Raw genomic sequence first — 72,089 nt, 5'->3', positions numbered from 1 at the left:
GTACTAATTTATACAATCCTTCTCAATAGATGAATTCAGCCATTTCTTCCTTCCAATAATATACAATTAGAACTTGATAATGTAATAATTATTGACACAATGTCATTAACATTTAGTTGCTTGCTACATAAAACAAACATTGCAGTGGCAGCTATTTTCAAATGACATGAGTGTGTGACAGAAGTTTAGTTAGCACAGAAAACTACTTCCATCTACTTGTAATTTTTACTTTCCAACCGTTAAAACATTTTCCCACTCAAATCTAAGCAATGTGACTACAAAAATCTTCCAATTTCAACGGGATTCAAGTTCACGAAATGTTTACTGATATGAAGGCACACAGGTTTTTTTGAAAGTTTTTTCCAAAGTGCACAATGGAACATGGTTTAATTTTTGATACTTAAAACATTATTAATGCTTTCTGTGCCGTGTGCACACATATGTTACCTGTGCTTTCTGTTACTAAATATGTAAAAGTGCTTGTATGTTTTCCTTATGATTGCTCTTGTGTTTCCTTACTAAAAAAATTGAGAAAAAAAAGAACATGAGTCATTATTGTCAGAAAAAAATACAATCAGTTTGCCGAAGTAAGTGACTTATTAATTTTTTGTTATTATCATAAAGCCAGGCCATCACTTCACTAAGGCAAAAATCTTTTTCTTACAACAACATGAAAAGCGACCTGCAGACCTGTATGGAAAAGAAAGTGGTTCAAACAAACAAAGCCAGCCACATGGTGTAGCTTAGGTTGTCATGCTTCTTGTTTGTCTCACCAAGAAACTGTATACTAGTATCATAATGATTGTATCTTGTGTATTTTTGTCTATCAATTATTACTTTTTCATACTGTACCAAATGCAAATTAATACATATTATCATATAGCCGGGTGACGTTGACCAATCAGAAGGCTCCATTCCACATTCTTTATGTCGCCGTAATGTCACAAATAGAGTCAAAATCGGGTATTTATTCATCCCAATCCATACATTAAACAAAATAAATAATCACCCACATATGACCTCAGGTGACCCAATAGAACACGGCTCTACTTCTAAAAAATCCAAAAATAACTTGAGTTGTGTTCCAATGACTCCCATAAGAACACCTGTTCCCTGCCTGTGACCCAGATAGAAGACATAGAACATGAACCCCCCTGTGACCTCAGGTGACTCCAGACGGAACAAATATTCTATGTTCTATTCAGCATGTGCAAGGGGTACATTGTGTGACTCTTCACTGCATCAGTATGGATAGGCTATCGTGTAAGCTATATGATAATAGCGTTAATGGCCCGCCCTTTCTCGGTGCGCTCACTTGGTGGCTTTATTCGGTGGTTATAGCCACTGACAAGGCTTTATCACACCATATTCACCTCGGGGCGGGACATTAACCCTTAAATGTGTTCTCCTGCTCCTGTATCTTTGAAAACTTGATAATAAGTGGAATCATTGAAGGAAGATTGAAGAAAAAAGATTGTTGGAATAAACACCTGTAGGAATGATGGCTTTCAACTTTTTCAACTTATTAAGTTTTTAAATCTTCTAACAATGTCAACGTCAGTTTGAATTGGCTACAGAATAATAACGTTTATGATACGAATTGACTACATCATAAAAACGTTAATGACCCGCTCTTCCCTCGGTGTTTACGGTGACATAACACCTCGCTGACTCGGTGGTTTGTTCGGTGGCTATAGGTCGCTGACCAGATGTTATTTCACAATAAACAACTTGGGGTGGGTCATTAACCCTTAATTGCTACAGGCGTGTGCTGTAGCTTTTACGTCTTCCAACGTGGCTTCCACTTTCTTCATTTGTCCCGTCCACCTGCCTTGTTTGTAGAGACAAGGTTTCGCTGGGAAAGAATGTAGCATTGTCATTTTTGACGCTTGCAGATGAAGGGATAGTGACGGTAGCACTGGTCATCATTCCACCGTCCCTTTTTGACATGATCGAACGCGAAAAGATGGCCGCCATAGCCCATGCCAGTCTGTCGAAGAAAGGAAAAGATTCAGTTTTACATTTTACTTCGAGGTTTCTTCAGTTAACCACTCCCTGTTCTTTCTTTACCCAATTAACTTTTCAGCTGTTTCCAAGTAAACTGGGAACAAACTGGCTACCAACAAGGGACAACCCGGACCGCTAGGGACTGTCCTTTCAACAAAATGCCCCCTGTGTCAAGGTCACAGTCACTCCGTCATGTTCTTAATGCCTGTCCAGTGACACTGACGGACAGATGCGCCTGGCGCCATGACAGTGTACTGAAGGAACTGGTCACCACCCTGCAGGGTTGGTACTCGACGCTAGAAGCCGCGGTTACGATAAGGTTTAGCCTGAGTCCAGACGTCCTAGAGGGCGGGACACATACCACAGTACATCCAGACATTCTGCCTACCTACCTCTTACCGGGCATCACTATACCATGGAGGTAGACCATGACTACACAGGACACTGCTGAACAGTAATCGATTAATTGACTTTAATCGAACTGACTGTTCCATTCGAACAAAATGCTCAGGCAGCCGTAGATGATGAGTCCCCGTCTGGGCTGTTTTCCAACCGGTAATCTCTGTAAACATGTGCAATAATAGTAAAATACAAATAACGTGCAATAGAAGTAGTAAAATCATTCTTTATTCACAAACAAAAGAAAGAAACATTGATCCCAGGTCACATCGGCCATAACTGACCGAACATGCAGGGAGACATTACACATACATGTATGACACTATACAATACATCAGGACATACAATATTGCACTGTTTCCTTAAATATTGCACTGTTTTCATTAAAATTATCACAAGAATTTTTAGACTTTGGCTTAAAAAGATTACCACTTCTATCTAATGCGACTTAACCACGTTATAATTTCAGGGAGTAGGCCGGTATTAATGATAAGTACATTGTAGTTACAGTAAGGTATCTGAGTCCCAATTCGGCTCGTGATGTGCATTCCATATAGCATAGGACGATAAAATGGCAATGCGGCTAATGTCTTTAAAGAAGTTCTTTGGTGGTTTTGACTTAACTACATGAAACAGTGTCCTAAGTCTGCTCTTGTTGTCGGGTGTGATGAGTCCCCTGGATCCGATCTCGAAGCAGGTAAGAGTTGTGGTGATGCCTGTTGTTCTCAGGTCTGCCGCTAGGGCTGCATACTTGTTGACCTTACGGTCGTGACTGGTTTTGATATTCTGTTCAAACGGCACGGTCAGTTCCTGAGTATGGATTGTGTTTTGTTCTCGAAGGTAAGTGACTAAGTCAGGTTTCTGTGTTGTAGGCAGTATGTGTACCGGCAGAGTCCCCCCGTTGGTCGTGTGTCCTTGGATGTCGGCATATACAGTGGCGGTGATCTGTGAGAGGTCAATGGCGTCCTGTATGCTGTCCGTTATGTGCTTCAGTATGGCGTTGTGTCGGAATGTGTAGCGTCCTTGTTGAAGAGAGACACTGCAGTGGTTCAGAACGTGGTGAAGTGTTTCCCGGTTCCCGCACAGTTTGCATCTGTCACTGCTACGTTTCCCCCACGTCGCCAGGTTACAGAAGGTAGGCAGGGCGTCTATTTATCGATGGCTGATGCACAACACTTTTTTGCGTCTGTTCCGCCACTTCACAGAAGAACATTGAACTACTTCAAATCACACAAAACAAAGCAGCACGACTGGTCCTACACTGTGACTTCAAGACACCAGCTCAACATCTTTCCACGTCTTTGTTGTGGCAGACTGTTAGAGAAAGGCTCTCAACTTCGGAGGATTCTTGCCACACAACAACCGGCTGTTCTGTACAAGCAGTTGCTTCCAGTAACAAACAAACAAACACAGACACAGTTACAAGACACGCCACGCAAGCAGAAGCACATTCAGACTGTTTAAACCCAAAACTAACGCCATGAAAAATACTTTTATGTACAGGCCTGTCTTTACATGGAACACTTTGCCCGATGGTGTTAAATGCGCTAGTAAGTTTAGGTTTCGGCAGGAGCTCGTCATGTATATCAACTAGTCTAATTGATATGATTATCCATGATGTAAATACTAGATGTTAGCCTTTATGCAGTTTGTATGTCCTTGGTCTATGTCTTAAGGCCCAGGAAGATTAGCTGTGTATTCGTGTATCTGTGTACCACAGCTAATGGACTGAATAAAGTATCCAAGTATCCACTTTTTTGCCTTTTAACCTTGCGCCCTAGATCAATGTTTTGCCTTAAGAGGCACGATGGTCAAATTCGGGCCCAAATATTCCAACCTTTTCATCGAACAGAATCATGTTCGATATGACGTCATTCGAATCGAATCATATTCGATATGACGTCAATCGAACCGAACGTTCGTTCGATCCGGGGTTACCCGCGGTCATGTACAGTAAACCGCGACTTCAAGCCCGTTTTTACACGGGTACCGCCTAACAGTAAAAAAAAAACACTCTTTTACAAATATAAACCAATTTCGGGACAGTATATCTATGACCTGTTTTATAGTGGATATGTAACATGTAACAAAGCTACTGCCGTCACGGTGTGTGACCTTGAAGATCGTAATTGTTGTTTACGGGGATATAAGTTACCCCCTGCACTTACTCACACGGTCTGACATGGGTGCAAACATGGTATTTAAACCGCAAGAAAAACAAATTCAATTTACCTCAAAAACATTTTAAATTGTAGGTAAGAAAAAAATCCTGATCTGTGTCGGACGGATTTTTTAAAGATGGCGGCGTTCTGGAATTATCCGTCTTGGAAGTTGAAAAAGTGCATTTTGGGGCGAATTTTTCTTCCTTAGCAACACTTTAACTTTGAAATAAAGAAAACTGTCCGACTCAAATCTTAATTTTGTTATACTGTTCTCTAAAATGCAAAAAATTGGGATTTTCTGTGAGATTTGGGGTCGGTTTAAATCAGTTGTTTGGTTATTGACGTCGATTGTTCTAGAATAAGCATTCGACGCGTTGAGAGTAATTTCACGCACATTTAAGCATTGTAATAAAAGCACCAACATTTGGGCTATATGCAGTGCGGATTTTATCACATTTGGACAAGAGAGTCCCCGTGAAACTGTTTATAATTGATGATAAGAATGTTTACCGCAGAGACCGGCTCCGCGGAAGCCGCGCGTGGAACCCCGGTAACCTGATACCCCTCCGTAGAATTGGAAACTTTACCCTAGAAATTGACCGCCGTGAGGCCGATCGAGGTGTTTTTAACTCTTCACCTTGTGTGTTGTTCTGAATTGTTTTGTCAGTTCAATAAAGATGATGTCGAACACACGGATGACCTGGCGATCGGGAAAGAAGTGGCCAATAACAGACCCAGATGGAGATGAAAAGTCAAGGCCTTATTTCTCGCAAGTTTTTACATCTCTACAATGCGATGCCATTCACCAGTCTCTTCTAGATCTGTGCCCGATTCTCAATGCAAAAAGCGTAGAATGATTGTATCTAGCTCTGTTCCCCCTAGATCTAGCGCGATTCCCTACATGATTCGGATGCTGAATTCCTAGCTTTTACTTCAGAGTACGCATTTTACATATATATTTTACTGTTCATAATCGTTTACCCTGTCTGTAATTTATGTGCACATCTGATATTTTAAATGAACGACCTTTTAACGTATCTTATATTAATAATTAATGACGTATAATGATTTTAATGTGTGCTAACTTTTTATTAATTAATCAATTGTAATTGGCAGAGCACTTCAGGTCCCAATTAGACCTGCCTTTCTGTGCAAGTGATGAATGACGAATAAACCATTATTATTATTATTATTATTATTGCCCGTTTAAATCCTGTTATAGGCGCCGACAAAGACTTGTATACATACTTTATCTCTGATTTGAAATCCTCTACTCGACCAAAAGGGGAGTTGCATGACACTCAGAATAGGACATAACGCTACAATAATACTAAGCTAGCAATCTCTGCAAATTCGAGCGCACACCTTTGAGTACATGCCGACGCAGTTCTGTCCCGCCCAGATGTCGCGTTTGTTGTTGGGCTGACCCGGCTCCCAGTTTTTGTAGTATACCTGTGACCCATCCGTAAACTTACGGAATCCATCATTACGATGCAGTCCAAACCAGACGAGATGAATACCCCACTTCCCTACAGGAGCTGTAATTGAAAGAGATTGTGATTATGCGCCGGGTAAGCCAGTTCGACATGTTATGCTAACACAGTATGTAATAGGGCTTTAAGGTGAGAATGAACTTATCCTTTTTCACCTTTCACTTTACTGTAGACAATCAGCTAACAAAGACGGCGGGCGCTATACACTTCCTAGTACGAATTGCTGACGTCACGTGTCCGTAAGGTTTATTATGTTACACATTTAGCATACATGTACATGGCAGTAGCTATTCTTCCTGTGGTCTATTCTAAAACACAACAAGACACACAGGAAGGTCACGTGACCTAAGCGAGTGGGCACCTGAATTTCGAGAACAACTTACTGCAGAAGGAAAGTCGTCTTTTGTGCTGTTTGTAAAATCTACCTTGAAACATGTTGGTGTGATATTGTAAAGGAGCTTTGTTGTATTACCCACCGCCAGTGATGATAGTGTTGACGAAGTTAGCCTCGCCATAGCTTGTGATAGACGCCAGATTTGCACCGAGTTGTTCACATCGTTTCTTTGCTTTTCCCCATTTGACTTTGTCTCTCATCAACTTGTAGCAGTGGTTCTCATATCCTTTCCACCCCGCAGGACATGGTTTGGCTGTAACATAAAGGATCACTGTATTTGAATATCTAAAAACTCAGATTAAGTAGCTTAAACCTTGCTCTTGGAAGAATCTCTGTCCAGTCGCTAAATTTAATTATGTTTCCAGCACATTAGATTGAAGCTCACCTAGATGACAGCTGTGTCCAGTCCATCCTGGGTTGCAGGCACAGTTGTATCCGCCATCTTTGTTCACACAGCGTCCATGTAGGCATGGGTTCCTGGTACATTCATTCAGGTCTATGTCAAAACGATAAATAATCGTTAGAAATGTGAATGGCTGGCATCCAAGTATTTTTTTTAATGGCAGTCAATCAGTAAGGACCTCAGACTAGTAAAGAAAAGAAATTGCTTTACATTTAAAACATTGACTGCTGAAAAAAAAGCTCACCTTGCTGACAGTTCTGTCCAGTCCATCCAGGGTTGCAGGTACATTTGTATCCGCCATCTTTGTTCACACAGCGTCCATGTTTACATGGCTTTCCATCACATTCATTTAGGTCTGTGTGATAAAAAGAGTCATGTAAATCTTACAGCTTAAAAAGCCAAATGTCATCTTGTAGCAAATCAGTAGCTACACAGTGCAAATGTTCATGTTTAAAAATAGTGCTAAGGAATCCCAGCATATATAACTAACACTAATTAAAAGCTTACCTTGCTGACAGTTCTGTCCAGTCCATCCAGGGTTGCAGGTACATTTGTATCCGCCATCTTTGTTCACACAGCGTCCATGTAGGCAGGGTTTCCAGGTACATTCATTCAGGTCTGCGTCCAAACAGGAAAAACAAAATGGGGAAACTTCAACGTTAATTTTTTTGTTATTTTCAACTTGACATTAATCGTAGACATGCAGATAGAGAAATTAGATATCAGAGATTAGAGAATAGATGGACATCCCAGAATCATTGAGAGAGCACTGAGGACCTCATACAAACATTTTTACCTGTGGTTGGCAGAGACGTGACGGTTACTGGCAGGGTCTTGGAATTCAGACTGATGTTTTAAAATGGCTCCAGCCATTCTAGTGAAGCAGTGTGGTTCTCGTCGAATAATGCCGTCAGGAATGAAGGGTCCGATTTATGTAGGGTAGCCCTGATCATCATGTCTTCTTGCATCATTGAGCCAAGTGCGTCCTACAGCCGTATAAAGACTACATTTAGGATCTGATTCTCATCATTGCGTACAAGGTCAAATTGTTTGGTACTGAATTTGTCAAACAAATCCTACCACATCATTACTACACAGGCAGAGTCAGTCCTAACGGCGCCGCAAAGCAGGACGAGCTCAAAGAGAGTCATCTCCAAGCATATTCCGAGGGGCAAGCCGCTTGTATTCAGTGGATACAACCGGTCAATATAGACTCCCTTTGCCCCACAGAATCTGTATCCCTTGCCAATTAGCCTGTATCCAGTGGATACAGCCGGCTAATAGAGACCCCCCTTAAGCCGCACGGAGTCTGCTTGGAGAAAAGAGCTCAGCGGAAATTTGTTCGACTTTGAGGTGATTTCGAGAAGCGGCGACCTTCTGGTGGTTACCAAATGTTACACTGGCTGAACGAATCTTACAAAGTCGTATCGGTCGATAGGAGCCAGTTCACAGCAATCTCTTTCGGTGGAAAGTTTCGGTGGAAATGTTTTGCAGGTCCCAGCATTGTCTAGCTTTGGAGATGATAATTACAGGAAATGGAATAAGACCTCATGGCCTACCTCAGTTCTCACAAGGTTGAGATGAGTCGCCAGGATTATAGCGGCGACAGCTGAAACTATCACCACGATCCCACAACCCACTGCAGGCACGATCACTGTACTGGATGTCAGCCTAGTCCACAGGCCGATGACACGCGCTAAACACAAAAGATAACAAGCTGTTGTTTGTTTATTTTTATTTTATTCACATGGATTTTTGAGCATTGGATAGGAAGCACTTGATGTGCTTATGTAAATCCGCTGCTCATAAAACATAATACAAATGTAAACATAAAGATGACATAAAGTATAGCATTAACATAAAATGAAAGTGGCTGGCGCACCAATACCTAGCATAACATTATTGAGATTGGTCAAATCTTCCAGAGTGGTGGATATAGTTAAACACAATATCAAAGATACGGCAGTTGGTAGGGTATGGGAGGAAGGGGCTACCTGCAAGAAGTAAAGTTGTTTGTTTCGCATAACCGGTAAACCGCCTTTAGGCGCAACACACCAGTTTTGTACACGTAAGGCCACACCGTCTTAATTTTATGGATGACATCCTCTGAAGACTTCCAAACTAGTGCGCGCGGGCGAATAAAAAAAAAATCGGCCAAAAAAATGCTACTAAACCACAGGGATACAAAGCTGGTATAGTGAATCTGCGGCATTAACATTACATTGCAACGTAACGTTATATGACAAGCCGGCACATGCTGGCTTTTTGCGGAATTTGTAAATCGGCACTTTAGGTATGTACTGAGTTCTTGAGCTTCGGTAGCCTGGGTGCCATGCTCGAGAGTTAGCAACCGGCTCCGTATTGTCGCTAACTTCCATGGACTACGCAGGCCAGAGCCTCGGAGGACGTTTTTTTTAGATCAGGCGAAATTCAATGCGCGCGTGAATGCCATCCATGAAATTAAGTCGGTGTGGTCTAAGTACAAGCTGCGTAATACCAAACTGTAAGGTTTGAACCACTCACACCTGGAAGGTACTCTTTTGGCAACGCATTTGGAGCGGAGGCATTTGTGCAAGTAATATGATCGCTTTGAAAGAATTTGAAAAATTGCACGAGTGCATTCCCTAGGAAATTTGTTGAGGTAACCTTCGCCCATGTGGTTTTTGGACCAAGCAGGTAACTTTCACCCGGTGCCCACGTGCCAACCATCCGGCTGCCTGGCATGATTAATTACTGGCCATCTGTCTTCTCCCCGAACCAGGGACCATAGACAGAGAGCACAGCTGTCTTTGGTTAAAAATTACTTGATCAGGAATCTGACGTTCCCTCCCCAATAACATTTAGGCTAGTGTAGGTGGGTTTATTCCAACAGATCACACAGAGAAAAGAAATTATCTGTCCTTTGGGGACCCACAAAAGGTGAAACAAGTCCTAGGAGCAACAACTTCAGATCAGCCGTAAAATCCAGTCTCTGGTGGAGGGAAGAGTAAAGTGGAGGATGGTTTTAAGTTTGGTTCGAGCGGGAACTCGACCAAAGTAAAGTAAGTATGTCATATAAAATATATATTGTTGGAGAGGAACGACTGATTCCTCCTATACCTGAGTGTATTTAGTATATTGCCCCACACCTCCTCCACCCATCCTGTAAATTTCACTACATGCATGTGTTTATAAGATAGGGAAATCTGTTTTTCTTATAATTGTGATGTGGATTGCTAGCTTCACCACATGAAATAATATATATCATTCAGGCGTCGCCTTGGCAATGATTTTTATTGCCTCAGCCTTGTTCCGATATTCTGTGGTGGATTCTTTCTCGTGGGATGTGGCTCTCCCCAAACATGCGACCTCCATTTGACGTCCTATCCGAGGGACGTCCCTAACTGAAGCTAGGTACTCATTTCCATCTGAGTGAAGTGAGGAAAGCCGTGTAGAGTGCATTTCCCAAGTGCACAAGAAGTGGGTAGGATTCGAACCCAGGACCTCTTGGTCCTGAGCTGAACACGCTTTCGCTACGCCACAAGACCCCTGTTGATTCTGGCCGACACGGCAATCTGCCAAATGACAATTAAGACCTGTCTGTAACAGAAGATGTATGCAGAGAGAGAGAGAGAGAGTGAGAGAGAAAGAAAGAGAGACAGAGGGAGACAGCTCGAGAGAAACAGAGAGGCGTTTAGCTGGGGTGAGGGGGGGCGATCTCCTTTATATTTGTAAGGTATATCTATATACCACATAACATATGTCAAAAGCCACACACACACACACAAACACACACACTAACACACACACCACACACACACTAACACACCACACACACTAACACACACACACACACACACACACAGACACACACACACAATCACACACACTAACACCAAAAACACACACAGACACACACACACACACACACACACACACACACACACACACACTTTAACACACACACTAACACACACACACACACACACACACTAGAAATCAAAGTTTCCGAAGGGAATCAAAGATGGTCTATGTATTGTGTATACATAAACTGAAATGCATAAAGATATACAAAGCATATTGTATTCTTATTCATGATATGCGTACGTAATACTACGCGTTGCATAATTCAGGAACCAAAAAAACTATCCTCGTCACAAGCATTAATATAATATATACTAGTATTATGCTAAATTCATTACAGAATTTTCTAGACATTCAAACATGTGCACCGATTGTTAACATCTATTGCTTTTGAATTTGTTTGTTTGTTTCGCATAACCGGTAAACCGCCTTTAGGCGTAACACACCAGTTTTGTACATATGCGTACATGTACAAGCTGCGTAAGACCGGACTGTAAGGTTTTGAACCACTCACACCGGGAAGATCCCCTACTCTTTTCGATAAGTGCGGTGGGTTCTTTAACGTGCGTGGGGTGTTGCTCTCCCAAACACGGGACCTCCATTTAACGGCCTATCCGAGGGACGTCCCTAACCGAAGCTAGGTACTCATTTCCACCTGAGTGAAGTGAGGAAAGTCGTGTAAAGTGCCTTTCCCAAGGGCACAAGATCGGTGACATGGGCAGGGTTCGAACCCGCGACCTCTGGGGTGTGAGCCGAACGCGCTACCGACTGCGCCACACGACCCCACGATTTTTAATTATCATGTTAAAGGACCTACGAATGCAAATTTTAAGCACAAAATCTTTAAGGGGTCCTCAAAATTTACAAGATTTGAAGCACAAGTCGGGGCAGACCACGGCAATACAAAGTATCAATCAGTTTTTGTTCTTAAGACGTCTAATTGTAAAGCCCCTGTCAAGCATTGAGAACCTTCCCCCAACCACCAACAAACCAAACCGTTGAAGTTTGGGAACAGTCCGCGATCAGACTTAGGCCACGTCTACCTTTCTATACAAATCAAAATAAATTTGAGTTAAATTTAAGTCTACTTTGACCCCCGAACATCAGCCATACATGACAAAACCTCCCGGCCACAACCGGATGTTTTAAACACTAGCCGATCTTGCCGAACACCGGCCATCTACAACCGACTTTGCTCCCGACATTCTCCTAAGCATATATATACAAAAAGATATACAAAAAAACATATTGTATTCTTATACATGATATGCGTACGTAATACTACGTGTTGCATAATTCAGGAACCAACAAACCTATCCCCGTCACAAGCACTAATATACATACTAATATTATGCTACATTCATTACAGAATTTTCTAGACATTCAAACATGTGCACCGATTGTTAACGTCTATTGCTTTGGAATTATCATGTTAAAGGACCTACGAATGCAAATTTTAAGCACAAAAACCTTTAAGGGGTCCTCAAAATTTACAAGATTTGAAGCACAAGTCGGGGCAGACCATGGCAATACAAAGTATCAATCCGTTTTTGTTCCTAAGACGTCTAATTGTAAAGCCCCTGTCAAGCATTGAGAACCTTCCCCCAACCACCAACAAACCTAACCGTTGAAGTTTGGGAACAGTCCGCGATCAGACTTAGGCCACGTCTACCTTTCTATGCAAATCAAAACAAATTTGAGTTAAATTTCAGTCTACTTTGACCCCCGAACATCTGCCATACATGGCCAAACCTCCCGGCCACACCCGGATGTTTTAAACACTAGCCGATCTTGCCGAACACCGGCCATCTACAACCGACTTTGCTCCCGACATTCTCCTAAGCATTGTTAAGGAGAGTTAGCCTATTTTGGGGAGTCCATATATTCGTATATTGTATATAGCCTACCTTTATCTGTGTTCATATTTTGTTCGGATTCTGTTATCTGTACCTTTGATTCTCTTTTTTTTTATGTATAACTTATAATCAACGGTGTCGTATAAGCCCACACGGCCTGGGCACGGTAAAGCGCACAACACGAAAATAAAGTTTCATTTATCCATTCATTGTAGAAATGAGAGGTATCGCAAGACGCCTTTCCTGGTTGATCTACTTAATGAGACATGACACGTAAAGGCGTTGTCCATCTACCATGATTACCTGCTAAAGTGTTGTATTAATATGTTTTAACAAATTTACGAAATGATTTTAATATGTGTATATGTGCAGGCCTAACGTAAGACATTTTAAGTTGTATTGATTAAGTATTAATAGTATAAATCAAGTGTAAATATTCTCTTTTGGAATGCCATACTATAATTCAGCTAAAAAGCTGCCATTGTATAGTTGTTTTGAGTCGCCAAAATAAATCATTAATATTGCCAAAAAACAGTTACTCAAGCAACTGGATATGATTTTGAAAACGTCAGACGTTTCAACTAGTATCCACTAGCTTTCGTCAGTGACTGAGAGACCAGAGGGGAAAGCAGGTTTATATACACAACCTGTTGATTGATATGCAAATAAAGTGAAGACTAATTTGCATCATCTTGTCTTGACTTGTCTGACTTTTGTTCCTTTTTCGACTTCCAAAAATTTGTCTTCACTTTATTTGCATATCAATCAACAGGTTGTGTATATAAACCTGCTTTCCCCTCTGGTCTCTCAGTCACTGACGAAAGCTAGTGGATACTAGCTGAAACGTCTGACGTTTTCAAAATCATATCCAGTTGCTTGAGTAACTGTTTTTTGGCATATCGTATTACCTGGATGTCTAACCTTCATCGACGTAAATCATTAATATTGTTTGGCCACTTCCTGGCCTTGTAGCCGTTCTGATTGGTCCCTGATTTGTGGGTGTTCAGACGTACCTTTAGCCTTGTAAGCAAAGCTTTCGTCCTCGCCGGAGGCTTTGTTTCCGTGAGCTTCTCGTGGTTTGTCGTGGACAGACCCGTCTTCTTTGTATCCGCGCACATCTTCAGGAATGTCGTAGTCGTAGACAGTCTCTTCTTCGTGCCCCAAACATTCATCGGGCACAGGGTGCAGACGCCCCGAGCTGAGCCTACTGATGTCCACGGCCGTTTTGTCCCCTCCGTCCGGAGGGAGCTTTTTTGCGGTTGCCGACATTTCTGTGCCGAAAAAAAACAACAACACACAATTAATACACATCCAAACATCATGGGCTCGTTTACATGTACATTGCAGTAGCATTACATGGTATGGTCCTGTATGATTGGGTGCACTAATAATCACAAAGCAGATTCATTCGGGGGGCAAACGGTAACTCATGTGGACAGTTTAATCGTCCCCTTTAACGAACAACATACATGTACAGAACAACAGGTAACACACATTTGATACACATCCAGAAATTAGCGGTTAAAATTGCTACCATTAACACTAAGACACTATACCAATATAGGGAGCCTGAAGTAGTATTCGGCGTAGTTTTGGGCGTGTCCAGATAGATTTCTTCTTAAACTCAGCAAAAAAAAAACATGGACAGAAAAGCAAGAATTGTTTGGAACTATGTATACGATATTGGTGTGCGGAAAATTCGCCACTAAAGCTCGAATTCATGACCGATTTAACAAATATCACAGATCATCACTGAATGGGGAAGAATAATCAAATACCTTATCTTGCCGCCATGCACCAGCCAATGTGCCAAATCTTTCCCACTATAGAAAATGGTGTGCACACTGGTCTTAACTCTGCGTGTGTCTGTATAAATGGCTTTAAAAATACTGAGACTAATTTAAAATGACGTGGCAACTTAGACGCCCACCAGCTAAAAGGACCAATCTTGGGCTGTATGACGATAAGCACGATTGTTCTTATTGCATTCTCTGTAGCTTACAAGGTACATATAATCATTCATAAGGCCGCAGCAAGGATGTTTTATGGATGACATCAGCGCGCACATTAATTTTCGCCTGATTTTGGAAATAAAAACAAGAAAATTTGTTGCCCTCTGACAGTGGTCAACATGCCAAAAATGAGCAAAGATGTCTGTTCAAGATGTTTACTTGCAGTGACCTAATGTTACTTGCATAGTCAAACAGGACTGAACTAAATGAGTAACGATGGATTCAGACATTGAAAAAGGGAACAGACATTTGTTTGTTCAGTTGGTTGGTTTATATATTAGATTTCGAAGGCAAAACTGAACATAATGGATAACAAAATCTGGATAATAAAAAAACAAACTACCCTGCAATTTCAGAACAAGCTGCCCAAATCTAACCATTTCTAGGTCTCATCAAGATCTACCCACCTACAAAGTTGCACGAAAATGCAGCTTCTTGAGCTTGATTAATGCTGTAAACAGACAGACAGACAAACGGAAAAACGCTACAGAAAACCTAGCCTTCTTGTAGAAGGTAACAAGAACAAAGGAAAACATAAAGGTGATATAGATTTCAGAGAGAGAATTTTCATGAAGGCACTGCTTTCAGCTGTACCAGACGAGTTTGATTTGATTGAGTTTCTGCTTTTACTCAAACCCGTTTGATAAACTTTCAAGACCGGTCCGGCTGTTTACTCCATTTTAGTTGTTGTCTATCGTCCTGCGTAAAACATGTCTTGTTTTGACGTTGAATACCTTTTCTAACCTCCTCGGTTTTTCCATTTCGGCATGGAGCTGGTACATGTGAATAGCTACATGTGATCCATATGGTTTTTTGAGAAAGTATGGACAACTGATTATCATTTATGGGTGAAAAACAGGGAAAAACTACAAAATGTTAATATTGATAAAGAATGTAAGTCACGAATTCGACGCTAGCTTTACTGTGGCTGCGGACATTACGAAACAGATCAGTGTGCACATGTGTTGTTTTTGGCTATGTTGTATGTATTGTGTCGACAATCCGTTGCATTTTCTCTGAACAAATTTGAAAAAAAAAGAAAATATGCTGAAGACGTTACGTTACGTTACGTTAAGGACATTGTATTGCCACGATGCCAGGTTAATATAAACCACGCAACCTGCGCAGCCTGTTCTTTGAGATAAAACACTAAGCGTAGACTAGTTACCAGCGGTAAAAACACAGAGCAGGGTTTTCATGACGGCGTTTGCGGACGGAATCAAAGCTAGCAGTTTTTTCTCTTCAAAAAACTACTTTACTTTCAACTATGGGAGCTGAGGTTGATTTGATTGTTTTTTTCTCGGAAGCCAACGGATGTTTACGAAACTTTGTGACCTTTTAAAACTGGTAACGCTATGTATAATGTCCTTGGAAACTCGAAGCGGCTTCATTCCAATTTATAGGAATATATGATATGATTTGATATGATATGATCTTTATTGCATGTTCTTGCCCAGATGGGCTAAATGCACAAGAGGGTATGCAGTATGCAAAACGCATTGATCATTTCATACTAAAACGCTATATTTTAATGCAAAGTGCTAAGAATCTATACAATACAACAACACTATATATTACCTATCATCTACTGTTAGTTGCCCTTTTTTCTCTCTTTTTAAAACATTTGGAAACATAATTACATCTCCGTTTTCAATACCCCTGTGCCACACAGCAGTGACATCACTACAGCAGGGGAGTAGTCCACTGGTAGTTATGTGTGTGTCAAACTGTTTAACTCCCATACTCTTTCCCAAATGCTGAGTGCTAAGCAGAGAAAGCAGTGTGTAGCAGTGTTTCAGAGCTCTACAGAGGTAACGCTTCCTTCACATGTACAGATCCCCATTGGGCTAGTTTTTTTGCGACGCCAACTATCGAATCGACTTGTTTTGTACCCAGACCTACGTATACCTTTACAGACTCTATGACAGACCTCAACAATCGATTGCAGACGGAAAGGAAGGAAAGGTCTCCCATGCTTCTTATACAGAGCGTAGGGTGGTGCCCATATCCATTTCTGTAGCCCTTGGGCGATACACAGTTGTGCAATGCACTACAGCAGGGGGCTAGTCCGCTGGTAGTGCTGTGTGTTTGACTTCCCCACACTTTTTCTCATATGTGCTGAGTGCTAAGCATAGAAAGAAGTGTGTACCATTTTTAAACTCTTTGGTAGGACCCGGCCGGGTTTAGAACTCACGACCTCCCGGTTACAAAGCGAGCACTCTACCAATTGAGCTATTGCACCGATTGTAGACGCCAACCAAGGAATTTATTTGTTTTGCCAAAGAGCTCTATTCACAGAGCCCTAGTCAAGACATTTATTGGGAAAAATTGGTGACATGAACCATCAAAACATCGAATAGACTTAATATCCACAGAGCTCTATACAGAATGAACCGTGACGCCAACAACAAATTGAGTTGTTTTGCCGCAGAGCTAAGTTAACAGAGCCCTTGTAACAGACCTACATTGGGGAAAATCGGTAACATGAATCACCAAAACATCGTTGCTTGATATAATATAAACAGAGCTCTAAACAAAAATCAACCCGTGACGCCAACTATCAAATTGAATTGTTTTGAACGCAGAGCTGAATTAACAGAAGTCTAAACAAATATCAACTGTAACGAAGAGAATTATAGTGACAAGGCCCATTATACTATATGAACACCTTGGGACGGGTCATTACGTCTTTATTCTTCACCCGATCATGAAAACATTTTGATACGTGAAATATCAACTACAGGACCTACAAGGGACTACTAAAAAGCGCTCGACTGCTAACATGCAAATAGACCAGAAATTGATAATCCTCTTTAATTTATAAAAACCTGTGCAGTCCTACATTTTACCACCACAACAAAGGAATACCGGAACCATGGTGATATATTTCTCTTAACACAATGATGAAGAAATGTATTTGTTTTGACCTTCAGTAAGACCTTCAGGGAAAATGTAGAATAAAAGGTATTCAGCCATCCTTCTATAAATCATTCTATGCGTTTCAACTGTTCACGCACTTACCAGGGTAATTACATCTCTACACAGAAGCTCTCGGCAAAGGCTTTTAGTAGTCATAGATTCATTCACTCGACTAATTTTTACGATTCTACGCTGTACATCTTTATTGTATTCCTCTAATTTGGCACGACAAGAAATGGGTGTGGTTTTCGTATGTTGTGGAGCACCTGTAGCAACGGTACCAGTCAGTGACGGTGACGCTTTCTGGACTGGTTGCGGAACTTGTTGACCACCCAACAAAAGTTTGGTGAACGCCGCAAAGATGACAAAGACAATGCAAAGTCCCTCGGTCTACCTAGTCGTCTTTGTTTGGACTTTGATTCAACTGGTGACTCAAGCACAAGGTAGGACATTTTTGCAAAATTGCCCTTCAATCAACATTACTATTTTACTAGCCTCTACTAGGCCTGGGGAGCTCGAGGCGGCTGGAAAGAGTAGAAATCGACCAAATAGAGATAACATTCTAAGGGATTTTGTCTGCTGGGAGAGAACATTTTGTTCGGGTGCGATAAAATGTTCTCTCCCAGCAGACAAATTCCCCTGGAATGTTATCTCTCTATTTGGCCGATTTCTACTCTTCAGCCCCATCCCGAAGCCTGGTAGAGGGTACTATTTTACCCATCCTGTTGAAATTCAATATTATCCAACTGAACTGTTGTAACACTTTCAACCATATAACTGGGATCGCAGTTACATGGTTAATATTACATTGATACTTAAGATATAATTAAGATATACGTCGTCAGTTGTAAAAGAAAATATGTAACATAAATAAGCCTATGTATGATATTGTGGGAATCTACTGTATCTGATTATTCCTAATGTATTGATACGTTTAAATATCGGTTATAAACCCAAAATTCACGTGATAAAAAAACTTCCAAAGAATTTCCAAAGATTTCCCAAGAACACGTAACCACCAAGTACAATAAAGGCATAATAACTGATATCTTAAAAAAAAAACTCTTGTAGTTTGATGTGCAAAGATTGGGAGATAGGTGTGCAATATAGTTTCTACCAGACTAATATAACTACGGCGCTGGCTATATATAGGAGAACATTCGCCAGGTGAGTTTGGCCGCCTTGTAGATCGACTGGCCGCTTCGGAGGGAAAGAAACTACCTTCTCGCGACCGGGCTCCCTTGGCCCATTCTATTATTTTTTTTGCCGAATTCTACTACCCGTATTCCCGTCTAAAGGCCTGGTTAAGGCTAAGTGCGCTGCGCCGCGTGTCTGCGAATATGGTTTGTTACACCGAAGGGCGGGTACACCGGCTGTACTGATGTAGACACAAATATCTAGTTATAACGCAATTTGAACCCATACACATTATATAAACTGCAGCTGACGTAGTCAGTTTATATTGTCTAACTTAACATGTATATGTTTTCAGCTAAACAGCTGCGTGATGATACAATCAATTATTTCTCAATAAGCAACCGATATTTTCTTCATTAGGAATGGAGACAGGGTCTTTCTCTCACCTATGCTTACCATCAATGCCTTTCAAAATGGATTGCAAAAAATGCAGAGTCTCGTAGAATACATTTGTTACATGTAACAACAAAATCACAAGGTTTGACAAGTAGTTGTCTATAACGTAAGTTGTAATGGAATGTAGTGTGAGTGATTTACATTTGATATGGGGATGGAAAAATATCTTTTTACCATAGTGTTAACTTTCTAAGGATTGCAAACAACCATAGTTGTATGGTCTTTAACTTGCTTCTTTATAATTAATTCATCATATTCTGTTGTGTTTTTTTGTCATGGTGGCTTCTCAACACATGGTGTTGACTTCTCAACAAATGGTGTTGATGATTTAGCAGTAAGTCTGTACCATATATGGCTGTCAACAAATGCCGCATAGAAATGAACAATACGTGTCCTTCAAAAATGTCACTTTAATAATTAATGAAGCAGCTACAATGTAGTATCATAATGGTTTATGATTCGAGGACACCTCAAGGATAAAATACTTGTTTGATGTTTGCCTGTTCAGAAATATCGATAAATCTGTTCTTTTGGCCAAAAATCAATGAAATTACCGTTGAAATATTTAAATATATATATTGAAGTGTTCCGAGCCTCGGATAAAAACACCTAGCATGGATCCATTCAGTGGAACCACTGTTGCCTTTATTTGCAGTTGTTGCAGTTATTTGCTCAACAGAACCATGGACATAGCCAGGAGACCACATATTTTGACGTAGTTTGTGACAGATACTTAGATTAAAAAGTAATGATCTATTTTATAGAAGGCACAAATGTGAACCTTGCAGTGAACCTTTTTTGTCTGTTTCTGAATGTTAATATATACTTTGTAGTTCAGTCCAAAATACATGTCAGGTAGCTCAAAGATAGTTTTTTAGTAATTTTAACTTTCAATGCTCCTAGGAAGAGAATGGGAAGTTGGAAACTGCTTACTGACAAATCTATTAAAAAAAAACGGAAAATCAATAAAATGCTCATTAGTTGGATTTAAAGTATCGCCTGGGGTCACACAAGTTTTTTGGCAAATTTGAACAAATTTACTCATGTCTTTCTTTCATGGTTTGTCCCATGTTTGGTTTCATTTTTTCACCCCACTTTGATTACAAATAACGTAACATTGAAGTTAATTATACCGGCAATCTTGCAAATGTCCCAACTGCACTACAGTCTACTATTAGGGTGTGTATACGTTTGTGTTTTGGTATGTATCTATAGCGTACTATGTTAACCCTTGTCCTGCTGTGCGCAACATATGTAAACGTGTAAATGGCCTGATAGGTCATCCAAGATCAGGTGTAAGCAGTAGTTAAAGATACATATTGTATACTTGTATTCAGGTGTATTCTATCAGAATGTAAAAAAAAGTGTTTTCACAATTACCAATTATTGATTTTTTTCATATATTTAGCATATCATTTTTTCCAGATCAGGCAAACATCAAACAAGCACTTTATCCTTGAAATGTCCTTGAATCATTAAGCCGCCATTATTGTACTACATTGCAGCTGCTTCTTCATCAGTTATTCAAGTGACATTTTTGAAGGACACGTATTGTTCATTTCTATGCGGCATTTGTTGACGCCACCTTGAAAACACAGCTATATATGGTACAGACTTACTGCTAAATCATCAACACCATTTGTTGAGAAGCCAACATGACCAAAAAAAACACACAACAGAATACAAAGAAATAATTATGAAAAAGCAAGTTAAAGACCATACAACTCTGATTGTTTGCATTCCTTAGAAAGTTATTAAAATCATCTATGTAAGTCTTCTTGAGTTATTGTGTTGACGCGCAGACACACTTTCACACAAGAACGCCACCTAAAACGTGTATGGTGACGTTAAATATGCGGCTTATTTTTCCGCTATCTTAAATGCCTCGATTTCCATGGCCGTTTTGGGCTAGTGTGCCACGCAAAGGCGGCACGCAGTGGGGGTCCGGGGCACTTTCCCCCGGTATATGAAGAAAGAAATTGTCATCCGACCAGGCGCTGCCGTACGATACTGTAGTATTCCACTTAAACCGGGCCTAAAATACTAACAATGGCAGTCCTCTCGCCCGGACAGGTGTCAATGTCGCACTTGGGAAGACAGCGTACCAAACAAGCACCCACTGGCCGGGGGCTGCCAGCCGTGCCGTAGACGGGAACACCGACTCCAACTGGTTGGCTGGAACTTGTACACACACTGCAAACGCAGGAGAGACTGATCCAAGCTGGTGGGTGGATCTCGGTCAATCGTACATGATTGCCAGGTATGTGTACAGAGTGTTTAGTCAATCAGTGGATTTACATAAGGATAAATGGTTTACAAACAAGCAAATAACAATCACACATATTAGATATTGTTAGCATCACGAACTATGTTTATATATATATATATATATTGCTATGCGCAGTTCTTCTCCTATAAACTTTAACATTCTCAAAAACACATATTAGAGTTATATAATGATATAACAATATAAAATTGAACTTTCAAATATCTCCTGCAAGTCAGATACTTATCAAAAGTTACACTACTAGATATATTCGAATTAGTCAAAGGGTGTTAACTATTGCTATGATCATTTTATATATTTCTCCAAAGGCGACACTGATTTTAGTTTTATTGATGACACCCGCGCGCGCATTAATTTCCGCCTTTTAAAGCATGTCATTCGTAAAAAGGCAGTGTGGTCATGTACTTTTTGCATATTCCACATCAGTAAATATCTTTTTCAAACCCCAAAAAGTAAACCAATAACAAAAGCTATTCTGAAATTAACTGTATGCGGGGTGTGATTTAGATTTCACAATTTAAGCTGGATAATTTTTGTTTGCATGCGTGGTTCATATCTGTCTAGATTTCCCTTTTAATCAGTTACAAATTTCGTTTGTTGCTTTAAAGAAGCTTGTAAGTGAGGATCCATCAACGTAAACACGTATTATATTGTGTAAAATAATGTTTAACGGATTATATAATTTCATAAACAATAAAGCGCCTTTGTCTTTAAAACAGAGTAGTCATTTTTAACCGCATGGACTGTTGTCCGGAACGACTCAACCCCTTCAACATCCACATTGGGAATTCCTACCAGGTCAGCGAGAACCCCAAGTGTGGTGGTTATTATCACATCGCCCTGAACCAGCCGTCCATTTCCGTCTCATGCCCGGGGATGATGGGACGGTATGTGGGTGTCCGTCTTCCCGGACACTCCCGAGTACTGACCTTGTGCGAAGTACAAATATATACGGGTAAATAAGCATTCGCTGTATCTATTCCAAGTAATTATTAGGCCAAGCTTAATAATTGCAACTTTCCACTGTAGAGAAAATTAATGTTCCCTTTTAATGGTGGTCATATCATTCGCGACTTATAAGGAGGGGGTCACCATTGACGCTTTAAAGAGGATCCAAACATTACGTCAGTTCGCAATGTTGCGTCCACATCTGAAAGCTGCGACGTCACAATTTAACGCATCACCGGTAAAGATTAGATCAAACTATTTTGTATTTTTTTGCATTAGGTACGAATGTTATGGAACCGATGACAAAATACCAATTGATTACTAGTATGTGTAATGAAAGTTTTTGGAACAAAAAGATGTTATATTCTAGAATTGTAGGTAAACTATGTTGTGTCTTAAGAAGCTTTGTATTTACGTAGTGAACACAGTTGCATTTCTGTGTGTGTGTTTCAGAAACGGACAGTCCACAGTTCCTCACCTGCTCAGCAGCAGCTTGTACTTCACTGTCCATCAGCTGGGTGAAGCCGAGAGCGCCCCTTATTGGATACAGAGTGAACTACATCATCGTTAATGACAGTCCTTCAGACGTGATCTCAACAGACTTTGGTCCTGAAAATGAGGAACAGGTACTCCGGGATGTCCTAGCTGACCGAGAATACAGCATCACGCTTGTAGCTGTTGGGATATACAAGGAGAGCTTGCCTGTTGAAGTCACCTGTGCAACAAGTATGATTACAGCATTTATATTATTCTACTTATAGAGTGTACGTTAGATCTCTAAAGTCTTGTATTTTCATGCCCTTTTTTGCCCTTCAAATTTTCTACGTATCCATTTTAACGTAATATTCATTCATCTTATAGTGACGCCGCCACCTGAGGACTTAAGGGTGAAAGACATTACGGAAACGTCCATCACAGTTTCCTGGATACAGAGGACAACCTCACTCGCTATTGGCTACAGGATGTGGATAGGGCGGAGTGATACAACAGGGAGCCTGTTCACACAGTTCGTGCCCACAAATCAAACAGATCTGACATTGATGGACCTCAGCCCTGGCACAGAGTATGTGATATCAGCCACAAGCATCAACAGGTACAACGAGGGACCAGCAATGGACGTTACCGTAGTGACAAGTAAGGACACGTTGTATTTTCATATAGAATGGGTCGTAATATCGACCACCGGCCATAGTAGTTAAATCCCCTAAAAAATGCAAAAGGTCTTCGTCCCTGCCATTTTAAACCCCTGACGCACATATTCAACCTGTCATTTGCCAAGGAAGAAGTCTTTTAAGACCCTACCTAGACCGGGGGGGGGGGTAAAAGTGCCCGCGCCAACTTTGATGCCACCTAGCATCTGAACGGCTAGCCCTAGAACGGCCAAACTTAGTGACTTTTCCTAGAATATTGTTGGCAACAATTCTCTATCATTGGAATAAGATAATAATTTTTTGTGTTGCCATGGCAACGGGTTTCTGACAGGCATTTTTTGCTAAATTTAGTACTTTGTTCGAATGAAAGCTCATCTGTGTTAGTACTTTGTGTTTCAACAATAGAGTTTTATGGGTTTTATGTCAAGTTACTCATGGTTTCTAATATTAATAACATCCCATATAATTTTATGTGAATTTTATCATTAAATATGCATAATTTATGCAAATTTGATGACGTCATTGGCCAAAATCCAAGATGGCGGACCATATCATTAGAACAGGTATATACAGGTTATTTTCATTAAAATTCCATCAATACTTCCATTTCTTTTTCCAAAAAATGTTTAAATGAAGGTCTTTAGTATGTTTTAATGTATTTTAGGCTTTATCATAAAAAAACTATTGAAAATTCAAGATTGATGATCCAAGATTGTGGATATCTTAAATATGCATGACGTCATAAAAACCAGTGATGCTATGGGCAACATAAGACTTAGTACACCATAATATTCTGTCATAAACACTTTTGGTACAGTTATGTTGAATACCATTTAGTTTTCAGGGAAAAACCTTTTTAGACGGTTTTGGCCAATAAAATCACATTAATGACGTCATAATGACGTCATATTACGTTATATCGACATAAAATTGTAGATATGATACATTTTAACTAGTACACCATCCTCTGAAAATTTGGTGGTCATACGGCATACCGTTCGCGAGTTCTGAGGGGAGGGTCAAAAGAGCCCCCCCCCGGTCCCCCCATGCCCCAAAAAAGCCCGGTCTAGGTAGGGTTAAGTAACTGGAAGACGGCCCAGATCACGCCCATTTACAAGTCCGGAAATCGGGCTAACGTTGCCCACTATCATCCGTCTTCTGTGCTGAGTGTATCTAAAACCATGTAAAAACTCGTTGGTAACCACGTATTGCGCTTAATGGCGTAGAATAGCCTTCTTACGGTTTACCAAGGCGGGTTTCGAAAACATCACAGTACAACCATTGCGGTTCTAAAGCTTGTGGAGGACATTTGGTCTGCTAATAATATTTTGCCGTCAGGTCAAAGTTGCTCTCTTGCTCGACTAAAGAAAGGCCTTTGATACTGTTAACCATCCAATACTGTTGTCTAAGCTCCAGAAATTGGGTTTTGATAGTGAAGTAAAAAAAATGTTTTACATCATAAGTCTCTGGTCGATTACGATGAACAGATCTGCATGGTTAGTGTTTACAGACGGCTGAGGACACCTGCGGGGTGCCTCAGGGGAGCGTACTAGTACTTTTTCTCTTCTGCCTATATGTCAACGACTTGCCTTAATTTCTAGAAAAATGCAAAATACACATGTTTGCAGACTACACTATACTATACTGTATTGCTCAGCGGGAACGGTAATTGTGTGTGAAAATGCAGTTTCTCGGGATATGAAGAGTGTCAGATTGGTTAATTCTAAAATATCATCATCCTGATTAGACAGCGTCTATGCTATTCGGTGTCACACAGAAGCTGACACTTGTGGGGAGAACCGTGCAGATTACAAATGGTATGAATCTATATGAGCAAGTTAATAACCATAAATATTTGGACATCACTCTTGGCCCCTTCCGCCAGTGGACAGATTTTTTTTTGTATTATGTGCTAGTGTAAACAATAGCCTAAATTGTGACACTCCTGGCTAATCATTGGTTTACAGCAAGGTTGCAAAGTTCTAGCTACATACAGAAGTCCTGGTGGTGGAAAGAAGATGCCGGTGTACTCTTGTTTTGAATGACTGGAGGTTGTTGTCAGTGATCCGGCCCACCACGTTGTCTGGAAGACTGTTCCAGATGTCAATCATATAGCAAATATCACATATACAAAATATTATGTTGCCTTGGTGCAATGCGACGTGCAAGACCCATCGTAACAAAGGAAACATTGAATACTATGTGTCAAATATTGTTGTTGCCGCATCTAGACCACTGCGCCGCGGCGTGGTTGCCAAGCCTTAATAAATAAAAATGAAAACCAAAACTACTCTAGCTAAAGTAACTATGTGATGTCCTCAAGTAGCTAAGTAGTGACGTAGTGAAGACAATGTGTGTGTGTGTTTCAGAAACGGACAGTCCACAGTTCCTCACCTGCTCAGCAGCAACTTATTATTCACTGACCATCAGCTGGGTGAAGCCGAGAGCGCCCCTTATCGGATACAGAGTAAACTGCACCCTCGTTAGTGACAGTCCTGCAGACGTGTACCTAACGGACGCTGGTCTGGAAAATGAGGAACAAGTACTCCTGCATGTCCTAGCTGATCGAGAATACAGCGTGACGCTTGTAGCTGTTGGGATGTATGAGAAGAGCTTGCCTGTTGGGGTAACCTGTGGAACAAGTGAGTATGGTTACAGCATTTATATTACCATTATACTTGTGTAATCAAGATCATATCTAAAGTCTGTGTTTTTCACGTTTTTCTCTTCAGGGGTTCTACGTATTTTTAATGTAATATTCATCCATCTAATAGTGACGCCCCCACCTGAGGACTTTAGGGTGAAAGACATTACAGAAACATCCATCACAGTTTCTTGGATACAGAGGACCAACTCACTCGCTATTGGCCACAGGATGTGGATAGGGCAGAGTGATACAACTGAGAGCCTGTTCACACAGTTCGTGCCCACAGATCAAACCGATCTGACATTTAGTGACCTCAGCCCTGCCACAGAGTATGTGATATCAGCCGCAAGCATCAACAGGCACAACGAGGGACCAGCGGTGAACATTGCTGTGGTAACACGTAAGAAGACGTTGTATTCAAAGATAAAATTGGCCATCGGGGTCTCAATAAAGAATTGGCCTTAGGGCCCCCAAACTATAAATAACATGTAAAGACGAGGTGCCACAACAGAACTGATGCCAAGACACATGCATTTGTCCTGTAGAATTAGTCAATCTTTCTTGCTAGAAATTCGACGATTTGTATTGTATTAAAATGAATTGTTGCTAATATTTGTATTCTGTAGTATTTATTGTTCTCATTTTTCAACCAAGGGAAAACAAGCCGAACAGCAGCTAAAAGATATTTTTGATCCTTGAAGAATATAACAGAAGAGATATGTTATACCAGAACATATGTTAACACTGTGCCGTTTATCCTCAGAAACGCCTAGTCCAACGGCACTGTACGTTGAACAGAAGACAACCAACACTGTCACAATCTCCTGGCTACCTTCTAAAGCTGTCATCACCACATACAACATAACGTACACAGGAAATGGAAGAAGTACTTCCGTAATGGAACCAGGGGATGTAGACAGCTGTAAACTGACAGGTCTGGTTCCTGGTTCTCAGTATGACATTGACTTGGTGGCCGTTAGCAGGTTTGGGAGGAGTCTCGCCGTCAGTACAAGTGTTATTACAGGTACGTGGTACGGCAGAGGTCCGTTAATAGAGCGGGAGATTGAATACAATAATTATAAAATCACAATGTGCCATAGGTAAAGATCATTAAGAAAAAGAAGGGATGTCAACAACATATTTCAGTTGTTGAATTTCGTAAAATCTTAGGGGGAGTTTATATCGGTTGGAAAGAACGGTGTATTTGTACAATTTTATCACTTTTGGCTTGTTTCTACTTCTAATAGTGTGTTAATCTTACTTTCTAACAACTTTAGACACAGATCCACCCTCACGTCTGAACGTCGCCAAGTCCTCCACGACCTGGCTGTTCCTGGAATGGACCTCACCTGTGGCCAACATTCTATCATTCGACTTGGAAATCTCAGACGAATTGGGCAGTACAAGAACATTCCTGAGGTAAAAATTAAAAATTTACTATGTGGACCATATATTATATGCTTCATGTTATCTTGATATATTTCAAATCGATTTCGTATTTCTTTGTTAGATGTCGTTACTGTCAATGTAACTAGTGGCTCCTTTTTGTACTGCTGCAAAATGCTTCTTGTAGACTCTCGACTATTTTTAGAAAATTACAAAATACTTTTTGCCATAGTTGAAACTAAGTGAAACTGTATATATTTATGTACATAATCTAATGTCGTATTTTACTCATTCGGTATCTAATGATAACGTTTCCATGTTAGACTCGAGGGGCACACAACGTCCTATAACGTCACGGATCTTGTACCAGAAACAACTTACGTCTTCAAAATGGGGGCCTTCAGCAAATATGGTCGCAGCGTGGACATCACTTATTCAAATAGTACAGGTATACTGTTTATGTTTTCGCTATACAGTCATGCGTTGCGTATCATAAAAGTGTAATTGTCTTGCTATTTTTCCTTATTTCATAGAAAATCCATTGTATCTTGTGCATGTAGGCAATTCATTGATTTTAGGTACTTTGAAACATTCTGTATTGAAGCTTTTTTTTAGATTAATACATCTGTTGATTTTGGTACATTGTTGAAGTGACGGGGATTTGTAACGCTTTAAAACATCACTTTGAAATCCTTTTTTCTTAAAGGATCTTTATCGTCAATTGAGGTCAGCACTATCTCAGCGACGGAAATCTCTACATCGGATAGAATGAGGACGACTTCCACCACTTCTCCGTTTTGGATAGAGGCTACAAAACCACATGATAGCGACGTGCACAATTGGGACTTTGAAAGTACATTTAAATTAAGTTTTCATTACTACCAATGTGGTTGTCACGGGTATTTACAAAGTTTTAAAACTGACAAATGTAAAGTGACAAAAAAACGGGTCCACATTAAAAAAGTTGGAAGATTTTACATTTATGGGAAATTTTTGCCATGAATAGTCCTGCTCTTGAAAATGTCAATGGGAAATTTTAGCCATGAATAGTTCTGCTCTTGAAAATGTCAAATTTTTGATAATTTTGTTTATGACAGCCATCAATCTCATATTCTTGATTAAATCAAAATTTGCCTTTTCGTGGACAAACAGGGAAAATATGCTACAGACTGTCTTTGGAATATTAGAAAAATAAAACACATTAAGAGTGTGATCTGTTAATGCTATTATCTGTTTTTGTAGGAACCAATTCTAAATTAACACAATCACCGACGCCTTTTGCTTTGGATGAAGACGCAATAACAACAGCAGAATGGACCACCACAAACTACAGTAAGAGTTTTGTACGTTTTATCTAGCCATGCTAAACATACCTAAACGTATTTGGAGCCCCTAAAAGACCTAAAACGTTGAAAAAGGTCTGAAATATTGTGACATATTGTTTCCCTCTGATATAAAGTTATATTACATGATTACATGTAATGTAACCTGTTTGTATGATTTATATAACGGTATGTTTCTTTCTTCCGCAGTAACTTCCCCTGGTAGATCAACAGAGCCTCCCCGTATCTCACTAACATCGACTCCAGGTATGTCATTGTAGAGTTTTGAGTTTTACAATATATTACTGACGCTAGGTTGTGTCTCATCTTAATGTAGATATCAGGGTTTTATAAATTCGTATAAATTGACTAAGATACTATTTGCGTCTGAATTTCAGATATAAACAAATACACAACATCTCTCAAACGGACCACAGAGGATCCGGGTAAAAAGGTGCGCAGAATTTTGGATTGTTTTTAGACATAAACATCGAATGTATTTACGATCGTATACTTTGCAAAATCTGCACCTTAGGTGTTTTATGTACAAACGTTTCTTTGCATGTACCAGTCGAACATAATATATAATCACTAATATGTCCAATATTGGAATCAAACTATAGCTTGAGAAGCTGGTACAAGACCTAGACCAAAACTTACCAGTGAAGCTTGAAGCAGAGGACATTCTTGCATTGACCTCCAACATTAAAGACATCATCAAGCCTGCTGATGCCGCCGAATCGGAAATGCCGCCGTCAGTGTTAGTGAGCTGAAGTGTACTTAGTCTCCTTTGATTACCCCCGGGACGGAAATATTGTTCTGGTGTCTCATTGGGGAGTGTCAGTTTGTTTCTGATTAAATTAGGTTGATCTTGCGTCATACACATGGCAAGTGAATGGCAGTCCACATAACCGGAGGTCAAAAGAACTACAGAAATGAAACGACTTAAAGTTCAGAAAATATTAGATGGAGACAGCAATTGAGGATCGCGTGAATTATCACTTTAACCCCGCATAGATTCCGCTGCAGTATAGTATATTCCACAATCTTATTGTATGGTCCAATAAATTTCCCGAAACCAAAATATCTTACAAGAAATCCCAGAGTTCTTGTTGGTATAATAGTTGTACCCATGCGTAGTAATTTGGGGTAATTCATCTGATGGTGGCAAATAGGATTATAATTGTGGTTATTATTACTAATCTTTCGCATTTAAAACAGCAAACCACTGCTGGGATCATAGAACAACTTGCCATTGCGGCTCGGGGATTACAGGGCATTTCGATAGAGAATATGGAGACAATAGCCGACGGTAAGAAACATTTGTTTTAGGTACACAATGTAGAGACCATCAAAATATAATCTCGTTTTATTAGATATATATCTTGGCCTTTTGTCAGTAAGAGGCATTTATAGAAATCCAACAGTGTTGCTTTAATCACTTTCAAAGTTTTACGTCACTTCCCCGGGTTCCTAAACTAATCGTCAGCTTTACTATACTCTACTCTACTCCACTCAATTATAATATTCATCATCATATACTATAAGAGTATACTATTCTATGCTACATTATACTATACTATGCTAAACTATACTATACTATTCTATACTATAATATTGTATACTATACAATAATATACTTCTCTCTACTCTAATATACCATACTCAACTCTGCTCTACTCCACTTTACTCGTATCAGTTACCTTTAAAGCAAATGACTTTATGGATTTTCTCACTTTTTTAGCCTTGGTGCAGACAGTTTCAGAAGCCATCGATGTGTTACCTAAACAGAAAATGCAAACAGCAAGTGGCTCCGATAATACGTTAGAAAGTGATCTTATCGACACGAGTGCCACCGATCTCTCCCCGAGGCAGCAGCTGAAGGTGTTAAAGGAGAAGAAGAAGGAAAAGGAAGACATGGTGAGGATTATAACAATATGCCAATTCGCACAATAAATGAATCAAGTTACTGATGACATTTCGACAAGCTTGAATATGGCATTCCGAAGAATTCAAAGCAACTCAGGAAAATCCATTTTAACACTATTAACGTTTTAAATTTGTATTCATTTAAGCAAGGAGAAGCGTTGCAGTCTATTGTAGCATCTCTGGACCAGGTAGCCGACACACTGCTGACGTTGCTGCCGGAGGAAGTAGAATATCAATCAAGCTTTAGAACAGAAAACGTCGCTTTGGATGTGGCAAGATTTCCCTCTGACAAAGACCTTCACATTGGCTCCGGGGATATTGTGGCATATATCCCCCCAATAAATCGGACCAATGCACAAGATATGTTGGGCATCAAGGTAAGAAATACGCAAAATACAATGCCTCCTGTCGTTCTTCTAGCATTTTTTAATCATTAAATATACTACTACTACTACTACTACTACTACATGCCAGTCAGACTCACAAGACTACGACTTTGCTGCGCAAAATAAAACAGGATTGTTCAGTTTGTTGAAGATAAAGTGGTATAATCGAGACAACGCTCACTGTCAAGCCAATGTAAGATCCTGCATCGTTTAAATTACTAAACGATAAGATGTACCATGTGTTTTTCAGATGTTAGTTTTCAGGAAGAACCCATATTCTTGGACTGAGTCGACAGGAGGACAAAATATCTCGTCGTCAGTGGTGTTTCTGACAATCAATGCAAAGAATACTGGAAACCTTATTAAAACCAGGAAGGTAAAACTAGATATGCCATTTGTACCGTCCTATGATAAACTACAGCCAGGCAGTCGGTCATCACACGTCACGACAGAAAGTCCAAACACGGCGGAGGAGAACACTAACGGAACAACTATGGCGTACCACGCCTTCAATGTTCCAGCTGATAACGTCATTCCGGTTATCCGTATGAACTGGTGGGATGTAGAAGCGACATTTCACGTGTACATCTCGTACGGCTCTCCTCCAACTCCAGAAAAGTATGGAGAGAAAAGAGTTATTAAAGAAGACGGATACGAGGCCTGGCTCAAGGGGACAGATGTTTCAGCATCCTTCATTCCCAACACAACTGACAATGGCGGGCCTTTGTATGTGGGAGTGCAGAAGTTAGGTGAGTTTCTTAAACCTTGATGAGGCATACCTAATGTAACTTGTATATTTTGATTAAATCCTTTGTCCAAATTGTCACTACGGTAACGGCTTTATACATACATGGTTTGTGGTAACTAACCTTTAGTCTTATAGAACGCTCTGCCATACACGTTTTACCGTGTTCAATACTGCATTACTTAGAATCGAAATGAAGATCCAACTAGTTTTAGGTAATTAGTCGGTATTATCTTATCAGACTTTGATCCGTCAGTAATGTATCCATACAACACTTTGTTTTCGAAACCTGAAACTGTTATTGGGCAAAAATTGATTTGAATCTAAACTTTCCAGGACCGGCCATTTCCGCCCAAAGTCGTCAACCGCAGCCCACCGTTCAGATCCTGAGCAGGGAAGACTACGCCCTGTCGATGTCAGCTGTGGGCTGCTCGTCTTGGAATGACGATACAAACCAATGGGGGCTGGAGGACTGCGATGTTAGTCTATTCAGTTAAATGAAATAATGATTGCAATGCTACTATTATTTAACCTACCTATAAGGTCTCAAAACCTGATAGATCACCGGGGACGAGGTAGAAGCTAAACTGGTCAGCTGTTGCCAAGATTAAGATTGAAAACGTAAAAAAGCTGTCCTATGCTGAAACAGCGGTATTCAGTACATGTTTATCTGCAATGGGCATATTGCATGGTCTATCTTTTTTTTACACGAGTATATCTGAATTAACACTATACGGACAACTCCTGATATAAAATAAAATAACAAGAAAATACGGACATAAAACAACAAAACTGGTTTCAAATGAAATCTATAAGATCTAAAAGAGATCTAAAATAGAAGCAACCAAGAGACAATACCCATCATCAACTTTTGACATCAACACTGCAGTATATCAGAATATACAGCACCATACAATCAGTGTGTTGTCTAAATAATTCTACTGCCATTTTTTTCACCTTTGAACCTATGACAGGCTGACATTAATCTCGAGGACGGGGTCATCAGCTGCAGGTGTCCCATGACCGAGTGGAAGGTCTTTGTAGGGACCATGACTCTTCCACTCCCCAACTCCATCTACTTCATCAACGCGTTCAAGAACTTCCTCCACCTGAGCGACAACTCCGTAGTGTTCTCCATCGTGGTGTCCGAGTTCATCCTGTACCTCCTTCTCATGGTTCTCTTGTGCGTGGACTTTCACCAAGTACGGGTAAGATTGAAGTTGATTTATTCTTGAACTTCAGGAATTATATTTCATTATTCATTTAGTCACGCTTTTTCGAAATCATAAACAGCACAGCAGTTTACTAGTACAATATGCAGAGTAAAAAGTTAATGCTTCAGGTGGTCACGAGCAACTCGTAGTTAATTCATGGTTGGAGTTTACATTAAGATTAAACATGCAGATTTCAAGCAAAAAGTGCAATCAATTCAAGTGACTAAAACAAAATCAAGTAATGAAATTATTTACCTCTCTAGTGACGTTATTTTTGTCAAATTGTAGGATTGTGTTTAAAGATGAAAACATATGGATCCGTTCGCTGATATACATTAGGAAGTGTAGAAAGTTACATGCATTTTTTAAATGCGACTCAGCATAAACATACCACGTGCGGAGTCACTAAAATTTGATTTTGAAACTGGTAAAATGATTAGCTGAATTTGCTGTTTTGTTGATCAATGCCATGTTTTGTATAGATAAAGCCAAATTGATGTACCTTATTAAGAAAGGCGCTAATATTTTATTTTACACACCATCGGAAGGCCCTTCGTCGTCCATTCACCCGTCGGGTAAGTCCCATTACCGGAGCGAGTGGAGGAGCAAAGAACCAAAGTGAGCCGCTGTGCAAAGTGAGTCTGGTCCCTCCTGACAGGATGGTCGCACGTCATGTCTATCAACTCACGGTCACCACCGGGTCCATGTTCGGGGCAGGGACTACCTCACGGATCGGCTTCCAACTCTTCGGGTCAGAGGCCAAATCTCCAGTCAAGATGCTAAATCCAAAAGGAGAGGTCTGTATTATGTTATTTTTTAAATTGATTTTACTTTGATTTTATCCATATCATAACTTACATCTTATAATATCCTTTTTCATTTAAATGTATCTGTGACACTTTTATATCTCATTGACGTTTTTTGTTTTATTGACAAATGTGGACACTGTGCACCTTAAAACAGGTCATGCTATCTATGCAGTATTAGTAATAATAACTTAAGATAGAATGCCGAATTATGTCTATGGTATTTCCTTTTAATTCGATTATTCAACGTCCGGTTGGTGTATATGATGTGTACATAAAACATATCTATGTATGCCTCATACTGTTTTTTTTTTAATATTTTGGACATCTGATTATCCAAGGCCAATATATATGCTATATATGCTTAAATGTTATATATAGCTTGGTCCCGAGTTATCTATGAGCAAAATTCTTGATACGATTATTGAAATTATGTAAACTTAAGGGTGAAATAAGAAGCTATGTCATTTACCGTTGATAATTACAGGCTTTGTTGCGTGGAAGCACTTTACATTTTGTCATGCCTGTGCGAGAGTCACTTGGAGAAGTGCTGTTGTTGCGCATCTGGCATGATAACTCTGGGGAAGGCGACACAGCATCCTGGTTCCTCGGAAGTTTTGTCGTCAGAGATATGGAAACGGGCGTGGTGTAAGACGCAAAAAGACTATACAAATCGACAAATCTTTGTTAAAATTGTTCTGCCAGTTTGGTTTCTTCTCTACACTACAATCAATTCTCAAGTCCGTCTTTTATTCTCTCCTGGCATGTTGGTTTAGTGGAATTCACTATGCCTTGTACGACCTTGTATGACGTTGAATAAAAATCAACTGGCATGAGTGTTTTGGCAGCTACTACTTTTTTTGTCTGTCATGAAATGGGCATGTTGCATAACACAATTGATACAAAAATAAATCAATTAAATGTAATGCTTTTCAGGTCGTACTTTACCTGCAATGACTGGTTATCACCAGAAAAGGGGGACTGTGAAGTGCAGAAGGTGATTCACGCAAGTACCGAAGAGGAGCTGACATCCTTTACTAATGTCTTTAACGAGGCAACCAGAGACGTGTTCTACGATAAACAGCTCTGGGCGTCTGCCCTTGTAGCAGCACCGGGTAGGCTTCTTCTTCTTTTGTCATCATTCAATTGATGTGAAGCATGACTCTTTCTCAGGTAGCTACTGGTGCAAGGAGCTTCGCTAAGGCTCGAATTTTAAAGTAGCCAGGCATACCGGGTCTCCCTTCTCGTTGTCCGCAGGCTCAGTAATTTGCTGAGCCGCCAGCTGCTCTACATCATCATCCGTAAGAACGATGCCTTTTTCTAGTCGTGGCCAGACACGAGCGCGAACCCAGGTTCTATAATACCAGATTTGTCGTGCAGCAGAGTGTGCAGACAACAATACCATTAATAAGCGTCGATTAAAAGCAAATGATATGTTTGAAAATAACATGCATGATTATTCAAATACATAATGAAATATTCATAATGAAAATCTGAACACCGATTCCGGTGCACTTAAGTATAAATAAATAAATGAATAAAGAAAAATGAATAACAAATTCCTCATGTTGTTTGATGAATAACAAATTCCTCATGTCGTTTTTTTGCCCGGAGTAGGTTCACTCTTCACCAAGGCCCAGCGTCTGTCCTGCTGCTTTACTCTACTGAACACCATGATGCTATCCAGCGCCATGTGGTACAAGGCAGAAAACACAACTGCCGACACCAGAGTGTTGAACCTGGGGTTTGTTCGCTTTACCATACAGGTAATATTCCTCGGTTGATATTATTTTTCTCCTTTTTTATCAAAAATCCCTGTGACAATAGTTGCATATGCCGTTCTTGGATAGTAAAACCTTATGCATAGAATAGTTACATTGTTATCGTAGCTTACTATCATATGTAACCTGTTTTAGAGCCTTATTATGTGTGAATTACATTTCGATAGGAGCTGTACATCAGTCTCATGACTATCCTGACCGTGCTGCCAGTCAATTTGGTACTTCTGCAGTTGTTCCGCATGGAGGCGCCACTGTCCGTTAACACTCCGGAGATATCCATCCGCCCGTCCAAGAAAGGTATGAGAATGGATCAGTGATAGCAAAACTATGATTTTTTTATTCATTTTCATCATGTGAACGCTACTTAATGTTACTTTTTTTTACAAATGTATGATTTTACTTTTAAAAAATCTAGTGTTATTGTATGTAACTTCCTTGTCATTATAAACAAGCCCAGTGATAATTTTTTTTAAAACGATTATAACATCCCGAACGCTTACTGATAGTACGTGAATATGGGTAACGTGGGAAGATCCGTGGTTGTTACAAGTAAATAACAAGTAATACTGTTGATAATAATAATTATTCAAATTTAATTTGTAGAGCCAGCTATGTAGTTCACAGTTTACCCCATTTACAACATTTATCTTGTAAACATTATGTTGACTATTAGGATATTGGAAGAGAACTTTCTTTCGCCTAGCAAAGTACGTGGCGTGGCTGACCGTGTTCCTGGTGTCCACTAGCTCCAAGTTCTTCGTCCTCCTGTACAGTATGGATTGGGGGAAGGAGAAAAGTGACGCCTGGATAAAGGCATTTGTTCTGTCCTTCATGGGGTCCAGTTGTGTAATGGACACTCTCCAGGTGACACGTACTTAATATTGAATATAGTAGGGACAAGCTTTAGGCTTATGATGTAGAAGAGGTTATTCTTTTTACCGATATAGATGATACTCGCCACGTCTTTTTACTCCTATAGTGCTGAGAACGTCTTTTGAATTAACAAGAAACTGGTTGAAAAGCAATAAATAAAAATGGTTTGGAATGATAACGATAACAAAGATTGTATTTACGTTGCTTACGTTGTAATGATTTTTTTTTTTCCTAAACAGACTAAAACTGCAACAAGAACCTAATGCCGTAATATACCATCATTAAACACGAACGAAACCATATCCATGCAAACCGCATAATATAAATATTTAACTGTATTCCCCGTAGATCTTTGTCCTTGCTGTGGGCCTGGCTGCCATCTTTAGTCTCCCGTTCCTCACCAAGCCGCAGGTTATTCTGAAGGAAGACCTGCAGCTGAACCTGTGGAACTCTACAGGTAAGAAAATTAAAACTTTAATTCTTGACCCCCTGTGGCTGATTTCTCTCAATATGTCGTCTTCACTTTAAATACTTCTTGTCTTTCACAGCCAAATGAAATATCTATTTTATGTATTACACTATGATGTAACACCTAATTGTACTAAATACAATGCAAATTATGTATAGAAGTTTGGTTTTACTTCCTACAGTTTCATCAACCTCAATAATGTGTTATTTTTTATTATGACAGATTTTCATCAAATTATTTCTTTGCCTCTACAGCACCAAAGAAGGTCTATCCAACTGCCATTTCTGATGTAAAATCGGTAAGAAAGAAGAAGGAACTGAATGAGAAGTCAGCATCAGTACTGAAGGAGTTTATTCTCCTTTTTATCTTCGTGGTGCTCCTCTTCTACATCGCCCAGGCGGATAAGGACCAACATGCCTTTGATGAGACACAGTCATTGGCGAACAACATTCTGCAAGAATATGATGCGGTAAGTTGTGGATGTAAGGAATACTGTTCATCTAGTATATACGCAAATGTACTAACAGCTACATGGTCAACCTATTCAGCGTAGTCCAGTAATTTGCAATTAGCAAGAGGTTGGGGATTGGAATCCTGGCTTTTGTCGCAGTGCGCTGAACAGGTCCTTATAATAATGTACAAATGATAATTGTAAATTTTGCCTATAGATTAAAACCCCGGACCAGTTTTACGCGTGGACTGAGGACGTCCTGCTGCCGACCCTTTACCCAGCTACCTGGTACAACGGAAGGGACATGAAGTACTTAGACCGACAGTTTGCACACAACACGGGATCCTTCCGTCTCGGTCCTCCACGTCTGATACAAGTTAGACAACTTCCAGGTACGTTTGGACAAATTTACTTCTTCTTTCTTTATCTTAAAGATGTCTCAAATGATGTTAATATCATTATATTATTATGGGCAGATTTTGTTAAAGTCCACAAATAAAACTTGGTATATAATGTCCATCACTGCAGGTTCCAAGTCTGTTGATGACATCGGGTGGAGTGTGTCTGATAACTGTTGGCGATTTAATGTCACAGACGTGTTACCTCATCAAAATAACACATTCGAATGCACAAATCATTATTCGTTTGGCGTTCCCCTGGTTCATGACTCCGCTGTATCATTCTTTGGTTTCTTGAAAGACAACCAGTTTTTCGACAAGTACACAAAATCCCTGACAATCACCGTGAACCTGTACAATCCCAGCCTAAAGCTGTTCAGTGTTGTGAACATGATCATAAATCGTTCCGAAGTAGGGCATCTCGTACCAACAGCAACAATCACTTCATTTAGATTGTTTCAGTACGAAAGTGATGCTGACTATGTCGACTTGTTTATGCACATTCTATTCACACTACTGTTCTTTGCCATATTTTGTAACGAACTGAAAGTAATGATAAAGATGGGATGTAAATATTTCACGTCGAAATGGAATGCCCTCGGATGTGTTAGCCTCATCGGTACAGCCACAACAATCTCCGTCTTCATCAAGCGATATGTGGTGGCATCGAAAACACTTGCAGTGGTCGCAAAAAGTAACGGTACGTTAACAAGTCACTAGTAGTTGGATAACCTATGACTATCGTTATCGAACAACTCATTCCGCAAAAAACAAAATACTTAGTAAAATGGAATGTTAGTTTTGTTACATTGAAATGATACATTACATTTGATTATTTGTTAATTGTTGACTTTGGTTTAAGAAACTTTAAGGCTCTGATTTATTTCCTAGGTGACCTGGGGTTTGAACGCTTTGTCGACCTGCAAACTGCTGCATGGTGGGATGCTTGTTTTAAACACATCTTGGGCCTTGTTGTCTTCATCAACACCATATCCCTACTTCGCGTCGTCCGCTTCAGTCAAACAATCGGCAAACTCCTGGCTCTTCCCGGCATCATGAAGGAGGAGCTCCTGTCATTTTTGGTTGTTGCTGCCATCGCCTTTATCGCCTTCATCAGCTCAGGTAAGTATTGAGTATAGTTTGGATGAACTTTAAGTAATCCAGACTTTAGGTTAGAGTCCTCTTTGCTAAACTACATATTTTATTAAAACTTTGCCGTAAGTTCACGTTGTACGATGTTAAATGTTGACGACTCATTTGCCTGTCTCTGGTTTCAGCACACCTCATATTCGGAAGCCACATGGAGTCTTACGCAGACCTGTACCACACAACGTTTGCACTCTTCGAGATGATGCTTGGCAGGTTAGTTTTACTAACTTAAGGACTATGGAATGGTCATTTAAATTGTATGATATATAAGCAATTCTTTAAATGATAAACCTAAACTAAATCCCTATATGTTATGATTCTTAAGGTTCTTCGCCAAAGACATGTTGGATTCCAACCCTGTCACCGGGCCGATCTTCTTCTCTTCCTTCATGATCTGCATCTTCATCCTCCTGATAAACTTCCTCACCACCATCATCTGTGACGCCATTTCCACTGACGTTGACGTCAGCCATGACCAAGAGCTTGGGGAGTACATCTGGAGGAGGTTCCTGGCTATGTTGGGGTTTCACAGCACGCCGGATAAGGAGAATAAACAAGGTAAGTTCCACCGAACCAATCAGTGGCAATATTGTGATTCTACCTTCCTGCTCTGATTAAAACAATGAAAAAATTGGGGATTCTCAACATAGCAGAAAGCGTTTTAAATATTTGTAAATCTGTTGGAATTTAATTTGTATTATTAATGACGAATACATTCTTAAACAATGCGGTAGGTATTCCTACTGACTTTTAAACTTATTCTACGACACAGGGTATACCAGATCACAGCCTCGTCAATAAAAAAAAAATATCTTGCTGCGGGGGACAAAAAATGAAACCCCCAATCCAATACACTTCCAAATTATGAACTAAAACTTCTTACATCTCCGAGTGATTACATTTAAAATGAATAGAAAACAATAACAAAAGTTGTCATGATAGTGTTTTAAATCATGTTTCTTACACAGACACAGATTACGTTTTAAGATTCCTATACTGATTTAGTAATGGCTAATGCTTAACAAGTTCTTAACTCAGCATAAAAGTTCATCTGTGTTGGTATATAACATTATGATAACGGTTAAAATTTACGTGACCAACACAAAGTAACTTGGGACTTACCCCAAATTTCCGGCTGACTCCGTCAGTCTTCTTCGCGAAATGTATCCTCCTACTGCAGCTTCCGGGACGTGACGTCGGAAACACGTGGTTGCAGCAGAGGGTCATACGTGGCAGATAACCTATGACGCCCCCTGTCTCTGCTCAGTGTTTCTTTCGATCTCCAGAATAAAAAGAAAGAGAAGGATCACGTGATCCAATCTTTAAAACTGTGTGGTTACTCTGATTGGGCTATAGACAAAGAATCAGCACCAAAAACAGCCAAATCAGTACAGAACAGGACGACCACCTCCTCAAAACGTAACAAAGGTCCAGTGGTCTTACCTTACGAAAAGGGTACTTCTGAAGCTCTAAGGAGGATTTTTGGCGAATATGGCATCAAAACAGGTTTCAGACTGACTTGGACCTTAAGAAAAATCTTAGTAGCACCCAAGGACAAAACGCTGAAGGAAAATAAATGTGGAGTGGTGTACCACATCTCTTGCCAAGGTGCCACTAAACAAGGGTCAGTGCCAAGAAACATACATCGGAGAAACTGAGCGTTCGTTGAAAACACGGTTCCTTGAACACCAACGTCCCAGTTCCACCAGCTCAGAAGTTTCCCAGCATATACATGTAGAATCTCCAGGACACTCTGTCTCACTAGATATTTAAAGTGAAAATCCTGGACACAGAACCGGATTTCTTCGCGAGAGGAGTAAAGGAGGCGGTGTACATTCGGGCCAACCGTCCAGCACTGAACAGAGACGGGGGGCGTCATAGGTTATCTGCCACGTGTGACCCTTTGCTGCAATCACGTGCTTCCGACGTCACGTCCCGGAAGCTGCAGTAGAAGGGTCCATTCCGTGGTCAGTCGAAATTTTGGGGTAAGTCCCAAATTACTTTGTGTTGGTCACGTAAATTTTAACCGTTATCATAAGTTCTTAACGCTTTTGTGAAGGTGAACTGATGATGAAAGGATTCGAGGCCAACATTGTCATCATTCAGGAGAAACTTGATGAAGGCCTGGACATCTGTAACTCCATCCTGCCTTGACGGAAACAGATTGCGTCTTACAAAATCAATCGGGAAAGATGAGAAATTATCAATAATTGTGGAAGAAAATTACCACAGTACACGATTACTTGCACAAAATGTAATTATTAAAATTATGAAATAAAATTTTTATAAATAGACTAAATAAATATTGTAATTAAGTCATGTAATATATTTTAGTACACTCTTTGTTTCGTAAATTGTTTTCTAAAACATACATTTACACTTTTACTTCAATATAACAATGTAAGCAAATGTAGTTTACGCAAACGATAAAGATTTTTCTCGCCATCCATTTACATATCCTTTAATGCTATATCAAATAGACGTATAACCCAGCGTACATCTCGTATAGATAAAGAAAACAAATTATGTTATTAATCAATAATATAAAAACAGAAATAGATATGGGTACATGCAATACCGCACGTATACGCCAGACATTTTGGGTAAAGGTATACATTAGGCTTTGCAATGATTTACCACTTTTCTATGTACGTTTGTTATGTGTCTATTAAGTCTTGACCTGTACCTAGCCCGACGTGGCTTGAATGTAATATAAATGTATTTCATCATCATCATTATCATAATCATCATCATCACTATCGTGTAACTAATATTATGTCCTACCTGGGCCGCGGTTACGTTCGATACGGGTGTTCCGGCCCGTGTGATAACTATCCGTACGGCCTGGGGGTTCTAAACCCGTACGGCCAGGGCCTTCCAAATGTTCCATAGAAAGATTCGAACGCGTTTCGCCCTAACCGTGTGCACCGCTTTCGAAAATTCGAATACAAACTTTGGACGTTGGAATTGATGTTGTTGCGTTTTAGTGGGCTTACGGACACCAAATTTTCGCTCATTTCGCATTGAAAGGCGTGTTTTCTTGGGTGGGTATGACATAAATAAAATACAACACGGTGTATTCCGCATCACCCTCGGTCCCAGCCCTCCCGCGGATCGGATCTCCCTCCGGCCTTCGGCCGTCGGGCGATCCGACCCGCGGTCGGGCTGGTACCTCGGGCGATACGGAATACACCGTGTTGTATTCTATATATATCACTGAATCAAAACAATTTGTAGAATGATTGAAAACGTATTTTACAAAGTTGTTTCAGGGAGAAATGGATGATGTAATAGTTGGCAGTACACTTAGCACGTTATTGATATCATTTCTTATTTAACAAGCTTAATGATGTCAACATTTAAAAATTTAGGAATCGTGTCTCGCCCGTTTTTTTTTCCTATCGCATTAGATTTGGAGTTTGCAGAGGATGTCATCCGTCTTCCATAAAATTTACTTGCTGTGGCCTTAAGGCGGACCATTTGATTGTTTGCAGATTTGAAGTTGTGCAAATTTCTGGTCGCATATTGCTTTATAGCAAACAGAAATCTTGTTTTGACCAAAGGTGTTTTTAACGATAACAGAATTAAAAAAAAACTGTTTGCTAGGTATTTAGGATGACTTTTCAATCCAAACCGTTTATTAGTGAACTTGCCCGAGCACATTTTTCAATCAGACGAATCAAATGACAGGTTCCTGAATAGTTATCAGACTACCACGTAATGAAAGAAATAGTCTGATTTCTAGGGCTACGTCTATCAATGTCTTTGTTAATATTATTTGTTTTGATATTTTCTTAGTCTTAAATGTTTGCAATGAAAGGATTTTGAAATTAAATACTTTTAATTTTGCATGGGGATGATTTCAGAATGAACAGTCTATTTTCATACAGGCAGTGGGCTGAGTAGTAAAGTATCTCATTTGTTCTTAAATGTAGACTTTTTAGACACCCCCATTGTCACAAATATGTGTGCTTATTACTTTAGTTGGTCGTAGCAGGTGAAATTGAGATTCTTGCATACGATTCAATACAATGTCTCTGACAACTTCCATCTGAAAATAATTATTTTTCCCCAAATATTTCGTACAGAAATCGCTATTGCAGTTCTCATATGAAGCATTACATCTTCAGACTTATCAAAAGATCGTTACATTTATACATCTATGACAGGCAAAGGAGCTGGTTGGTTGATAGGTTGGCTGGTGTGCTTGTTAATTGGTTTCTTGGTTGGTTGGTTGCCTGATTGATTGGCGTGTTTGTTTGTTTGTTTGTAATTGTTGTTTGGTTGGTTGTTTGGTTGGTTGTTTGGTTGGTTGGTTGGTTGGTTGGATGGTTGGTTGGTTGGTTGGTTGGTAGGTTGGTTGGTTGGTTGGTTGGTTGGTTGGTTGGTTGGTTGGTTGGTTGGTTGTTAGTTGGTTGGTTGGTTAGCCGGTTGAAAGATCTTTGGGCCAGCGGCCCAACCCCAAACTGGGTCAACTATGGGTTATACCGTAACAACGCTTCTGAATGGTAACGTCTTAAACATGATAAATGCATGAAAGGGAACATTCTGGTTGTGTCCAGAACCGTGCCTATATATATTCTGTTCTGTGCCTGCAGCTGAGCGGGAACAGAACTGAACACAGGCTGTCACTGTCCAGAACTGTGCCCGGAAGTGCTGTCAATCATGGTTACTGACGTCAAGTATCCACGCCCCAAGCAACGGAGGCCATTTGTGAACTGTGCGGGACTAGCCGTGGCTACTCTTGAATCGGGCTCATTTCATTACCCTTGCTAAGCTGTAGGTTCCTTGTGTGTAGGTACAAAGCCCTTGTGTCTGGACAGTCTTAGTGTGCCCCAGAACAGAACGTAGATTTTCCCCAGGCACGGTTTGGGACACAACAAGCCGTAAAGCAAGCTCCCATAGCCGTGGAGAGACCGTTATGCCCAGATATGTCTGAAATCAAGACTAGTAACTTGATATTTTAAAAAATGCGTAGATTTACCGATTTGAAATCGTTTTGGATCGTTTCTGAGGTGTTTTGATAGGATTATGAGAATTTTGGGCATATGAATATGTTGCTAAGTATACAACATTGATTTTACCTTTGCTTACGTAATCAGCAGCGTAAAGGTCCACGCCAGGTCAAGGCATTTCCTCAGCAGAAGTATTAATATCGCCCGTCCCTACCGGTCAGGTGCGTGGTTCCCATGGCCTTGGGGCACATTTTAAATTACCGCGCACAAAAAAAAAAGCCTCACACACATCACGGAGTCTGGACTCATTTCAACATATGGTAGACATGTGGAAGTTTCTGGTCTTCTTCGGGGCTCTGATCTCCTGGTCGGACACGTCACAAGGTAGGTAAAGAATTTTTGGCAATTTTTATAGCGTTGTTGATGGCGTAAGTAAGTCCTAATTTACATTAAAAAAGAAAGAAAACATTTTCGTTTATCAACTCAGTGTATGTGGTTTGCTAGCAGTTGTTACATAAATGGACATGTACTCTGCACGAAAGATGCTTAAGTTAGTAATGATTTTACTTAAAACTGCTTAAAAATATCGTTTTGAGCGGTGAAAGGCCCAGATCAAAATTTAATCCAGATGGGCATTACTTGTACACGCAGCAAAATCGTGACCGGTCCCTGGCCGGCCCCAAATCTAACACATATGGGGACTCATCCTCGATAACGTAACGCTCTCTGATTGGCCGAGTTGACATGGCCTTACAAACAAACAAATACGGGCAGCAGGAATCCTTCATTCCATCCAGACCACACGAGAGCACGGTCAACTCTACACTCTGGATATCTCTTATCAAACTGTCACCACCGACGTTCCAAAAACCCAGCAGTCCACAACCCTGCCGCCAAGCGCCGCGGTGACGCCGGCTGCCCGAGAACTTCGCTGCGGCCTCGTGCCGGACTGACGCCCACTCCTCGGATACGTCCACCACCCTAATATCCCGCCCGGCGCCGTCTTTCCTTGGCAGACTGAGACGCCGTACACCCACTGCAACACGTGGAGCCCTCTCACCTGGACACCTGCCTAGAACTTTTCAGACACTTTCCTCGAACTTACGACCGTCCCCCGTTTTCTGAAAAACGCCAGACCCGAGGCAGGGGACACCGTCCAGCTATCCCGCCACGCAGAGCCGTCCACCCGCCGCTTCAGAACATCTCAGGCTCTTCACGCCGTCTCAGACCACCTCGTCGCATTTACCGGGGCCGTCAACTCACTGTATAGAACTTTAGGGGTGAGTCCTGCTTTTGTTCTTAGTATGGACCCTTCACCCACTCGCATTTCCATTACTGGGCACTCGTTTGTATCTCGCCTAGAATCATTCGTTAAAACCCGTACTTCTACGGCTAGCGGAAGGGCTGTGTCTTCCGATTTCTGGCTCTCAAATGTAGCTATTGATTTTCTGGGTCTACGCGGCTGTACTATACCGCGATACCGTACTAAAATACTTTCAAATCTCAGGGCCTCCTCTCCTCACATAGTCTATGTCGAACTCGCACACAACGACCTATGTAGACAGTACCTATCCCCTCGCACAGTTGCTCATGAACTTGCGTCGTTAGTGAGAGACATCCTAGAAATACCTTCCGTTCACACGGTGATAGTGGGGGAACCGATCTGGCGGCTACGATTGCCTCCCTACATGCGAGATTTCCATGCTCGCGTTAGGGAGTTTAGCCAAACTTTGCGCCCTCTCATTGATTCCATTCCGAACACCACCACGTGGCGCCACTGTAAGCTATGGCAAAAAAATCCTGACTATTTCGTGGCAGACGGGCTGCATCTCTCCGATTTTGGAAACCTCAGATATTACAAAAGTATCCGCTACGCTATTCTGCCTCATCTGCCTGCCCGCTAGATCCTTGTTCCGAATTTTTCACTGACCCCACTTTCACCAGCCCTGTACCTACTGTAACCGAATATCAATCTTACTCTTGCCTGTTGACAGGATTGTACTAGTAATTGGACGTGTATATATGTACATGTATTTGTATTTCTATATTTTCTGTCGCATTTTTGCTCCTTGTTTGGCGCCTTTTGCTCACAATCTTAGTGAGCTTTTGGTGGTTTTGAGTTCTCAGCTTATAATGTCGCTATTATGTGATTACATATTTCTCAACGTCACGACCACGTGTATATATATATATAACTGCTGTATACTGTTGACCGGATAGGTCCCATGGGAATTTTTCTTACGTATGTCATCACCACAATGTCAATTCTATTTATGTATAATAATTCACTTTGAATTCAAGTTCAAGTTCATAATCAAGTTTATGTTCAAGTTCAAGTTCACTACGCAATTAAATGGTTGTGTTTCCGCCAAACCTGAAATCCGTATCCGCATTCTACCTTGTGCTTTTCCTCGACTTAGTTGATTGGGACTCGCTTAGCGTAAAACTGATTTTTGTGCTAGGACAAAAATATCGTTTTGAGCGGTGTGAGGCCCAGATCAAAATTTAATCCAGATGGGCATTACTTGTACACGCAGCAAAATCGTGACCGGTCCCTGGCCGGCCCCAAATCTAACACATATGGGGACTCATCCTCGATAACGTAACGCTCTCTGATTGGCCGAGTTGACATGGCCTTACAAACAAACAAATACGGGCAGCAGGAATCCTTCATTCCATCCAGACCACACGAGAGCACGGTCAACTCTACACTCTGGATATCTCTTATCAAAATTTTCCCCACCACTCCCTCCCTAAAACACGTAGCACATCACCTGATATTCAGTTGGTCGAAATTATGAAGCAACCCATATGCATTCTTAATCTGTCTGACGTTATCTCTAAGAGCATTGATCGCAACTGATGGTGCAGATGACTTTTATTCCTGCACTGTTGCGCCTATTTCGTATCTGATGGTACAGTTTAATGATAGCTGTACCGATACGCTCCCAAAACATTGATCGCAACTGATGGTGTAGATGACATTTATTCCTGCACTGTTGCGCCTATTTCGATCTGATGGTACAGTTTAATGATAGCTGTACCGATACGCTCCCAATCTATTTCCTATGTGAACATTGATCGCAACTGATGGTGCAGATGACTTTTATTCCTGCACTGTTGCGCCTATTTCGTATCTGATGGTACAGTTTAACTATAGCTGTACCGATACGCTCCCAATCTATTTTCTATGTGAACATTGATCGCAACTGATGGTGCAGATGACTTTTATTCCTGCACTGTTGCGCCTATTCCGTATCTGATGGTCCAGTTTAACTATAGCTGTACCGATACGCTCCCAATCTATTATCTATGTGAACATTGATCGCAACTGTTGCGCTTTTTCTCTTGTATCTTGTGGTGCAATTTCTACAAATATTTACCCTTCTATTTCTACTCGACTACGCCTTTTTCTCGGTTCATTTAGGCGTTTTACTTTACGTCAGTAACTATATATCTACATTACTTATGACTTCAAAATTATTCAAGCCACCGGTCCCATCCGCGCAAACATCCTGCCATGCCTTGTCTCATGGAAAAATTAGCGGTTCATATGCGGGCGGAAACACAACTTTCTCCTTACACACATACTTACCCCGTTAGCCACTTCCTACTCTAATTTTATTTCCTCCCGAGTCCCCAGCTATGCCGGCCACGCGGTCTCAGCGCCGCTCAGGAGGGGGTGCCGCGGATGACCCGCCACCCGCTGTCACCACCGTCTCCAGGAAGCAGCCGAAAAAGCCAAAGAAGCCGACCGCTGCCGGCCAGATTAAGGATATCCAGGCCCAGCTGAGCGCCCTCACGTCGGTGACCGAGACGCTGCAGCAAAGCCTGGCCACCATCGCCGCACGACCCCCCGCGCCGCCAGCCCCGCCTCATCCGACGCTTCCGCCCGCGCCTCACCCGACGCTACCGCCCGCACATCTGGAAAACCTGCAACCACCACCCACTGACTCCTTGGTCTCGAACATCCTAGGTACGGGCGGTACAGACATTTCAGCCTCTAAGACCACCTCCCCTGCGCCTGTCCTCTCCCCAACCGTGACCTATACCTCCCCTACAACATCCCCTCCCTCCACCTCCCCTTACCACATCCCGTTAGACACGGGTATTCCTGCCACATTAAAAGAGAAAATCTGGCAGAACAAGTACATCGACTTCAAATCGCTGCTGCCTAACATGCGCTCCACACCACAATACACAGTTTCCTTATCCGACAATCTCACCCCCACCCTTACCCTAGCAAATCGCCCACCAGACCCAAAACACGACCTTTCCCTTGACCAGTGGACCAAAGCCTTCCTAATCTACCATTTCATTTATGCTCAGCGCCACCCCGCTCACACCTGCCAGCTGGTCTCCTACCTGAGCCTCGTCCGCACCATGGCCTCCCGCGGAGCCCAGTGGCGGCGATACGATGAAATGTTTCGCAAGTACAGGGAGGGTGCCCCCGACACGCCCTGGGACCCCCCACTCCTGCAACTATACATGGATGCACACTACAACAACCCGTCCTCCTCCCTGAGCCGCCCTACTAGCTCCGCCTCAACCCCCCCTAATCCGCCCTCAGACATTCCCCCTGGCTATTGTTTTCGTTTCCACAAGGAAAACGGCCAATGCCGCCGGGTTCAATGCCCGTTCAAACACGAGTGCTTCAAGTGTGACGGCAGACACAAGGCCACCTTATGCGACTCCAAATCCCCCTCGGTGTCTGCCGTCTCCCGTAAACGCTAAAACCCTGGCCAAATATCTACACGGCTATCCTCCTCGGGACAGAGCCTACCTTTTAGATGGTTTTACCTTTGGCTTCCCACTCGAATACTTCGGTTCCCGTACGCGCCCTTTGACTTTTCCCCCACAGCCTAAAGACACACATTTCAATATAATCCAGGACAAACTTCAGAATGAGTTGGTGTCTGAGCGGGTTGCCGGACCTTTCTCTTCGCCTCCGTTCAAGAATCTCTTTCTTTCACCTTTATATGCTGTGCCCAAAAAGGCTCCCGGAAAATTCCGCTTAATTCATGACCTCTCATACCCTCCGGGCTTCTCTGTCAACAGCGGCATTCCTTCTGAGCTGTCCTCCGTTAAATATGCTACAATAGACAACGCCATCCAACACATAAAAGTTCTTGGCCGTGGTTGCTTTCTGGCAAAAACGGACATTGAAGCCGCCTTTCGACTTATTCCCGTCCACCCAAACGACTACCACCTTTTAGGTTTTTATTGGAATGGCAATTTCTACTACGACAGGTGTCTCCCAATGGGTTGTAGTACATCCTGTGTTATCTTCGAATCTTTCAGTACGGCTCTGGAATGGATTGCCCGCAACAAATTGAATATCCAGTACCCTGCCCATATCCTAGATGATTTTCTTTTTGCAGCCAGAACCTACTTGCAATGTCACCGTGACCTAACCGCCTTCACTGATTTGTGTCGAGACGTCGGAGTCCCCCTCGCAGAAGGAAAGACCTTCTCTCCTCACACCACTATGTCTTTCCTAGGTATTGAATTAGATACCATTATTATGGAAGCGAGGCTCCCGTTAGACAAACTCACCAAATGCCGTGAACAAATTAATTTCTTCTTCCATCTCTCTCATGCCACTCTTAAACAAGTTCAATCCTTAGTGGGTTTACTTCACCACGTCTGCCAAGTTGTTCCCCCCGGCAGAGCCTTTCTGCGTCGACTCATCGACCTTACCAAGCCCCGCCCAGGTAACTCTAACCGCATACCGATACCCACAGAGGTACGCCAGGACCTGCGCATGTGGCTTACTTTTCTGAACAGCTACAATGGCCGATCCTTTTTCCTAGACGACGTTTTCGCCTCTAACATAACCCTCCACCTCTACACTGACGCAGCTGCGTCTCTTGGCTATGGGGGTGTTTATGGAACGGCATGGTTTTATGGTTCATGGCACCATTCCTTACGCTCCCAAAACATCACGATATTGGAGTTTTACCCCATTGTTGTAGCACTCCATATCTGGGGCCAACAGTGGTCCAACCGAAGCATTCTCCTCCACACTGACAACGCCGCTCTAGTCCATGTCATTAACCGCCAAACCTCCAAAAACCCTCTCATCATGCCCCTTGTTCGGCACTTTGTTCTTATCTCCCTACGTCAAAACATTCTCTGTCGTGCAGTTCATGTACCTGGCGCGCAAAACATAATGGCCGACACTTTGTCCCGTCTGCAGGTAGACCGTTTCCGGCGAGAATTCCCGAATATGGACCCTCATCCAACCCCTGTCCCGCCACACCTGCAGCCGCACGTATTGATAGGACCGTGACCGACCTTCTGTCCTCAGCCCTCGCTCCGTCCACCTTGCGCGCCTATAGACAGGCCTGGCAGCTCTTCAGAAATTTCACAATAGACGTCCTCGGTGAGGACTTAGCCACCCCACCTGTTTCGACCAATCTGCTTGCCCAGTTCATCGGCTTCCTCCACAATGAGGGTTTCGCACCCCCTACCATTTCCTCCAAACTTTCGGCCATCAGCTTTGTACACAAACTACTAGAACTTCCGGACCCAGCCCAGTCCTTCTTTATTCAAAAACTCCTCCACGCTACCCGCAAGTCCCATCCCCCCGATAACAGACGTCCAATCACCCCCAGCATTCTCAAATCCCTGATAGATTCTCTACCGGAAGTGTACGCACCCGCATACGACAGACAGTTGTACAAAGCCATGTTCTTGTTCACCTTCTACTCCTTAGCCCGCGTGGGTGAGGTCACCGTCACTGGTTCCGCTCACCACACACTGCAGTTGTCAGATGTTAACCTCCAAGGCACATCCCACCAGACAGTCCCTCCCCTTCTGATCACCTTCCGTACTTATAAGCACAGCTCCACGAAACGTCCCGTAACCGTGTCCATTGTGCCCCACCCTGGCAGCTCCTACTGTCCCGTAGCAAATCTGAAATCCTACCTGTCGCTCAGGGGAGAGTGTGCGGGTTGCCTCTTTCTCCTTAGCGACGGCCGCCCCGTTTCTAGTGACCATTTCTCTAACACCCTCCGCAAATGCCTAGAACGTGCGCACCTAGACCCTCAGGCCTATACTGCTCATTCGTTCCGCATAGGAGCTGCCACACACGCTGCTTCGAGCGGCGCCTCCGACGCGCAGCTACGGGCGCTGGGGCGCTGGTCTTCAGATGCCTTTAAATCGTACATACGCCCCTAATAGTATTCTATTCCTCCGACTCTGTACATTGTCTTATGCCGCACAGCCTCCATTGTCTGTGAAACGGATTGTATCTCATTTGCAACTTAGACCACTTTCTGTTAGACCTGTTAGGCCGTAGTTTGCAGCGGCTGTAGTAATTAGGCTATATAATACACACCCCTCATGGTGTGCGCCATGGACTCATTTATTTTCAATATTTTCAACTTAGATCACTTTTGTTAGGTCTTAGTTCGTTGTCAAGGTAGTAGCAAGGAGGTGTATAACCTCCTTGCAAGGAGATGTATAACTTCAGGGGAGAGTGTGCGGGTTGCCTCTTTCTCCTTAGCGACGGTATTAGTTAGGTTGTTAGTTAGGTTGTTAACGTTGTACTTCAGCAACTTAGTACACAGGCATTGTGTGTTGTGGACTTTTAATTATTTCCGACTTACATCACATTCTGTTAGGTCGTAGCCTGTAGCTACTGTATTAGTTATGCTCCTTACCACACAGCTCTCATTGTGTGTGCCACGGGCTTTCAATTTACATAATGCCTTGTCATTATATATTTATTGTACATACTGTACTTGTGCTCTCTTTGCAGCATCAGACCTAGCAGCCCTTGTATAATATCATACAGGATGCTCTCCTTAACAAAACCTCCAGGCGACAATTTCTTCATCAGGAGTGAGAAAACACTCTAATATGCCGTTTGCAGCATTGGGAAAATCCTACCTCCCCCCTCCCTTCTCCCCAGTTTGGCTCCCGGGGGAGATGGGAGTTAGGGTTGGGGTAGCCGGCTCGCGGTGTCTATTTCCATACCAAAATTGATCTCTAGCCACTCTGATTTTGTTGTAAGAGCATTCTGCACGATCTTCACCTTTCTCTCACGTTATGTACTTTCCTTAGCCTTTGTCTTTTCTTTAGCATTTCCTGTAGTGGTAGTGGTTTTGAGTTCTCAGCTTGTAATGTCGCTATTATGTGATTACATATTTCTCAACGTCACGACCACGTGTATATATATATATAACTGCTGTATACTGTTGACCGGATAGGTCCCATGGGAATTTTTCTTACGTATGTCATCACCACAATGTCAATTCTATTTATGTATAATAATTCACTTTGAATTCAAGTTCAAGTTCATAATCAAGTTTATGTTCAAGTTCAAGTTCACTACGCAATTAAATGGTTGTGTTTCCGCCAAACCTGAAATCCGTATCCGCATTCTACCTTGTGCTTTTCCTCGACTTAGTTGACTGGGACTCGCTTAGCGTAAAACTGATTTTTGTGCTAGGACAAAAACAAGAAATAGCTTCGTTCGTCTCTAAGCCAACGTATCTTTCGATATCGTTGATAGATCTAATTCAAGACAATGTTGTTACTTTTGAACGTGGTATTTCCTGTATTTTACAGACGTTATCCAAAGTGTTACGTAAATGTATTATTTTCTGTATTCATTTATTTATTGCTTTGGGTGTTCAACACACAGGACCAGGGTAACCCAAATAGCTTGTGGCTATTACAAAGGGCTTGTCCTACTTACAACACAGTATTAACAGTCTATAACGTTATTTTATGTACCCAAAAATTTTTTAAAAAGCATTACGTGCATAATATTAAATGAATATATATATGTAGTCATTTGTTGCCATTATGCCATAAAGCGTTCTATCGCAAAAAATGACGTTTCTGTTCTGAACGACCAATCATTTGTGTTTCAGACGGGTTGCGTTCATAAGATGGATTTACTCATTTATGACCTTTATTATACTTTTTCCCCACTTGGCTGTGCAAACACGCAGTTAACCTTCACTAGGCTTTTTGTGTGTGGGGGGTGTTCGGTCAGCCCCTTCATAACACATGAACGGTATACTGTACACTATGGTCAAAAAATTTTAGAGAACGGTGTAACAGTAATAATGATAATAACCAGCATTTTTATGTCATTATCATGTAATATGACGTCATTTGTATGTTATTTATGTGACTTTTGGGACTAAAACCGCCCAGATAGATGATTCTCATAAAACAAAGTTCTACAAGAAAACTTAAACAAAAAACTTTGTATGATATAGCACTTATGTTACCCATCTGCTAAGTCCTGTGTTAACCATCGCAATGCGTATTCAAGCTATTCGCCATATTGGATCGTCAGTCTTAAATCAGTCTTTAATACGCTCTTTTTATTAACCTGCCTAATCGCGCTCCTGGCGGCCAGCCGCCCCGATGTTGCCGCCCCCAATTGGGGTGGGGCTCATTAACCTCCGGCCGAGAGCTTGTGTAACACAGGCTAACTCTTTTTATGATTCAGTCTGAAAACACAATGCAAATGGACAAGTCGTAAAATACCTGCTGATGAATTAAGATAATGTAACCTGGGTACACTGCTCTAATGCATGTGTAACTAAACGTAAAAACGTAAAAATGATTATTGTTCAAACCAAAATCTCTACATTTTGAAAAATTGAATGCCAGAAATCAGTTGTCATGACAACTAGAAAAAACCTTGTGGTCAAGAAGCATGTGCTTATTCGCGCGTTCGAAACAAATAGGTTTTTGTCATTACTAAGTACTTTCGTGATACATTTACTAAGTTCTGAAATATGCCGACGAAGAGAAGATGATCAATAAACTTAACAAATAACTATTATGTTAAAATAAACATAACCGTTTTATTCTACAGGTGAACAAGTGTACCTGACCACGGTAGGTGGCTGGGCTTTCTATAAAGTTTCCGCGTTTGGTGCTATGACTAACCCAAATGTCATGGTTACCTGTGAAGCGGCTGGGATGAGATTCCCTTGCTTCTGGTCTGGTACCTCTTGTCTTAGTGATTGGGACGACCGATGCATCAGGTTTGCCGATAACGGTGGCTGCTTTACCTTTATGGTCCTCTCGCTGCGGCTGTGTGGGCATGTACAAGCTTGGCGCTGTCAGCCCCTTGATGACACCTTTGTGTACTACCCAACCTGGATGGAAAACGGCGCAGGGGGACTGGACTACGAAACCGCGCAGTATAGTCTACAAGGGTCGAACTATTACAACAAGTACGCCCTGTGCGCAGGTAAGGTTAATATTTGACGCAGTTGTACAAAAAAAGATCAAATAATCATTCCTGACTCCAGACTCAAAATTATTTCTATCCACAGTAGTAAGTGTGAGAAAAATCGAAACTCTGCAAAAAGCTACAATTTTTAAACACATGAGCGGAAAAAGATCGCCATGTTTTCAAGATTAAAGACATTTAGACTATTTTTGGTCTCTTACTCAAAGTAAGACAACGGTTTCTTCTCACTATAGCGTAAAATGCATGCATAATACTTCTTATAAGTACTTATTATATCTTTTTTTCGTTGAACTACTCTTAAACCAGACCTCTTTTTTTAAATTTTCTTATATATAGTACAGAAGCTATAAATCTTAGATAATAATACTGTCCTTAATCTTTTCAGTGCAGTCACCTGACGCCATCACCGGGTGAAGACGGGAAGCATAGCCTTCAGCTGGAAAAGCAAGCTGCAGATCTGCATGGAATAAAACCAATGCCTCAATATTATTTGTGTCTTTTTTTCTTGTGAGCTTTAACAACCCAACTGTGAACTCAGGTTCATACAAAAGATTACCAAAGGTTTGAGTGGAAAACATTGTATTGTTTCCTTACGCAATTGCTGATTTTTTTAAAAAATTTACGATTCCAATTTGGGCCTTTCAGAAGCCTCCTGTGCAGACCTTTTAACTGTCAGCTTTTCTTTCGATTGTACTAGCGCGGGTAAACATTGAAATCATATTCATACAGTTTCCTTAGTTATGAAAATTACAACCTGATTTGCAAAATTGTCATCTAATCATGTCAAACATCAATTAAGATACCTCCATACCAAAAACTATGATAATCCATCAGCCGGTTTTTGAGATATTCTTTTTGGAGGTTTTGAAACAAATGCCCCTGAAGTTCCACAACAAGCTGATAGGGGGCCCATGCCCAGATCACGAGATATCTTAAACAGAGGTTAAACTGCAGTTACATAGCAATGTACGGGGGGGGGGGGTAAATCTAATCATAGCCAGGTCCCTTAGGTACCTACCCATCTTCCAAATATCAAGACAATCAACGTAGGCCTTCTAGAGTTATTGTACAATCAACGTAAGCCTTCTCGAGTTATTGTACAATCAACGTAAGCCTTCTCGAGTTATTGTATTAATAAAACACACAAACACACACACACAAACGCACACAGAGACAGACGCACAAACATACGCCGAAGCAACATAAAACACGACCTTCTTGGCGAAGGAGGTTTTACCTTTTATTCATATACGACTGCCTAAGATCCAACCACCAAATGGGGTTAGCTCTTTTCTCCTTAGAGTGTGTGCAGGATCGGACGCTGGTGCTCCCATCCACGGCAAGGCAGGCGCCGGCAACCTTACCCCATTTGATGGCAGTGCTTGTTTGTTAGTTGTTTTTTTTTCTTTTTGTACAGAGCGGCATTATGACATGTAGAGGAAGTGTAGAGGCTTAAAATCGGTATCACGTCAAAGAACATTATCTGCGTCTTACAGTTGTTTTTCTCTCCGCAGTTTAATGCAAAGTGTAATGTGGAAATAGGTCTTAAATGGCTGAATGCAGCACGTTTCAACTTTCATGTGTTATTGAGTAAACAGACTCTTTTTACACATCGAAGTCTTTTATTCAGACGACGTTTCGGTGACCGTTCTCTACCGTCAGGGCAATTCTAACTGGTTCACATTGCACAGCACAGGTGTCGCTGCAGTAGATGCATTCCGAAACGTACAATATCTAAATATCTAGACATATGCGTGATTACAGGGAAATGTATCTACAATGCGGTCCCAAATGTACGGGAGTTGAATATTTACATAACTGTGGTCAGGCATTAAACAGAAACAGTTATAGAGATCTCACGTTCTATAGGTGCAACACAGTGACAAACAGACCCATATAAGTGTAGTGATGATTGGCTTAGCGCGTAGTAGTAGTTTGACGTCAAGACTACATGTATAACATACACACGTGATCAGGAATTTGATTAGTCTCAAGATGAATAAACGGCATTGCCAAGTTTACCAAAATGGACAATTGGGAAAAGACATCTATACCCTACACAAGCACTTTTCATCTTGTGTTCTCATCCACAACACCGCCATTTTTCCTTTTTTTCATTTTAAAGTGGTGATTTCTAAAAAAGAAAAATTAAAATAATGCAGTATTCAACAAAATCGATCAAATATGTAGTTGTTTAGAGACACATAGAAACAGCTACAGGCGGAATCACCCAGCCATTTGGAAACCTGGAGCCCGCTCTTCACTGTCTAGATAGTGTCGGCCTGTTCGGATATCGTCGGCCTGTTCAGATATCGTCGGCCTGTTCAGATACTGTCGGCCTGTTCAGATGCTCTCGGCCTGTTCAGATGCTGTCGGCCTGTTGGATTTCGTTCAGCTCGTTCTCTGCCTCGTGCATACTGCAGCGCACAGAGACACCACCAGGAGGCGCTGTGGTCTTCCAGCGGCCCCGCTGCATCTTGGGAGGAGGCTCGGGAGGAGCCTCGATCTGGGGTGACAAAGAGAATTGTTTGTGACGTTCGTGCACCTGTGTGTGTGTGTGTGTGTGTGTGTGTGTGTGTGTGTGTGTGTGTGTGTGTGTGTGTGTGTGTGTGTGTGTGTGTGTGTGTGTGAGTATGTGTGAGTGTGTGTGTGTTTGATAGAGTGTTTGTGTGAGTGTGTGTGTGTGTGTGTGTGTGTTTGAGTTTGCAAGTGTGTGTGTAAACGTGTGTGTGAGTGTATGTCGGTGTGTGTGCGTGTGTATGTGTACATGTGTGTGTGTGTGTTTGTGTGTGTGTGTGTGTGTGAGTGTGTGTGTGTGTGCCTGATTGTGTGTGTGTGTGTGTATGTGTGTGTTTGTGTTTGAGTGTGCGAGTGTGTGTGAATGTGTGTGTGTGTGTTTGTGTGTGAGTGTGTGAATGTGTGTCGGTGTGTGTGCATGTGTATGTGTACATGTGTGTGTGTTAGTCTGTTTGTGTGTGTGTGTGTGTGTGCGTGTGTGTCTGTGTGTTTGTGCGTGTATTGTGTGTGTGCGAAAGTGTGAAGGTATGAGATCGTGGAAGTCTAGTTTTTTGTACGTCTGTTTGCGTGCGTGTCAAATCAAACCTCACCGTTATGTACTCGTCACTTGACAATCCGGATTCCTCCGGGATGTCCTCCCGTGCGCATGCGCTGATGTCCTCGCCGTCCGGACGGTGCCGCTCCACGGTCGTGTAGGGAGGTAAGGTGGTGGCGTGCGCATGCGCCAGCCCTGCACCAAAGCAACAAGTCCGTACCAGTCACATGTAAGAACAAGAAGTCTCCTACTAGTCACTCTAGCTGCTAACCTCTAACAGCAAGTATGTTTTGGTAGTCGTGGGCCCCAAATGACTGACAGTTAAGGAAAAATGGCTTCTTTAATCGTTAATTAAATTAGTTTTTTCCATGTCACTGTTACTGGAAGTCTTTATTACAATTAACACAGCTCTCCCCATGTCCTTGGTAGGTAAATAGATACCAACACTAGCTATAGCTAGAGTCTGAGTATACCTGAGTAGGAGAGTCCGACGTTTGTCCACTGTTTGTCCCCCCGAGGCGGCGGACGTGGCTTCAGGGTCCCGTCCAACTCCTGCAGTTCCAGGTCCTCCACACCGGAGTCGTTCGTACCATGGCCCAGCCTCTTCCCGGGCTTTGGCACAACAGATACGGAGCGGCCCGAGGGCACAGCAACAAGTGGGCGGGCCGAGGGCAATGGAGCCGGGGCTGGAACCAGGGAACCAGAGGCAGGTAAAGGTGATGCACTCCACTTACAGATAATGAATGAATGAAATAACTTTATTGTACGTTTGGGCTCTAACAAGCTAAGTACAGGTCATGATTATTGCAGATTTTAGGGTCGTTACCTCAACATGTATGTTCAACATCATATTTGCCTTGGATTTCTGACTTAAGGGACGTCCAAGGAAACGCGAAAAGTGTCATGAATTTTTTTTTCAATTAAAATGATTGGCAAACTTAGCTGACTTTTAAAGGGCATGACTTATCAATTAATGGCTTGCGTGTTTAACACCTTTTCTCTTATATCTGCAGATCAGTCGTGACCTGACGGCCCAGCACACACAAACAGCTGCCAGCACCACCAGGACAGCGGCCGCCGCGCACACGGACAGAACCACCAGCGGCTGGTCTGATCCTGCACGGGAGAAACAATAACAACAAGACTGGCAATGAAAACATGTTTTACAATGGCGACGGTGGTTGCTGTTAGGGTTATTGTTTCATGGCACTGCCATCATTTCATGATTTTTAACAAGACTTGGTACCTGATAAGTCTAGACAGATACAGTGCACTCCTCCCCTGAGTGTATAGTGAACAATCCCCGGGGTCACAGAAAGTAGGGCCATTCGGGGCAGAAGGGTTTCCAGGAATGTGGGCATAGATGTGGCTCAGAGACATGCCTGCAGTCTTTCCAAGGGTTTCCAGTAATGTGGGCATAGATTTGGGTCAGAGAAATGCCTGTGGACGTTCCATTCCTGTGGACAAAATGTCTATACCATTCCCAGAATTCTTGCAAACTGCACACAATACTGTACGGAGCCTCCCTGAGACGTCGCCAAAATTATCATTCTCAACATGTGAAGCAACCAGGGGATGAGCCTTCTAACCTGTCCCGGTGTAGGAAACAAGAGACTTGCCCTCTACAGGGAATCAATGCTGGGCAATCACAGCAACACTCCGCATCAAAAGGAGAGGAATACAAAAAAGTCATGCAAGTCTAAGGTATACTGTACATAATATTTACAATACTCGACTATATGGAAGGTTATGTAGGGAGACTACATAGTGTGTGGGGACTCAGAAAGTTACAACCAAACTGCCATAAATTTTAGATCCTGATGTTCCCGTTCAAGATTCAAGGTTTAAAGATTAGTATTGAATACATTTTACTTCCAGGTGTATTTTTCACCTGTAACTGCCAGGTGCATTTTTCACCGGTAACTTCCAGGTGAATTTGCCACCCGTTACTTCCAGTTGCCATTTTTTACCTGTAACTTCCAGGTGTATTTTTCACCTGTAACTGCCAGGTGTATTTCTCACCTGTAACTGCCAGGTGTATTTCTCACCTGTAACTTCCAGGATTTTTTCTCACCTGTAACTTCCAGGTGTATTTTCACCTGTAACTGCCAGGTGTATTTCTAACCTGTAACTGCCAGGTGTATTTCTCACCTGTAACTTCCACGTGTGTTTCTCACCTGTAACTTCCAGGTGAATCTCCCTCCGAGCCTCCCCGAACATGTTGGCAGCCTGACAGATGTACGTCCCTTCCTGAGATTTCCCGACATCCTTCAGGAGGAGGGTGCTGGAAGTCCCGTCATCCACCTAGGGTGGTTTTAAACATTTCAAACACTTTAATACACGTTTATGACGTCACATATGCCCTAAGCCGGGAGTTATCGGGAAATAGAAAGCGAAAATACCGGTCATTAAGAGAGTAAAATAACATTCTGTCATTCAAACGTTTTCCTCCGTGTTAAGAGTACATGTATTGGGAAACAGTTTTTCGCACAGAACAAGGAGCTTCTGTAGACTTTATATGGTATAAGGACTGACAATATACAATACTGATACCACGTATCGCATTGCTAGACACCAAATGCGGCATAATAAGCATGAAGAGTGTCAAACCGGCTTCTCGATAATTGACAGCCCGACGTCTGTTGCCATGAGAACGTTCTCTGCGCCTTGCTTGTTCCGCCATGACCACGTGATCCTGCCGGGGAGCGGGTCCCCGAGAATCTCGCAGTGAAGTCTCGCGAGAGTTCCCTGGGCGGCTGCAGCCGATGGCGCGTCCGTCTGTATTGATGGCTTCCCTGGTGAGATAGACGGCAACAGACTTTTTTCATAACTCGGCAGTCCTCATTGCAACAGGCCTTTCACGTAACTGTGGTGCCCAGATGGTGTTTTATTATGAAAAATGAACCCTGGTCTCTTTCCGCGTCCAAGGTTATTGTCACTAATTTTTAAGATGATTATAAGGGCAGACACAATTAAGGTAAAAGCCGGTTTGACTTAGACAAATCACCAAAACGGCGAAAGGTTAATTCAGGGCAACATTTTACCGACCTACGACGTCCACGTAGACGTCCTTGGTGACTTCCTGGAAGCCGTCGCTGGCAGCCACGCATTGATACGTGCCCTGCACGTCGTAACGCACCTGCTGGAAGCGGAGCGGGTTGTCCCAGTACAGACTTGTATCCTTCCGCCGCCAGCGGATGTGAGGTTTGGGGTTCCCGTCGGCGAGACACCGCAGGGACTGATCATCCTGGCCGTACAACATCGTCACTTTGTCCTCCATGGTAGCCTCTATCACAGGAGGGTCTGTCAGGGGAACAAAAAAAATCATATCTATCTTCCTGGCCGTACAACATCGTCACTTTGTCCTCCATGGTAGCCTCTATCACAGGAGGGTCTGTCAGGGGAACAAAAAAAATCATATCTATCTTCCTGGCCGTACAACATCGTCACCTGGTCCCCCATGCTAGCCTCTATCACAGGAGGGTCTGTCAGGGGAACATAGCAACATTTCATATCTATCCTCCTGACCGTACAACCGTCACCTGGTCCCCCATGCTAGCGTCTATTACGGGAGTGTCTAAACAGAGAGAACATACTGGCTTACTATTCCGTTGAAAAAAAAAATCTAACCATGTGAGTAGCTTGGCACATTGAAGAGAAATTTACCCAATCCAAAAGTCCACCAGTGATGATACTGTGTGGTTTTAAAGCGGCATCCTTTGTCACCGGTCGGTTAGATGAAATATTTCTACTTGGCGAGTATCATGTAAGAAACGGCGAACAACAAAATAGCGAACAAAAGAGGAAAGCCCCTTACCTTTTGTATCTTTTATGTTTCCCTTTTTCAAAGACACCAGATTTTGGTCAAATGAAGCTCGATGAGCTACTTTTTAAAAATATATATTCCAAAATTTCATGACTAGACAGCACAGTCAAGTTATATTGACTTATGTCGTCACCAACGCAAAGGACGAATAAAGGAAAGGCCAATACTTTAGTTAAGTGAGGAAAGTCGTGTAAAGGGCCTTTCCTAAGGGCACAAGATCGGTGGCATGTCAGGACTCGAACCCGGGACCTCTTGGTTCCGAGTCGAGCACGCTGCCGCTACGCAACACGATAAGCTACTTTGGTTACTCACAGTAAACCTGCATGGTGACAGATCCGAGTCCCACAGGGCGGACCCCATTATCCGCCTCACAATGGTACAGTCCGCCGTCCTTCCGGGTCACCTTCGGAAGCTGCATCACGTGGTCCCTGTCACGTGATGAATCACCATAATGGCAGAATGCCAAGTATTAGCACCATAAACCTTAGAACCCATAGATATAAAACAATTCTTTACAAAACGGAAATTCTTAAAGTTGGAAGCAGGCCTGTATGTACGTATGAAACTCATGAATATTCATTGCAAAAAATGCGAGAGCTCGTCTTACCAGATAATATTTAGTGATGGTAGAACTTCTCCGACTTTCCGCCATGTTACAGTGGCCTTGGGGTTGCTGTCTACCATACAGCTGAGACTGGCCGGCTCGCCCTCTCTCACGTGGACGGACGGACTGGGCACCGACACTGCCGGGGGGTCTGCGGACCAGATTCAACAGCCATCATTTACCATATAAGGTACCATTGGGGTCTGCGGACCAGATTCAACAGCCGCCATATACCATATAAGGCAAGCGTTAAAAAACCGTTGCCTATCCAGGAGCGTGCTAACCATGATCATGCACAGTTCTGGATAGTTTACGCGTATACAGCACCGTGTCTGGGGCAAATCTACGTTCCATAGACTACTAGTATCCAGAACCGAGCCTGATCCTAAGCCTAACCCATTCAGGTATAGAACTAGATGGACATATGTCTGGATGCGACACAAACTCACACTTGACTCTGAGTATCCTGGAGGAGGCTTTAGGCCTGGCGAGTTGGGGGAAGCCCTGGTCGGCCAGACAGGTGAAATTGGCGCCGTGATCCCATTTCGTCACACGCGGCAAGAACAGCTCCAGGCTCTGGGATTCGCCACTAGAAACTCCAAAAGATCTGAAACGAATACAGCAATTTTTTTCTAGTAGTAGTCCCAATTATATGACCGAACCGGCAAAGAATAAAAAAGACCCCCCCCTCTAAAAAAAGGTTAAAATAAGTTAGTCCCGATAGTATAAAACCTGAAAAATGCAGTTTGAAACTTACTGGAATGGTTCTGTCCCGTTGAGCCAGGTAAGTCGGGGCGCGGGGTGCCCACCTGACGCTCGGCAGGTGAGAGACAGCTGCTCACCTGACGTCAACGTCAGCTCACCTCCTGATATCTGTGGAGGGTTTGGCATCGGGACTGGAGTGACAAAGAGAAAAGTATGTAGGAATGTCGGCTAAAACCAGTCTGTAGGACATTACTGGTTGTTACCTTCACCAAGAAGGTTATGTTTTCGGTAGCGTACTTCTGTCTGTCAATACGATAATTCTAGGCTTACTAGATGTCTTGAAGTCTCAGTATTTGGTAAGTCGGTAGGTCTTGATGAGACCTCTGAATTATTAGATTTTGGGATTCCTGGTGGCTTGTTATGGTACTGCAGCGGAACGTTTTCTTTATGTCTTGTGATTTGGACATGCTACGGGCACGAATTGTTTATGGTAGGTGGCTCTTGGTTCCGAGAAGAAGTGACATGAGTTTGCCCCCCACAGCTTGTTTTGCGGTAAAACACAATTTTGGTTCAAAATGCCAGTCATTTTACTCACCAACAACAGTTAAGATGGCGTCAGCAGCCGCCATTGGGTCGGTGTAGCAGCTGTATTTCCCGTCATCCTCCAGTTTGATGTCCCGGATCTCCAGGTTGAACTCGCCCCGTGACGTGTCCCCCACGATCCGATGACGTGTGTAGACGTGAAGTACATTGGTGCCGTAGGATATTATTGCCAACTGTCCCTGCCATACTACAGCTTCCTTGTCACCGATGTTATCAAAAGCACACCTCAGAACCGCGGTTTGCCCGTGCTGAACGGCAGTAGACTGGGGCCGCACCCGGTAGGAGGCTCCGCTAGCTGTGGACATGGATATACATGTATAAGAAGAAAACATAGTCCCAGCCATGTGTCCCAACGGTAGCTTGATACATAAGCTAACTTTTTTATTTTAGCTTCCTCTCTTAATTGCTCGTAACAATGCTATCTGGGTGATAATAAAAAATAAATAAAAAAAAACAATAAACTACACATATTCAAAGTCTAGGTTTTTGGTTCCAAGCACAACGATGCTCATCATGAACAAGTAATGGAGCTTCTGTAACTTCAGGTTACCTTCCGGACTATCTGTGACATGTTATAGACGGGGGCAGCATCTCATCAGGCATGCCGCACACGTGCTGCGCACAGAGGCTTAACCTGCCTGATACCCGACTCACATATGAGTAGAGAAGTACAGGGGCACTCTGCATTCAGATCAGCCACTCTGACAGCTTACAGGGACTGTTGCACTTTGTAATTATCCGTATTTAACGTGCAATAACACAGGTACATTCCTGCAATTAGATTTAGATTTTAGACTTTACAGTTTGCCACTTAAGGCAAAAGTTTGGTCTCTTTCATCTCCCGCCAATGTTAATCTTGTCTGGGGTTCAATAAAATAACCCAGCCGATTCCAGCAGCAATGAAACCCGGTTTACACCCGCGAGAGCCGCGACCCTTGTTTCCACAGGATCTGTATGTATGTGATGTGGTTTTGAAAGGAGCTGTACTGTGTATGTGATGTGGTTTTGACAGGAGCTGTACTATTGAAAACGAATTACATTTTATAATAGATTGCCCAACCTATGATGAAAACCGACGAAAATTGTTACAATATATTACATGCAAGACCGATATAACGCTACCCCATACAAAGACAGAGATATTCAATATGCTACTATCAGGTCCTGCCAATATATCCACTTATGTAGGCCAATTTATACACAATTCGCTGACATAATGAAAAAAAGGTAATAAATTCCTGACACAATATATTACTATATTAAATAGATTAATATAATTAGTGTCTCTTTATTGTTAGACATTATTTATGAAAGTAGACCAAATTCTTAGTACAGTTAGTAGAACTGTCAGATATCTTTAGCATCACCAACTATGTATGTATATTTTGCCATACATTGTAACCGCTACATCTGTTGCGCAATTAAGTTTTTTCTTCTAATTTGAAAGTTCTTTTATAATATATGTATGTGATGTGGATTTGATATAGAGAGGAACTGACATGCCGGTGACGTATGACACTCAGCGTTCCACGCGGGTCACTGGACACGCTCAGCGTTATTAACTTTGTATCATCGGGTACATCTGTGGTATATTGTAGGGACAGTGCATAGTAAGCTTTGTGTGCCTGGTATATCTGTGGTATATTGTAGGGGGGCAGTACATAGTAAGGTGGGGGGGGGTGGCGTGCCTGGCATATCTGTGGTATATTGTAGGGGTAGTACATAGTAAGTGGGGGGGTGCCTGGTATATCTGTGGTATATTGTAGGGGTAGTACATAGTAAGTGGGGGGGATGCCTGGTATGTCTGCGGTATATTGTAGTGGCAGCAAGAATACAGTCTAGGTGGGGATGTCGGGGAATTCTCTTTGCTTTTAATGATAGTCCGGCAGATGTAAGGGATATTGTCGGTGGCAGTGAGTAAGGGCACGCTTGGGAAAGGGACTGTTCAGGGGATTGTTTTTGCTTTTACTGCAACAGAGACCAGGTTTATTATATACTGCAGTTGTAGTGAGTAAGCGCACAGTTAGAGAGGGGGCTGTCACATATACGTAATGCAGAAGGACCGTCGGGGGATTCTAGTTTATTTTACTAGGAAAAGGTCCCTAATTTTCGCCTGCCCACACGGCCCAGTCTGAGACCCCCTTAGTGAGTGCATTCAAACCAACTGAAAACGGCCTTCCTGTGGATAAATGCTGACATTTTCCAGCTCGAGAGTTATTTATTTTTCTTTTTTGTTGAAAAACTGGCTCATGGAATTGTTTTGGCTGCCTGGTAGAGCTCTAAAAGCAATGCCATTGTTTTGTTTTTTGGTGGTGTACAGGGGGAGCAGAGGTCATGATCTCAGTGTTTCCATGGATCGTACTCATTTTCGCTGGTCAAAATTTGAAATTTTGGGACTAAATGGACAATTTGTAAGTTGGACTACCCTGTAAATATGAGTTTGCAATAGTGGAACACTTAAGTAGGTGATTTTTGACAGCTCAGTTCATGTATTTTATATGTATAACATATGTTCCATTGGGGGCTGGAATTAGTGTCCTGTCCCCTACTACAACAGAGATCAGGTACAGTTAGGAGAGGGACTGTCGGGGGATTCTCTTTGCTTTTACGCCAGCAGATAAGGATCTATTCCGCACGCGTCCGGAAAACTCCCGGCGGGCATTGCTTCATCCCTTTCCATCGCCGCGACAGATTCGCTGATAGAAAAAAGGAGGCCCGAATATCACTCTCACTTCCGCTCCCTGATAAGGCAGGCGGTCTGAATATCCCTTTCACTTTCCGGAGTTCCCGGGATTTTCTCCTCCTCACATCAGCCAAATCGTGTTTTTCGATTGGTTACGTTTATTCTCAGTCAGTGGCAGCAGAATATTATTCTCTGTAAGGCTGCTAAGGAAACCTTAACTCTACACAGATGTATGATCTGCCCGTATTCAGACTTAGAAAAACCCAAAGTCTACAATTCGAAGTTGTCTAACAAAAAGACGAGGTCTCTTTAAAATCATGTTGATTGCTTGAATTGGCCAGTGAGGTGGGCCGAGTTGACCAGTGCGGTGGGCCAAGTTGACCAGGGCGGTGGGTCGAGTTGACCAGGGCGCTGGGCCGAGTTGACCAAATTTGCGATGGGCCGAGTTGGCAATGGTATTCAGCATAGTATATCATCAATCTCTACATTCTATAAAGGACAGTATTATAGTTAGTCCTTAAGCTACTTTTCTGTGTGATTTAATGTCGTTCGTCCGTCACGTTCACGTGTGATTTAATAAAACGCGGCGGAATGACAGGATCTGTGCCGCCGCCTGGGACTGGGTCCGGATAAACATGTGTCCATTATCGCTGTATCAGTCCCGTAGGTACGACGTCCTTTCCCAATGACAAGGTTTATGGTCCCCTGTGGGCTGTGAATTTTAACCACCGAAGTGCCAAAGTTGTTACATTTTCCGTGAATTATCAGGACTGACGAGCCAAACTTGCGAAATGTGCTGAATTATCAAGAATGAGGGGCGAAGCTTTGTGATTTCTACTCTTTTCTGGTAGAGGCTAGCACAAAATGAACAGCAATTTGCGTATTCATGTGTCACCCTTTTAAGTTATCCACGCTGGTTATGTTGGACAGGGAAACATGACGGAAATATGAACTCTACAAGCAGCATATCCAGTCAATATGTCCTGGTTTAAACATGTATATGTCAGATAACCATCGGAGAACGTGGCTTACCAGTACCAATTTTTCTTTAAATTTTATAATTTTTTTAAATAATTTCCAACATGTAATCACAAGACGTGGTGACGGCACACTCAAGTTTTTAAAACTTATATTAATACCGCCACCAACACAGGGGACAATACAATACTCATTTTCACCTGAGCGTGAGGAAAGCCGTGTAAAGTGCCTTTCCCAAGGGCACAAGATCGATGGCATGTCAGGACTCGAACCCGGGACCTCTAGGTTCCAATTCGCACTCTGCCGCTACGCCACACGACCCCACATATACATGTACAGTACCAATTTGTACTGTACATGTATATTTCAACGACTTCATGGTGACGCGCAACACCCAATGTACTGGCAATGGCCCCTGCATCTTATCTTATTATCCGCCTCCTTGAAGAAACGTAGCAGCTGCGACGTGAGATATGTGAAGAGACAGCAGCTTGTGTGCTAGCGGAAAGGCAATCACGCAGCAATCATGTCTGCTTTATAAGGGTTTATTTCATGCAGACAACCAAATTGAAACAATGTGAGGACTAATAATAAATTTGTAATATTTCAAACTAGAAAGGTAACATTTGTAAAGCAAATGCATAATTATTACCTTTGCATATGGTCTGCGCTATTAATTCTTACTCAAACACATTCAAACATATTTTGACAGGAGTCTAAATCCTTCCTACTATAAAATTGCAACATAAATCGATGTAACCCAACACCAGTTACCACGTTAAGAGACAGTCTGGTTCAGGTCATTGACCAGGTCAGAGGTCAGTGTTTGGAATCAAAGGAGAAGAAAAAACAGAGCAAAATCAATATGTTTTCCGTCGGTAAACATACTTAATGTATGTGAATTGTGTCTTGTAAGTAACTGATTGTTTCATGTGGGACCGCTTATTTTATGTCTTATAACCTATAAATACTATTTTGATGATATTGATATCTAGATTCCTACTCGATTAGTTGATAGTAATATTTTAACCCAGAACGTTATATCTAATATGTGGTGATTTTATATGGATAGTGTGCACTGGTAGTTACAGTAAACATATATAAGGCCACAGCAAATAAATTGAATGGATGGCATCCTCCGTAGTGTCCAAATCTAATGCGAGCGGGCAAAAAGAAAAAACAAGACGGGCCGAAAAAAAAACAACAAAATTCCTACATTTTAAAATTTTGACTCAATCATTGTACAGATGGTTTTGATTCAGTGGGAACATCACAATATACATAGCCAGCATCACATATCACTGCATCAACGTAAGAGACAAACCATTAAATCAGAGCCTTTTCTTGTCTCCTACCTTTGTAGTTATCTGCCATCCACCTTCCGGCATAGCAACATACATATTTACCCATTTTTGGCATGTTGACCACTGTCAGAAGGAAACAATTTTTTTTCTCCCAAAATCAGGCCAAAATCAATGCGCGCCCTTATGTCATCCATAAAAGTTATTTGCTGTGGCCTAAAAGATCAATACAATTCAGTGGCCCTGTCAAGGGCTACTGCAATGCTGTGAACTTGCAGTCTAATAACAGTCTGCTCCACAGTCATCAGGACATGAGCGATCGCACTAACGTGACGTACCGGTCTTTAATGTGCCGTTCTTGTGCGCTGTGGACACCTGCATTTAACTACAGTCTTCCATTATGCTGACGCGTTAATGGTATGGATCTGACGCGTTGCTGATCAGGATATGACGCGTTACTGACGAGGGTCTGACGCGTTGCTGACGCGGATCCGATTCAGGAAGACAGCCCACAATTGCAACTCAGTATTATTAAATGTGAAGCACAAACACGTTGCTAGAATAGCTTATATCTTCCTTGAAGTACGAAAGGTGAAAAGAAATCAGAGGAGGATCTAATCTAAGAAGGCATATTGGACCCTCTCTGGCCAATGGATACTACGTACCTGACCGATTTGATACTGTCTTTTGCACCCTAGGATCTGCTTGGAGATTACAGAGGACCAAGATTATTTGGGTGTCTGGATCGATCGATGATTTGGTCTACATTTGGGGACGGAACAGGGCAGAAGTTTAATTTGTCCCTAAAGCTGGAGTCACATTTGAAACGGGGCTGCTCGGCATGCTCTCGGTGCAGACGCCGGCCGGCGTCATTAACCAGAGCGTACGCCAGCTGTCAGGGTCACAATTAATTGTTCCTTTACGGCTCCCTGTCGGGGCGCCGAGGCGGCTTCTATTAAAAATTCACAAACTTTTGGTCCCTTTTACGGCCGGTTTCTGTTAGGGACCCGTCCGGTGCCCGGTCAGTCTCCCGTCTTGACCCGTGCGGGATGCATGCGATAGGGTGCCGACCGGCTCTTGAATTCCGGCCGGGCAGCTACAGGGTCCCTGGCGGGGTCCAGGGGCGATCCTGGCGGGTCCCAGGCTGGTATGCCCCTGGCACCTGTGTATCAGCTATAAAGCTGCAGGTCAGACACGATTGATCGATCGTAGTAAGGACGACACCAGGGATATTCGATGTGCTTGCGTAAGCGGGGATCCCCCCCCCCCTCCTCCCGGAGTTTAGTTTTTTTTTTTTTACTTCATTAGCAGTTTTTAATCAGGCAGATTACGGCTGTGACGTCAATGACAATCTTCGTCGTCTCCATGGAGTTCATCATCTAGTTCTGACGTAATTGTGACGTGTGAGCGAATGACGTGGTTCTTCTGATCCTTGTTTTGAGGTGAAATTTAAGATTTTTAAGTATTAAGAAAATACAAAAATAATAAAATCTTCGTTCACTTTTCACCCATGTTAGCAGTGCCGTAAGGAAATTTATAAACTCTAGCTCTCCCTGTCTTTATGTTTATTTATATTTATTGGGATCTCAATTAGTAAAAAAAAAGAACAACAGTTCCTTATTATTCTTACTGGAGTCTTTTACACATTAAAATAACAACCTAATGACTACCATACACAATTCCACTGTCATAACTAATAAGTGCAATATTTATAACATTACAAAATAACAACTGCACAACATTACTTAATAACTACAATATGTACACCAATAGTAATGATCCAATTTCTGCTGTAGCTCCGGAAGTGGGGAACGGTGGCCAATAGTTAGTAACATAGCCTAGATTCTGCTTTTCTCCGTAAAACTTGCAACACTGACAAATAGCCAAATGATAACGACATCGAAGGAAGCTTTTTCAGAATGACGACATTCTATAGTTTACTGATGATTGAACACTCAGCCAGTGTAATGCTTCCGCGGGCACACGGCACACGCATTAATAGCTTGTTGTGCTGGGCATGGCATTAGTGTTGGTTTGGTGTGTATAATGTAGGCTGGTTACGCACCAAAGAACCAGGAAAGGGAACTCACCTAACGGGGCGATCCGGCAGATTAGGAGCAGGACGCAGCGAAGCCCCACCGCACCTCGGCTAGCCATGTTCCTCCGCCTTACCACAGCCGATTCACGGTTCTCTGTCGGCTGTCTGTCCGAGCTCTGTCCGCTGTCTGTCAGCTCTCTGTCTGCTGTCAATCCTCTCCCTGTCGGCTCTCTGTCCGCTCTCTGTCTGCTGTCTGTCCGCTCTCTGTCTGCTGTCTGTCCGCTCTCTGTCTGCTGTCTGTCAGCTCTCTGCTGTCATTCCTTTCCCTGTCGGGTCTCTGTCCGCTCTCTGTCCACTGTCTGTCGGCTCTCGGCTCTATGTCCGCTCTCTGTCCACTGTCTGTCGGCTCTCGGTTCTATGTCCGCTCTCTTTCGGCTCTCTGCTGGCTTTATGTCCGATCTCGGTCGGTTCTCTGTCCGCGCTCTGTCCGCTCTCTGTCCCCTCTGTCTCTGCTGTATGCCTGTTCTCTGCGCTGTTTGGTTTGCAAACGTCGCGCGTGAGCTAGCGCTGGCGGAAACGCAACCTGTTAGCTTCCCGGCAGCGCCCAGACTGAAGTGCTAGTGGGGATGTACGAAGCTCTGGCCGATAGAAATACACAAGCTCGGCTACGGAATGCCTGTCAGCGCCCGGCAGCTCCCGGACTGAAATAGGGATGTTTTATGTAGCTTCTGTCTCTATAAAGGCGACGCCGCAGGACCAAACGCCGGTGGCTGTCTCACGGGCTTTGGGCCACAGCAAATTAGTTTCCACCGCTGCCTGGCAGCGCAACATCGGCCTGGAAAAACCCGCAGGTTCCATGTAAAATCAGCCCGGAAAAACCCGCACGTTTCATGTAATATTAGCCCGGAGTGCACGTTTCATGTAAAATCGGCCCGGAAAAAAACTGCACGTTTCATGTAAAATCAGTCCGGAAAAACCCGTACGGTTTATGTGAAATCGGCCCGAAAAAACCCGCACGTTTCATGTAAAATCGGCCCGGAAAAACCCACACGTTTTATGTAATGTCAGCCCATTAAAAACCCGCACGTTTCCAATAAAAATGGCCCGGAAAAACCCACACGTTTCATGTAATATTAGCCCGAAAAAAACAAGCACGTTTCAACAGAATTTACCGCCGTTTCCCGCCTGATATTCCCCGTCCTTCATGGCGGTTTCTCGGATCTTAACTCCAAATTAACTTTTCTTCCCGAACACGCCGAGGTTAGGCACACGCCGAGGTTATTACATTCTCCGCACATGATGATGGATATGCGGCATGTAAACATCCATCACGCCGGTAATACATGAGGAGCGCGGCGCGCGCCAGGCAGGGAGGCAGGGAAATTATAGCCCATCAATCAACGGGAAATACACAAGTTCGGATACGGAATGCCGTAGATATTACTAACTACAGAGAGCTGATAGATATAACAGGGACTGCTGACGTTACATAGAAAGGGCTGTCTTTCACACAGCAAAGCCAGCCTGCCCTTTTTGTCCGTCTTTTCTGAAGCTGCCATTGTCAACCTATTGGAATGATAAAACAACCATGCCTTGTTTTTAAAAGGTAGAAAACACGTATTTTTTTAACGGTAATGTAGTGGGTTCTTTAGCGGTATGTGTGGTGGGTTCTTTAACGGTAAGAGTGGTGGGTTCTTTAACGGTAAGTGTGGTGGGTTCCTTAACGGTAAGTGTGGTGGGTTCTTTAACGGTAAGTGTGGTTCGTTCTTTAACGGTAAGTGTGGTTCGTTCTTTAACGGTAAGTGTGGTGCGTTCTTTAACGGTAAGTGTGGTGCGTTCTTTAACGGTAAGTGTGGTGCGTTCTTTAACGCGAGAGCCTCTTTGATGTGAGGACTTGAGACGCCTCCTACCGGGCACTTCCAGAATTACACGCTAAGTCATTTCTAGCCAGTTTTACTCCGTCCTTTATTTTTTTCAGCCACTCTGTGCATACAGAAAGGCAATTATGGTCATGCTTACTTACTTAGGGCTGTCCAGCGGTTTAAATGATGACGTACAATAAACATAATATAACACACATAAAACAAATC

At 42.2% G+C, this 72,089-nt stretch overlaps 3 protein-coding genes across 3 annotated transcripts; 1 reads left to right on the top strand and 2 right to left on the bottom strand.

The window, feature by feature from the left end:
• Nucleotides 1-1,805: 1,805 nt before the first annotated feature.
• Nucleotides 1,806-7,408, bottom strand: LOC109464321 (neurocan core protein-like; the record flags this gene model as incomplete). Its single annotated transcript, XM_019761273.1, has 6 exons — nt 1,806-1,990; nt 5,934-6,106; nt 6,538-6,708; nt 6,841-6,951; nt 7,103-7,213; nt 7,366-7,408. Coding segments are annotated over 6 exons (723 nt in total), but the record flags the coding sequence as incomplete, so codon positions are not given.
• A 14,698-nt stretch (nt 7,409-22,106) lies between these two features.
• LOC109464300 lies at nt 22,107-51,805 on the top strand. The gene is made up of 26 exons (XM_019761252.1): nt 22,107-22,323; nt 22,770-23,042; nt 23,178-23,450; nt 25,837-26,109; nt 26,242-26,514; nt 26,878-27,138; nt 27,392-27,533; nt 27,824-27,948; nt 29,033-29,089; nt 30,567-30,742; nt 31,590-31,592; nt 32,254-32,361; nt 32,857-33,090; nt 33,645-33,893; nt 34,390-34,550; nt 34,839-35,017; nt 35,520-35,668; nt 36,905-37,013; nt 37,280-37,494; nt 37,694-37,868; nt 38,766-38,996; nt 39,152-39,236; nt 39,349-39,581; nt 41,083-41,170; nt 45,114-45,258; nt 47,582-51,805. The coding sequence occupies exons 1-26, from the start codon at nt 22,107-22,109 to the stop codon at nt 48,710-48,712; spliced, it is 5,565 nt and encodes a 1,854-aa protein (XP_019616811.1). The 3' UTR covers nt 48,713-51,805.
• A 4,690-nt stretch (nt 51,806-56,495) lies between these two features.
• LOC109464299 (hemicentin-1-like) lies at nt 56,496-70,118 on the bottom strand. The gene is made up of 13 exons (XM_019761251.1): nt 70,052-70,118; nt 62,992-63,294; nt 62,449-62,587; nt 62,141-62,298; nt 61,695-61,842; nt 61,400-61,515; nt 60,310-60,564; nt 59,872-60,056; nt 59,439-59,565; nt 58,237-58,377; nt 57,735-57,902; nt 57,317-57,456; nt 56,496-56,715 (listed from the first exon to the last, which is right to left on the bottom strand). The coding sequence occupies exons 1-13, from the start codon at nt 70,116-70,118 to the stop codon at nt 56,572-56,574; spliced, it is 2,091 nt and encodes a 696-aa protein (XP_019616810.1). The 3' UTR covers nt 56,496-56,571.
• Nucleotides 70,119-72,089: the final 1,971 nt, after the last annotated feature.

This window comes from Branchiostoma belcheri, unplaced genomic scaffold, assembly GCF_001625305.1.
Source record: "Branchiostoma belcheri isolate BF01 breed outbred unplaced genomic scaffold, Haploidv18h27 scaffold136, whole genome shotgun sequence".
NCBI classification, from domain to species: Eukaryota; Metazoa; Chordata; class Leptocardii; order Amphioxiformes; family Branchiostomatidae; genus Branchiostoma; species Branchiostoma belcheri.
Note: the sequence above shows the minus strand (reverse complement) of the source record. Positions and strands in the feature narration are given on the sequence as shown.

Coding starts and splice junctions, on each gene's coding strand:
- LOC109464300 (XM_019761252.1), top strand. CDS start 22,107: ATGGACTGTTGTCCGGAACGACTCAACCCCTTCAACATCCACATTGGG. Junction 27,139..27,391: donor CAGTACAAGTGTTATTACAG/GTACGTGGTACG, acceptor TAACAACTTTAG/ACACAGATCCACCCTCACGT. Junction 35,018..35,519: donor TGCCCTTGTAGCAGCACCGG/GTAGGCTTCTTC, acceptor TGCCCGGAGTAG/GTTCACTCTTCACCAAGGCC.
- LOC109464299 (XM_019761251.1), bottom strand. CDS start 70,118: ATGGCTAGCCGAGGTGCGGTGGGGCTTCGCTGCGTCCTGCTCCTAATC. Junction 62,299..62,448: donor AACGGGACAGAACCATTCCA/GTAAGTTTCAAA, acceptor TATTCGTTTCAG/ATCTTTTGGAGTTTCTAGTG. Junction 60,057..60,309: donor CGTCTACGTGGACGTCGTAG/GTCGGTAAAATG, acceptor CTATCTCACCAG/GGAAGCCATCAATACAGACG.